General features: G+C 43.5%; 2 protein-coding genes across 12 annotated transcripts in view; both read left to right on the top strand.

Annotated features, from left to right (window-relative positions):
- Positions 1 to 9,640, top strand: part of ASGR2 (asialoglycoprotein receptor 2) — a 15,699-nt gene extending 6,059 nt beyond the window's left edge. For 2 of the 3 annotated variants that reach the window (XM_081219652.1, XM_081219651.1), the window contains exons 4-9: positions 105 to 200; positions 872 to 943; positions 1,109 to 1,195; positions 1,290 to 1,435; positions 8,720 to 8,826; positions 9,075 to 9,639. In XM_081219652.1, the coding sequence (XP_081075778.1) occupies positions 105 to 200; positions 872 to 943; positions 1,109 to 1,195; positions 1,290 to 1,435; positions 8,720 to 8,826; positions 9,075 to 9,231 (665 nt within the window). In that variant the 3' untranslated portion in view covers positions 9,232 to 9,639. Of the gene's footprint in view, positions 1 to 104; positions 201 to 871; positions 944 to 1,108; positions 1,196 to 1,289; positions 1,436 to 8,719; positions 8,827 to 9,074 lie in introns of all 3 variants that reach the window. The other variant, XM_081219653.1, reaches the window with a different exon arrangement.
- Positions 9,641 to 27,370: 17,730 nt separating this feature from the next.
- Positions 27,371 to 53,752, top strand: CLEC10A (C-type lectin domain containing 10A). Of its 9 annotated transcripts, none has more exons than XM_081219643.1 (10): positions 27,371 to 27,572; positions 28,869 to 29,054; positions 29,875 to 30,063; positions 31,418 to 31,534; positions 32,070 to 32,174; positions 32,263 to 32,502; positions 32,662 to 32,748; positions 32,838 to 32,989; positions 33,254 to 33,360; positions 33,488 to 33,992. In XM_081219643.1, the coding sequence occupies exons 3-10, from the start codon at positions 29,997 to 29,999 to the stop codon at positions 33,642 to 33,644; spliced, it is 1,032 nt and encodes a 343-aa protein (XP_081075769.1). In that variant the 5' UTR covers positions 27,371 to 27,572; positions 28,869 to 29,054; positions 29,875 to 29,996; the 3' UTR covers positions 33,645 to 33,992. The 9 variants fall into 9 exon arrangements, with proteins under 9 accessions (XP_081075769.1, XP_081075772.1, XP_081075771.1 ...); XM_081219646.1 differs by having other exon boundaries at positions 27,371 to 29,054; positions 32,070 to 32,165; positions 32,263 to 32,334; positions 32,431 to 32,502; XM_081219645.1 differs by having other exon boundaries at positions 27,371 to 29,054; positions 32,263 to 32,334; positions 32,431 to 32,502.
- The last annotated feature ends 942 nt before the right edge of the window (positions 53,753 to 54,694 follow it).

Here is a 54,694-nt window from a genome sequence, read left to right as displayed (position 1 = left end):
CTGGGGCAAATATGGGGGCAGTGCTGGGGTGGGGAAGGGGACAGTCAGATGGACAGTGATACAGAACACAGCACAGCCCACTTCTTCCTGTTCTGTCTGACAAGGAGCACAGCTGCAAGTGGAGCTGCAGACCCTAAAAGAAACTTTCAGCAACTTCTCCTCGAGCACCTTGATGGAGATCCTGGCTCTAAGCTCCCATGGTGAGTGGGCGCGCCCCTAGGGGAGGAACTGGGGTGGGCTGGATGGTCAAGGAGCTGGTTTTTCAGCATGGGTTTGCTGGACTCCGTGCTGGGTGCCCAGTGCTGGATCTGCAATAGTGGAGTGTTTTGGGAGTGCTGGGGGCAGGGTGTGCACAGATGGGGTCAGATAACCCAACTGGAGAAGCTGGGCAAGGCTTCCAAGGATGCTGATTCCTGAGCCGAGGGTCCCTGAAGGATGAGTAGGTGTTAGAGTGGAGGATGGAGGTTAGAGCCAGGTAGAGAGCAGAGTCTGTGATGACCGGGGCATGAGGAAGACCACTGCACATTTTGGGACTCTAGACGCGTCCAGTGTGGCAGGAGGTGTGGGCCAGAGAGGTGGGTAGGGGCCGGGCCATGCAGGCAAGCCTTGCTAACTCGTGAGACTTTATTTTGAGAAAGTGGGAATCCATCGGAAGGATTTAGCAGTGGACAGGCCTGTGCAGTTTACCCTTCAGAAAATCACTGCGCAGCGTCCAGAAGAGTGGGCGGAGTCGGGGAGACCAGTGGGCGGGGCATGCAATGTCCCACGTCAAGGTAAAGGTGGCCCAGACTGGTGCTCCAGTGGTGTGAGGATAGAGGGATGTTGGGGATGCGGAACGGAGGGAAAACAGTTTAGCTTTTCTCTTTTTCAGGAGGCAGCGCCGGTGACAAGGTGACATCTCTGGAAGCCAAGCTGGATAAACAGGAGCAAGACCTGAAAGCAGGTCAGAGACTCTCCCTTGAGAGAGAGAGAGAGAGAGAGAGAGAGTGTGTGTGTGCGCGCGCGTGTGTGTGTGTGTGTGTGTGTTGTGTTTCCCCAGCTAAATGCTGGAGTCCTGGTAGGTGGGCACACACACTGCCCACACCATTGTCATCACTCTGGCCCCTAGATCATGCCACTTTGCTGCTTCATCTGAAGCACTTCCCAGTGGATATGCGCACGCTGGCTTGTCAGATGGCGTTCCTCCAGAGCAACGGTAGGGACGGGGCGGGGTGGGGGGGGGTCTCCAGTCCCTCCTGCCTGTCCCGTGCAGCTGGATCTCATCTACCTCTTTCCCCCAATGCCTTCAGGCACAGAATGCTGCCCCGTGAACTGGGTGGACTATGAAGGCAGCTGCTACTGGTTCTCTCGTTCGGGGAAGCCCTGGCTGGAGGCTGAGAAGTACTGCCAGCTGGAGGACTCCCACCTGGTGGTCATCAACTCCAGAGAGGAACAGGTGAAACCATACCTTTCACAAAGGCAGGAGGAAACCTTGGGAACGCAAACTCTGGGAGGCTGGGTCAGGCTTGTTTTGTTATTTTTTCTAACCTGAGGAAGAATCCAGAAGCAGAAGTCTGGCCTAGCTCTGGGAGATCCATGATGGAATCTAAGCCATTGATTCTAAGAGGTGGGAGATTACAGCCCAGAGCTGGGGCAAAGGACAGGAGCCAGGTGACCAGGTGATGAGGAGCAGGTCAGGAGACAGAACATGTGGCAGGATGAACTAAAGGGCCAGGACTTGGGTAGAGAACACAGTGGAGCCACTGAGAGTCCCTGCTTGCTGTGTGCTGGCCTTGGCATGTGATGGTCCCTTGGGTGAAAGGAACAGAGTGGGCGGGATTCCCAGAGACTCACCGCTGTGGGTTACTGGGTTCCTCCAAAGCACCCCAGGTCTCCCTTCCTGATGCTATCACCAGACCACAACCCCGAATGGCAAGTTCACAGGGAAGAACCAACCCATTAGAACAGGTGGGGCATTTTTGGGAAAAGTAAATGGTAATTTTTACTGAGTCCTTACTATGTGCCAGGCACTTTTATATATCTACTTTAATCCTCACAACCCTATGGGGTAGGCATTCTTGTTATCCCCACTTTGAGGGGCATAGAGATGAGGGAACTAAAGAGCAGAGAGGTTAAGTAACTTGCTGCACATTCTGCATAGTAGAATGATTCCAAACATATCTTGCTTTACCAATCAGGTTGAAATTGCCAATATTCTATCAGTATTGGCCTATAAAATATCAATTTCATGTGGGTCAACCTAAGATTTCAGCAGTCTGTGACTTGGTCCACAAAATTTCATGCTGGCTGCAACTTCATGGTGGATGGGATTGTACCTTCATCATTTTAAAAAATATTTATTTATTTATTTATTTATTTGATTGGTTACACCAGGTCTTAGTTGTGGCTCTCAGGCTCCTTAGTTGCGGCAGGTGGGCTCCTAGTTGCGGCATGCGTGTGGGGTCTCTGACCAGGGATTGAACCCGGGCTCCTGGCATTGGGAGCGCAGAGTCCTATCCACTGTGCCACCAAGGAAGTCCCCACCTTCATCATTTTGAAGTGAATGTCAGTGTCCTGTTTAATGCTTTTTGCCTTGAATTCATCTTCATGTGATATGAATAGACTGGTCCTTGATTTCTTTTCGCTTGCATTTGCTTCATGTATCTTTGCCCATCCTTTTATTTCCAACCTTTCTGAGTCTCATAGATGAGTCATTCTCAGCCTTCGCAGTATATTGTAATCTCTTGAGGAATTTAAAACATATTGACATCTGGTCTTACACTCAGAGATTCTGATTTAGTTAATCTTAGATTCATCCTGGGCACTGAGATTTTTTAAGGTCTCCCCCTGACCCCACCCGTGTGATGCTACTCTACTGTTCAGCTAAGCTTAAGGTATTTCTCCTACAGGTTGTGTATAGTTGTTTTTGGTTTTTAAAAACTGAATATGTAAGAGACTTTTTGCCTTTAAGAGGTGAGTGTATCTCATTTACATTTCTTTTTTTTTTTTTTTTTTTTTTTTTTTTGCGGTACGCGGGCCTCTCACTGCTGTGGCCTCTCCCGTTGCGGAGCACAGGCTCTGGACGCGCAGGCTCAGCGGCCATGGCTCACGGGCCCAGCCTCTCCGCGGCATGTGGGATCTTCCCCGGCCAGGGCAGGAACCTGCGTCCCCTGCATCAGCAGGCAGACTCTCAACCACTGCGCTACCAGGGAAGCCCTACATTTCTTTTTTTTTTTTCTTTCTTTTTTTTTTTTTTTTTTGCGGTAAATGGGCCTCTCACTGTTGTGGCCTCTCCCGTTGAGGAGCACAGGCTCTGGACGCGCAGGCTCAACAGCCATGGCTCACAGGCCCAGCCGCTCCGCGGCATGTGGGATCTTCACGGACCGGGGGATGAACCCGTGTGCCCTGCATCGGCGGGCGGACTCCCAACCACTGCGCCACCAGGGAAGCCCTATTTTTCTTTTTTGAAAAAATTTATTTTATTTATTTATTTTTAGCTGTGTTGGGTCTTCGTTGCTGCGTGCAGGCTTTCTTTAGTTGCGGTGAGCAGGGACTGCTCTTCGTTGCGGTGAGCGGGCTTCGCATTGCGGTGGCTTCTCTTGCTGTGGAGCACGGGCTCTAGGTGCACAGGCTCAGTAGTTGTGGCTCGTGGGCTCTGAGCTCAGACTCAATACTTGTGGCGCACAGGCTTAGTTGCTCTGCGGCCTGTGGGATCTTCCTGGACCAGGGCTCGAACCCATGTCCCCTGCATTGGCAGGCGGATTCTTAACCACTGCGCCACCAGGGAAGCCCCTTTTTTCTTGTTTTAACTGAAGTATGTTCACAATATTGGGTTAGTTTGAGGTGTATAGCAAAGTGATTCAGTTATATATATTTTTCAGATTATTTTCCATTTTAGGTTATTACAAGATATTGAATATAGTTCCCTATGCTATACAGTAAATCCTCATTGCTTATTTATTTTATGGATAGTAGTGTGTATTTGTTAACCCCATACTCCTAATTTATCCCTCCCTGCCTCCCTTTCCCCTTTGGTAAGTATAGGTTTGTTTTCTATATCTTCTGTTTATGAGTCTGTTTCTGTTTTGTATATAGATTCCTTTGTATTATTTTTTATATTCACACATAAGTGATATCATATAATATTTGTCTTTGTCTGACTTACTATGATAATCTCTAGGTCCATCCATGTTGCTGCAAATGGCATATTTCATTCTTTTTATGGCTGAGTAATATGTATACATATATATATGCAACATCTTAAGCCAGTCATCTGTCAGTGGGCACTTAGGTCGCTTCCATGTCTTGGCTATTGTAAATAGTGCTGCTATGAACATTGGGGTGCAGGTATCTTTTCGAATTAGAGCTTTTGTCTTTTCCAGATATAACTGGTGGGATTGCTTGATCATATGGTAGCTCTATTTTTAGTTTCTTAAGGAAACTCCATAGTGTTTTCCATAGTGGCTGCACCAACTTACATTCCCACCAACAGGGTACGAGGGTTCCCTTTTCTCCACACCTTCTCCAGCACTTATTATTTGTAGACTTTTTGATGATGGCCATTCTGACCAGTGTGAAGTAATACCACATTGCAGTTTTGTTTTGCATTCCTTTAATAATTAGCCATACTGAGCATCTTTTCATGTGCCTGTTGGCCATCTGTATGTCTTCCTTGGAGAAGTGTCTATTTAGGTCTTCTGTCCATTTTTTTTATTGAGTTGTTTGCTTTTTCGATATTGAGCTGTATGAGCTATTTTTATATTGGGGACATTAACCCCTTGTCAGCTGCATCATTTGCTAATATTTTCTCCCTTTCCATAGGCTGTCTTTTTGTTTTGTTAAGGGTTTCTTTTGCTGTGCAAAAGCTTTTGTTTGATTAGATCCCATTTATTTTTGCTTTTATTTCTTTTGCCTTGAGAGACTGATCTAAGAAAATATTGCTATAATTTATGTCCAAGAATATTTTGTCTATGTTCTCTTCTAGGAGTTTTATGGTGACATGTCATATATAGGTTTTTTTTTTTTTAAATAAGTTTATTTATTTATTTATTTATTTATTTTTGACTGCGTTGGGTCTTTGTTGCCATGCGCGGGCTTTCTCTAGCTGCCACAAGCGGGGGCTACTCTTCATTGCAGTGCACGGCCTTCTCATTGCAGTGGCTTCTTTTGTTGCAGAGCATGGGCTCTAGGCGCTCTGGCTTCAGTAGTTGTGGCTCACGGGCTCCAGAGCACAGGCTCAGTAGATGTGGCGCACGGGTTTAGTTGCTCTGTGGCATGTGGGGTCTTCCCAGATCAGGGCTCAAACCCGTGTCCCCTGCATTGGCAGGAGGATTCTTAACCACTGTACCACCAGGGAAGTCCCAATATATAGGTTTTTAAACCCTTTTGAGTTTATTTTTTTTTTTTTTTTTATTTTTTTTTTTTTTCAAACAAATCCCGGGTAGATTTTTTTTTTTTTTTAATTTATGTATTTATTTTTGGCTGTGTTGGGTCTTTGTTTCTGTGCGAGGGCTTTCTCTAGTTGTGGCAAGCGGAGGCCACTCTTCATCGCGGTGCGCGGGCCTCTCACTGTCATGGCCTCTCCCGTTGTGGAGCACAGGCTCCAGACGCGCAGGCTCAGTAGTTGTGGCTCACAGGCTTAGTTGCTCCGCGGCATGTGGGATCTTCCCAGACCAGGGCTCGAACCCGTGTCCCCTGCATTGGCAGGCAGACTCTTAACCACTGCGCCACCAGGGAAGCCCCTTGAGTTTATTTTTGTATATGGTGTGGGGGAGTGTTCTAATTTCATTGATTTACATGTAGCTGTCCAGTCCAGTTTTCCCAGCACCACTTGTTGAAGTGACTGTCTTTTCTGCATTGTATATTCTTGCCTCCTTTGTTGTAGATTAATTGGCCGTAGGTGTGTGGGTTTATCTCTGGGCTCTCTTACTTACATTTATTTTAAAATACATATCTTTAATCCAGTCTTTTTTTTTTCTGTTTTGTATGCTGCTTTTGTTTTCTGCCATTTGCTATCAGAGATGTATTATTTTTGTTTTCTCCTCTGTGTTATTTTGGACTAGATGTAGCCTGTTTTTCATAATAGTAGTAATTACTGTCATAACTTAATTTTTTTTTTTTTTTTTTTTTTGCGGTACGCGGGCCTCTCACTGCCGCGGCCTCTTCCTGTTGCAGAGCACAGGCTCCGGATGCGCAGGCCCAGCGGCCATGGCCCACGGGCCCAGCCGCTCCGCGGCACGCAGGATCTTCCTGGACCGGGGCACGAACCCGTGTCCCCTGCATCAGCAGGCGGACTCTCAACCACTGCGCCACCAGGGAAGCCCTACTGTCATAACTTTAAATGATGGGCTGAAACTTATTGGCTTCAAAAAATAAAAGAGGTTATATAACTTTCCATGTGAAAGATGAGGAAACCAGTACACCTTCACATGCCTCACTCTTTTCTCTTTTTTAAAATTGAGATATCATTGACATTTAACACTGTAAGTTTGAGGTGTACAGCATGCTGGTTTGACACATTTACATATTGCAATATGATTAATACAGTAGTGTTAGCTCTCACCTTTATCATGTCACATAATTGTCATTGCTTTTTTTGTTGAGAACTATCAAGATCTAGTCTCTTAGCAACTTTGAAGTTTATAATGCCTTGTTCGTTTCTCTCCCACATTCCTTAAATGTTTGCACAAATAGTTGGAGTCTTTTCTATCTTTGAATTTCATTAACCTCATCCAGATATATCTCAGTGTTGCTCATTCTCTCTGTATTTTCACTCTGAGGCCAGGAGAGTCCTTTTAACACATAAAGTTAGGTTTTCTAACATTTTGGAAGATTTTCTTAAGCCCTGTGTTTGAAAATTTTTTCTTGACCATTTGTTCTCTTTTCCTCTGGAGCACATCATCCAAAATGATCTCTATTGTCTGCCCCCATAGCCATCCTCGTGTTGCTATTTACTTCCATCTTTCTCTCTTTTCCTCTGTATTCTGGGTTCTTTTCTCAAGCCTATCTTTTGTATCTCAGGCTTGGTTTTTTTGCTGAATTGCTGGGGTTTTTTGTTTTTAATGTACTTCAAAATTTTCTCTTCAATTTCTTCCCTTTACTTTTCATTGTTATCTTTCTTCTTTGATATACTGTTTCATATTTTTATGTCATTCATCTCCTCTTTAATGTTTTTGAGGATGTAAGTTGTTCTCCAGTATCCTCTTATGTTTTGAAACATGCCTTCTTTACAAAGTATATTTTTCACCTCTCTTTTGATATCACAGTGCTTTTTTCTTCCTCCTCTTCCTTTCCATCCTCTTTATTTTTGCACAAGTTCCATGATAATACTCCCCTGTGCTACTTCTTTGAATGGGCTGAATTCTTTCTTGCCTGTTATTTACTCGTGAACAGGGCAAATGTGTTCTTCTGGACTATCTTCTTCGATCATTTGGCACTATTTCATTCTTCCCCTCAGTCTTCAACACAGAGGGCTGGATACTGATGATTTGTATTCTTTGTTCAGTTATTCAGCTTCTTGTGATGATGGGAAGAGGGGACTGGGGCAGGGGGCAGCAGCGAATAGAATATCTTGTCTCCAGTCACTTTTCCTCCAGCTCTGTTGACTCCCTTGATTTTGGGGAGCAGCCCTACCACCCTCTGAGGGCTGTCCCTTCATGCGCAGGTTGTTGACCTATTTACAGGATTCTGGAATTCAAAGGTGCTACTGTATCTGCCTTTAGATGAGGTGACTAATTGCAGTCTTAGTTGGGTCTCTGGGACATGAGAGTGGAATTAGGAAATTTTCCTCCAAATGCAGTTGGAGACCTTTCATATGCTGTGAAAGGGAACTGCTACACGTGCATGTTGGTCACCCATCCTTCTGTTTCCTTCATAAAACAAGGTGATCACACCCTCCCTCTGCTGCCCTCCCAAACCAGGGGACTTAAGTTCCCAGAAAGAGCCATATCTATAAGAGAAAGCTGCTCGGATGTCTGTTGTCCTAGGAGGTGTGCATGAACCCTGGCAAGCTATCTCAAAGACCACTTTTGTCCCAGCCCTTGCCAGCTGGATGACTGGGCTGCCCCTCGCACATAGGGCATCTTCCTATTTTCAGCCAGACTGCCAGACTCCATGTAGCCAAGTCATAACAGGGCTCTGGGCAGTGGGTCCAAGCTTGGAAGCTCTGGGGCCTGGAAAACAACAGAAATGACAGCTATACATAGAAGCAGGAGCAGATAAGTGTACGTGAGAGGCGAGTGAAGCCGAGATCCTTAATGGGTCACTGGGGCCCATGGGGGCGTCAGGGGCCGGGGTCAGGATCCAAGAGTTTGTGGCTGTGAGCAGAAGACAAGGAGAAGCCTAGAATCTGAGTCTAGCAGCCATGCGTTAGGAATAAAACGGGAGGCCAGGTCAGGGGGCAGCGGTCATGAACTCAGGCACTGGATTGATGCTCTGGGTTCCACGATTACCGTGAGTTCCTTGACCTCACATGTAAAGTGTGAATCATTAGGGCACCCAATTTAGAGGGCTTTATGAGATTTAAATAAAATAATCCTTGTAAAGCACTTAGTGCAAGGTTTAGCCCAGTAAATATTCACTAAATGCTAGCTATGGTTGCAGAAGAAAAAGAAGGAACTAGTGTTGGGAGCTGCTGCTTCAAGGTGGCAGCAGATCAGGCTGGGGGTTGCTGAGGGAACCATAGCTGATGCCTGCATGGAAGTACAAGGGACTAGAAACTTCCCTCCTGCCTGTTTTCCAGAAATTCATTGCACAACACACGAACCCCTTTCAAACCTGGATAGGCCTCACTGACAGTGATGGCTCCTGGAGATGGGTGGATGGTACAGACTATAGGCACAACTATAAGTAAGTGGCTTCACCTCCTCTCTCTCTGTTAGTTTGGCCTGGGGACGGCCATCTGGTCTCTTCCCCCAGTACACTCCCACTCATCCCTCAGGGACCAAATTCTCCAACCATCTCCCCCCCAGACTCCCAGACTCCAAGGCTGCAGCTGCTGCTCCCCAAACCGCCCAAGGCCATGCATTTCTGAGGTGGGGATGAGGGTTGCTGGGATGAGGGGGCATCCAGAGCTGAGCTCTGTCCTGCCTTCCTAGGAACTGGGCTGCCACTCAGCCAGATGACTGGCAGGGGCACGAGCTGGGGGGCAGCGAGGACTGTGCTGAGATCCGGGGGGACGGCCGCTGGAACGACGATTTCTGCCAGCAAGTGAAACGCTGGGTGTGTGAGATAAAGCGGAACATCACCATCTAGGTGTCCCGACCTCCAGCAGACCTCTGACCTCCAGCAGACCTCTGACCTGCACCCCGCCTCCTCCAAGTCCTCCACTGGGCATTCTGAAGAAAGGAAGAAGAGAGTCCTCAGGGATGTGGGGAGGGGTTGAGGAGAGATAGAAGGGGGTGGTTGAAGAAGCTCAGACCTTGGGGAAACTGAGATCCCGCCTCCTTCTGAAAGTCACTGTAATTACTATTATAATTTTTGGCCTCCTCAGTGGAGTAGGAAAAGGACAGATACTTGAAACTCTGCGTGGATTGGTTATTTGGAATTGGGAACTGTAGGGTACAAAGAAGAGGGAGGGAGAGGGTCTGCAAGAGAGAACACTTAAGTGCTAGACGGCTGTCCTCGACACCTAATCTTGAAGAGGAGGGTCAGGGAGGGGAGGGAAGAGGATTGAAACAGAGGAAGGCCCCGTGGAAGGCACTGGTGGGGGCGGGGAACTGGCTGGGCTGGGGCTGGAGGGTCTGCCCACACCCTGAGGGGTTCCCTGCAGTTGGGATCCCCTCCAGAAGAGGTTCCAGGGAACACCCCTGCTCCACTGTCAGCCTGGGAACTTTGAACTGGGCTGGAGAAGGTCAGTGACAAAGGTGTGCTAAGAGAAAGAGGATTGGTATGACCCCAGATAGACCTAGACGTGTCTCCAGCACATGGTGTCTCCAACAGTTTCCACAGTGGGTAAACTGCACCTTCCAAGATGATTCTGAAACTGATCTTAAAAGAGTCTGTAATCAATTAGATTTTTTGGTTTTATTTTTATTACAAAAGTAATATATACTAGTAGTTAAAAATGTTTCAAACACACACACACACTGGGAGTCTCCTCCCCTCACCCTTCTCACTTCTCCGCAGAGTTAACAATTTCATGGATATTGTGTTAGTCAAGGGTCTCCAAAGAAACAGTTGATAGGATGTATATGTACCAATAGGAGATATATTGGCTCATGTGATTATGGAGGCTGACAACTCCCGAGTTCTGCAGGTGAGCTGAAGAGCCCCAAGGTTCCTGTCTGAGTCTGAAGGCTCAAGACCCAGGAAGAGCCAATGTTTCCATGCGCCAGTTTGGAGAGGGTCAGGCAGGAAGAACTCTCTTATTCATGAGAGGGCCAGCCTTCTTTTTTTTTTTTTTTTTTTTTTGCGGTACGCAGGCCTCTCTCACTGTTGTGGCCTCTCCTGTTGCGGAGCACAGGCTCCGGACGCGCAGGCTCAACGGCCATGGCTCATGGGCCCAGCCACTCCACGGCACGTGGGATCCTCCCGGACCGGGGCACGAACCCGTGTCCCCTGCATCGGCAGGCGGACCCTCAACCACTGCGCCACCAGGGAAACCCCGGGCCAGCCTTCTTGTTCTCTTCTTGGCTTCAACTGATTGCGTGAGGCCCACCTACATTAGGGAGGGCAATCTGTTTTCCCAGTTCAAATGTTCCTCTTATCCAAAACACTCTCACAGACACACTCAGAATAATGTTGGACCAAATATCTGGGCACCCTGAGCCCCAGTCAAGTTGACACATAAAAATGAACCATTACAGGGTTCCTGTCAGGATGTTTCCTGTGTATGTGCATATATGTGATACTACATATTATTAGTAGCTTGTTTTTTCACTCTCCAGTGTCTCATTGATTCAATCTATGCTATTTCCTGAGAGGTTTTACTTCACTGCATTTAGCAGGGGTAGAGAATTCCAAAGTATGGATGTGCCATATATTATTTAATCATTCTCTGTGGTGGGTAATTGCTATTTTTGTTTGTTTTCACATATAATGTTTCAAGCAATTTTTGCTTCTAAGCTTGTGCTGGGTCAAGACTTCCCAATTTTCAGCTGCAAATTTTTCTAGGACTTTTCCTTCAAAATGTATGTAATTGGCATTAAATTAAAAAATTATGACAAATAATACATACAATTTAAAGTCTTGTAGGGCTGGAAGCAGTTAGAGGAACTGTTTCCTTCAGCCACTCCTGCTGCTTAGAGAAACCACTTTTAGTGTTTTAGCTGTTTCCCTTAGTGTTGACATTTGTACTTCTAAATAATATGCACAAACTGATATCTCTTTATCAGTTGTAGACATTATTTAGTCACTTTTCATCACGTAGATGGGCACAATTTTCCAATTTAGTCTATAGCAATTTTTGCTTAAATCCTAATTCAGAATCTGTGTCGGTTATGGCTGTGTCAATATTGTTAACTGCTGAACCAAGTAGTATAATCTGATTACATTTCCTTTCTTGCACAACTTTTGTTTTTTCTGAAGTTAATAGTTGAAAATTTTGCTTCATATTCTTTGAAACAATTGCAAAGTCTTCCTTAACTGTAAAAGGGCTGACAACATAATTTTCTGCAAACTGGTCACATAGCCAGCACTTCAGCTGTAGCTTTTTCCAAGAGCCACCAGGGTGAATCCAAGTTTTATGGGGCCTGAAATGTACACAGTTTTGGAGAGGCCTCCTTAGGAAAAAATACAAAATTATGAATACAAAATTAAGCATAAAAATTGCTCTTAAGTTAGGACAAAAAACAAGCTGAAAGCTACCATAAACATCACAAAATACAGAAAACTGATACAATATTTTTAATAATTTTCCAACACACCTGTGAAATCCATTTTCCCCACACTTTTTGGCTGCATACTTTTTGTTTACTTCTGCATGTGACAAAGGTGTTGTAAGGTGACTTTCCACAGAGAGAAGAGAAGGATAATTGAGGGTTTCCTCTAGCATGTTTCCTCTTTACTACTGATGTCAGTGCTTCAGGGAAGCTCATGGCCACCTTCATGTCACCCCCAAGTGAGTCTACACAGTGGATGTCAACAGTGCCCGTGAAAGCCATGCCTGGGCAGGTGAGCCAACCCTAAGGATGAATGATGTGACTGCAAAGCACATACCAGGGTCCCTCTCCACTCAAGCCAAACACGTATTTCCAACCCAGCTTCTTAGTTGGATTAAAAAAAGGCCATCTGACACAGAGGGAAATGTGAAGGAGAAGTCGGAGTTAAAAGTGACATGGTCGGGGGCTTCCCTGGTGGCACAGTGGTTGAGAGTCCGCCTGCCAATGCAGGACACACGGGTTCGAGCCCTGGTCTGGGAAGATCCCACATGCCACGGAGCAGCTGGCTCTGTGAGCCACAATTACTGAGCCTGCGCGTCTGGAGCCTGTGCTCCGCAACAAGAGAGGCCGCGATAGTGAGAGGCCTGCGCACTGCGATGAGGAGTGGCCCCCACTTGCCACAACTAGAGAAAGCCCTCGCACAGAAACGAAGACCCAATCACATCCATAAAAAAAAAAAAAAAAAAAAAGTGACATGGTCATCTTAGCTGGTTATAGTCAGTTATTTGTTTTTATAATTGACAAAAACTTCTGATCATGGCCTCGGGTACCATGTAAGGGGCCCACAATCGGACCTTGAGCTCAAGCTCCCTTAGGCTTCCTGTTGATCCACTTTTGTACCTTCCCCTCCCCCGTTCTCCGCCCCACACCATACCTCCCCCTGCCAGCAGTTTTCTTGGGACTTCCCGATAATCCTGGGAAACCCCTGGACCGCCTCTTTCTCCTGGGCTGGATCCTCTCTCCCCTGGATCCGTGTGTTCTTTCTTGGTTTATCCCCTTGTTTTATTGAAGCATCCCCAGTAGCTTCCTGGAAAAGGAAGGGACTTTTTTGGATAGCTTGATTGATCGTTTGTGAAAATATGGAATTCTAGGTTGAAAATGATCTCCCTTCACCATTTTATATGCCTCACCCCGTGTTTTCCATTTGCTATGTGCTGTGGAGAGAGCTGACCCTATTCTAGGCCTGATCCCTTGGATGGGAACTTTCCCTCTCTTTAGGATGTTCCCGTTAACCCTGAGGTCTGAAAATCACCACTGACGCGCCTTTGGTGCGGGCCTCGCAGTCACTATACCCGGCTCTCACAGGCTTTTTTCATCTGGGAGAGTGGAAGGAGACGGTGTAACAGATGTGGTTGGGGCCCAGTGGTTGGTCTTTGGGGCCATCAAGAGGATTCTGGTGCTACTTGCTTGAATTCTGCTGCTGGTGTCCTGCGCTGCGTTCCTCCCTGCCCAGTGTCCCTCGGGTTCGTATGGAAAACCTCTGGAGAGGTTTGTCCACATCCTCACCTGCGTTTGGTTGCTGTCACTATTTTTTATTTTTCATTTTTAATGCCATTCTAATAGGTGTGGTGATATATTACTGTGGTTTTAATTTGCATTTTCCTGATGGCTAATGTTGTGCGTCTTTTTATGTGCTTATTTTCCATCCATATATCCTCTTTGACACAATGTCTCTTTATGTCTTTTGCCCATTTTCTAATTGGATTTTCTTTTTCATTTTTTACTGTTGAGTTTTGAGAATTCTTTATATATTCTAGATACTAGCCTTTGGTTGGAGATGTGGTTTGCAAACATTTTCTCCAAATCTGTAGTTTGTCTATCCTTTTAACAAAAACTCATTTCTAAAAGGACTGTGATAAATAAAATGTTGGCAAGCCCAATTAAGGAACTGAGAAAAGTGACATGACTACTTGAGATAGGAGGTTAAATGACACTTTTCCTGTTTTTATAGAAATTTGGCTGAATTCCCCAAACTGAGAATGATTGTTGGTAAGTGCTTATACATTTAAAGCAGAGAAGAACTGGGGGTTGGGGGAAATGGGGAGATATAGGTCAAAGGGCACAGATTTCCAGTTATAAGATTAACAAGTTTGGGGATCTAAGGTACAGCATGGTGATTATAGCTAACAATACTGTATTGGATACTTGAATGTTGCTAAGAGAGCAGATCTGAGATGTTCTCACCACAAAAAAGAAATGGTAAATATCAGGTGGGTTGGAAGTGGTAGCTAATACTATGATAATCATTTTGCAATTTATAAATGTATCAAATCAACACATTGTATACCTTAAACTTACACAATGTTATGTGTCAATTATATCTCAATAAAGCTGGAAAAGAAGGACTTCCCTGGTGGCAAAGTAGTTAAGAATCTGCCTGCCGATGCAGGGGACACAGGTTTGAGCCCTTGTCCAGGTAAATCCCACATGCCGTGGAGCAACTAAGCCCGTGTGCCACAACTACTGAGCCTATGCTCTAGAGCCTGTGAGCCACAACTACTGAGCCCACATGTCACAACTGCTGAAGCCCGCACGCCTAAGAGCCTGTGCTCCGCAGCAAGAGAAGCCACCGCATTGAGAAGCCCGTACACCACAACGAAGTAACCCCCACTCGCTGCAACTAGAGAAAGCCCGCACACAGCAACAAAGACCCAACACAGCCAAAAATAAAAATAAATAAATAAATTTATTAAAAAACAAACAAACTGGAAAAGAAACCCAGAGAGGTGCTGAACATAACTAGTCACAACTTACTAAGAGATGATAAAAAAGAAGCCATTCTTCCCAGCCTCTGTAAGTGAAGATTATTTCAAGGGAATTCTTAGATGTAGTGAGAGATTCAACTCTTTTTTTCTCTCCATATCAGGGAGAGGAATGCTTCTCCATGCCCCATTGGCCAGATGATGGAGTCCAAAGGGAACCAGTGTAGAGACTGGAGTTGTCTTCAAGGGGGTAAGACAGGCATGTCACTACCAGGCCAGATAGTAGTTAAGCTGCACACTCTATTGGACTGCTATTTGAGAGGGGCAAGAAGAGTTTGCAGGGAGCCTGTGGATGTGTGCTGAGGAGTTTTGGAGTAACCATGGAGAAATAGACTCGTCCTTGACAGGAGAAGTCTGAAGACATAAACCTGGGCTGAAGCTGCCCCATTCATCAGTTGATTGGGCTACACTTGGTTGTCTGTCAGGGAACCAGTGAGCCGACTGGACCCCATGGATATCAAGCTTAAACCACCTACAGAGGACCCTGCCCAAGAGGACTGCATGGCAGTGAGGCTGAAAGAGGATGTGGGTATACAGCTGCAATCTGGGGCAGTAACTAATGGTGACCATCACAGAGGGCAGTGAGAGAGCTCATCATCCTCGTGAAGAGCTGCTATGGTGCAGAGGGTCCCATAGGGGTCTCTGAAGCACCACACAAGTAAGGCCAGTGTTGGAGGCCTGCCATGAAGAGCAACTTGACCGCCACAATAGCACCAGATCACAGAGCTCTTTTCCTTGAATTCTCCTCTCCCTTGCCCCAACCCTCAAGGATCAATGAAGAGAAGAGGAAAGAAAGAGAAAGGAGGAACCAAACAGTCCATGACTCCTGTCCTAGGTTCTCCAGAAGCAGATCTGAAATGACGATCCCTATGAAAATAATTCATTAGAAAGTGTTTCTAGGAAAATTAAGGATATGGGGGAACAGGATGAGGAAGAGAAGGACTTCTAGCAGGAGTATAATAGAAGTTGACCGTAAGATGAGGGTTCTTGTAAAAGTGATTTATTAGGAAGTGGCTTTAGGCAATATTAAGCAAAGTCCTGTGGTGGTGGTGTAACAGGCTCAATCCCACAGGGGGAGAATTGGGAAAACCCTGGCATCTCAGAGTTGTCTCAATCAGAAACAAGGGATCTGGAGTGTTTGAACTCTCGCATCCACAGTCATTGGTTAAGGGTGGCCTGTGGTTGGCGAGAATGTAAATTCCAAGATATTTCCTGCTTTCTTTGTGCCCAGATGGAGCATGCTATAGCAGCTTGAGGGCAGTCCCCTGACAAAGAGACACAAGTGCTGCTTGTTAAGAATAAAGTCACATTGGAAACCAGTGTGCTTGAAAAGAGTGAAGGAATCCGAGCAAAATCCGGAGAGTGTCTGCTACAGCCAGGCCACTGCAGATCCTGAGTTGGTGCTGTATAAAGCTTTAATTGGAGGCAAGTTTAAAGCTTAGTTTTTATTTTAGACTGCACTTTAGAGACCTGAAATTAAGACTGATCTTATAGGTGAATATATAGGAATGACATATTAGTATATTAGTATATTAGTATATGATGCCCTTAATCAGGTTGAGGAATTTCCCTTTTATTTCTGGTTTTCTATTTTATTTATTTATTTCATTGACTGATTGATTGATGGCTGCTTGGAGTTTATTTTCCACTTGGTGCAAGGCACAGGGTTGTGGGGTATCAGGAAGGCTCTTGTGTGGCTTGGATAGTAAAGAGTGGGATTCTCTCAACTTCCTTTTTAGTGTTTTGCTGTTTTGATATTAAAAACCCAACTGCTTCCACTGGCTGCCGCCTGCTTAGCTCGGGGAGGGGAAGGAGGTGGGGGTGGGGTTAGCTCTGATGAGCCTAGTGCCTTGGAAGGAATCCTGGCAGCTGGTGGTGGCCACTCAGGACGAGGGGGGCAGCAGTTGGTTTTGCCAGGCTGGCCACCAGGCTTCCTGAGCCAGGTCACAGCTGATCATACCTGTGGAGGCCTGGGCAGATTCCAAGTGCTCTGTGGCCATGAATGGGAGAGTGGACTTCCCGAAAAAGAAGCTAGCCCACCAGTGTCCCGGGTCAGCTCTGGGGAGACTGGGGTGATGAGAGATGGCTTCCCCAGGGTACTTAGCACTTCCGCAGGAGCTGTTACTGGAAGTGGAACCCAGGTGGTGCTGGTATTAGTCGAGGATGGCCACCAGAGAGACACTGGAGGGGATGACTGACATGCTGTTGCTTGTGGGCTGGTGGAAACCTTGGCGGCAACCCCTCGCGGGCCTCAGTGAACAATCGCGGACAGTGGGGACCGGGGCACTAGGCCACGGAGCCCATCTGCACAGGAAACCAAAGGTGGCCGCTCCACTATCTAGAAGCGCAGGGCACGTATGCGTGGACGCTCCCCATTATATGGTGGCATGGCCCAGCGCCCTGCAAAGCCCCATTGCTGAGAGTTTTTTAAAAAATCATGGTTGGGTACTTCCCTGGTGGTGCAGTAGATAAGACTCTGTGCTCCCAATGCAGGGGGCCTGGGTTGGATCCCTGGTCAGGGAACTAGATCCCACATGCATGCTGCAACTAAGGAGTCTGCCTGCTGCAACTAAGACCAGGGGCAACCAAATAAATAAATATTAAAAAAATCATGGATGGGTATTGAATTTCATCTAATGCTATTCTGAATGATTGATATGATTACATGGATTTTCTTCTTATATTGTTAATATAGTGGATTACATTGATTTTTGAATATTGAGCCAACCTTGCAGTCCTGCAACAAACCTCCTTTGGTCATAGTGTGTTATACTTTTTGTTTATTGCGAGATTCAAACTGCTAGTATTTTGTTGAGGATTTTTATATCCGTGGTCATGAGAGATGCTGGTCTGTAGTTTTCCTCTCTTGTATTATCTTTGTCTCACTTAGTAGCAGGGAAAATGCTAGCTTAATAAAATGAGGTGGGAAGTGTTCCCTCCTTTTCTATTTTTCTGGAAAGGATTACATAGAATTGGTGTTAGTTCTTCTTTAAGTATTTGGTAGAATTCTCTAGTTACACCATTTAGGCCTGGAGATTTCTTTTTTGGAAAGTTTTAAACTACGAATTCAATTTCTTTAACTGTTATGGAACACTTCAGTTAATTTATTTCATCTTAGGTAAGTTGTGGTAGTTTGTGGGTTTTGGAGAATTGATTAATTTCATTTAAGTTGTTAAAATTTTATGCATAGAATTATTCATAATGTTCCTTTATTATCCTTTTAATCTCTTCTGAGTGTATAGCAGTATCCCCTCTTTTATTCCTGATATTAGTAAATTAATATCAAATTAATTTGTTCCCTTTTTTTTTTTTTTGGTCAGTCTTGCTAAAGGTTTATCAATTGTATTGATCTTTTCAAAGAATTAACTTTTGGTTTTACTGATTTTTCTCTTTGTTTTTCTGTTTTCAATTTCATTGATTTCTGTTCTTATCTTTATTATTTCCTTTCTTCTGCTTGCTTTGGGTTTGTTTTGTTCTTTGTCTAATTTCTTAAAATGGGAACTTAGGTTGTCGACTTAAGATCTTCTATTTAGGATAAGCGTTTAATGTTGTAAATTTCTGTCTAAGTATTTTTTTAGCTGCATCCCACAACTTTTGATATGTTTATGTATATATATATATATATATATATATATATATATATATATATATATATATATTTTTTTTTTTTTTTTTAGTACGCAGGCCTCTCACTGTTGTGGCCTCTCCCGTTGTGGAGCACAGGCCCTGGACGCACAGGCTCAGCGGCCATGGCTCACGGGCCCAGCCACTCTGTGGCATGTGGGATCCTCCCGGACCAGGGCACGAACCTGTGTCCCCTGCATTGGCAGGCGGACTCTCAACCACTGCACCATCAGGGAAGCCCCGATATGTTTATATTTTAATTGTAGTATTTTCTCTTGAGACTTTCTCTTTGATCCATGGATTATTTAGAAATGTGTGGTTTAATTTTGGGGATTTGGAGATTTTTAAATTATCTTTTTGTTATTGATTTCTAGTTTAATTCCATTTTGATCAGAGGCCTTATGTTATAAAATTTTAACTTGTACCAATTTGTTAAAGTTTGTTTTATGATCCATGATATGGTGTATCTTGGTGAAAGTTCCATGTGAACTTGAAAATAATGTGTTTTCACTGTTGTTGGGTGGAGTGGTCTATAAATGTCAATTTGGTCTAGTTTGTTGATGGTATTAAGTTCTATATTTTTATGTCTACATGTTCTATTACTCAGAAAGGAGGGCTGAAGTTTTCAACCATAATGGTGGATGTGTCTCTTTCTCTTTTCATTTCCTTCAGTTTTTGTATCATGTATTTTGAAATACTGTTGTTAAGTGCATATACATTTAGGATTGTTATGCCTTATTGGCGAATTAACCCTTTTATCTCATAATGTTCATCTTTATCCCTAGTAATTGGATTTGCTCTGAATTTTACTTTGGTATTAATATAGCCACTCCAACTTTCTTTTGATTAGGGTTTGCCTAGTTATCTTTTTTTTTTTTTTTTGCGGTACGTGGGCCTCTCACCACTGTGGCCTCTCCCGTTGCGGAGCACAGGCTCTGGACGTGCAGGCTCAGCAGCCATGGCTCACAGGCCTAGCCGCTCCGCGGCATGTGGGATCCTCCTGGACCGGGGCACGAACCCATGTCCCCTGCATCGGCAGGCGGACTCTCAACCACTGCGCCACCAGGGAAGCCCTGCCTAGTTATCTTTACCCATATTTTAATTTTAACCAATTTATATCATTATATTTGAAGTGAGTTTCTTGTAGACAGCATATAGTTGGGTTATTTAAAAAATCCATTCCCTGCCTTTTCATTGATGTGTTTATTAGACCATTTACATTTAATGTCATTACTGATATTTTTGCATTTAGAGCTACCATGATTTGTTTTCTGTTTCTTCCCTCTGTTTTAAATTCCTCTGTTTGCAATTTCCTGCCTACTTTTGGGTTATTTAAACATTTTTAATTCTCCATTTTAAATTTTCTATTGTGATTTTGACTATATCTCTTTAAAAAAAATTAATTAATTTTATTTTTGGCTATGTTGGGTCTTTGTTGCTGCACGCGGGCTTTCTCTAGTTGTGGCGAGCGGGGGCTACTCCTTGTTGTGGTGCACGGGCTTCTCATTGCGGTGGCTTCTCTTGTTGCAGAGCATGGGCTCTAGGCACGTGGGCTTCATAGTTGTGGTGCACAGGCTTAGTTGCTCCGCGGCATGTGGGATCTTCCTGGACCAGTGCTCAAACCTGTGTCCCCTGCGTTGGCAGGTGGATTCTTAACCACTGCCCCACCAGGGAAGTCCTTGACCATATCTCTTTGTGTAGTGTAAAAAAATTGGTTGCTCTAGGAATTATAAAATACATACTTAACTTTTTACAGCCTACCTAGAATCAATGCTTTATTACTTTAATGGAATACAGAAACTTTACCACTGTAAAGATCCTTTTTTTCTTCTCTGTTATAGGCTGAATTGTGTCTCCCCTAAAATTCATATGTTGAAGCCCTAATCCCCAGTACCTTAGAATGTGACTGTTTAGGGGGATAGGGCCTTTAAGGAGGTGATTAAGTTAAAATTAGGCTGTTTGGGTGGGCCCTAATCCAATCCAACTGGTGTCCTTATAAGAAGAAAATTGGACATACAAAAACAGGCACCAGGGCTTCCCTGATGGCGCAGTGGTTGAGAGTCCGCCTGCCGATGCCGGGGACATGGGTTCATGCCCTGGTCCAGGAAGATCCCACATGCCGCGGAGCGGCTGGGACCGTGAGCCATGGCCGCTGAGCCTGCGCGTCCGGAGCCTGTGCTCCGCAATGGGAGAGGCCCGTGTATGGCAAAAAAATAAATAAATAAACAGGCACCAGGGATATGCATGCACAGAAGAAAGATCATATGAGGACACAGTGAGAAGATGGCTATCTGCAAGCCAAAGAGGGAGACCTCAGATGGAACCAAACCTAATGACACCTTGATCATGAACTTCTAGCCTCCAGAACTGTGAGAAAATAAATTTCTATTGTTTAAGGTACTCAATCTGTAGTAATTTGTTATGGTAGCCCTAGAAAACTCAAACACCCTCTTTATGCTACAGTTGTCTTATATTTTAAATCTACATACCTTGAAAACTCCAGTAGGCAATGTTACTTTTTTTCTTTGTTTTTAACCATCAAGCATATTTATTTTATTTTTTAAAATTTTATTGAAATATAGTTGATTTACAGTGTTGTGCAAGCATATTTAAATGTCTCAAGAAGAGATCAAGAATCTATTATTTTACCAAGACATTTACCATTTCTGTTACTCTTCATCCGTGTTTTTTTCTGGTGTCATTTCCTTCCAGTCTGAATAGCTTCCTTTAGTCATTCTTTTAGAGTAGATCTGCTAACATTAAATTTTCTTAGTTTTCTTTCAACTGAGAATGTCTTTACCTTAACTTCTGAAGGATATTTTCACTGGACATAGTATTCTGGTTGATAGTTCTTTCCTTTCACCATTTGAAAAATGTGCCATTTCCTTCTGGCCTCAATTTCTAATGAAACTAGTTTCAGCTGTCATCAGAATCCTTCTTCCCCTGTAGGGGGATGCTTTTAAGGTCTTTTACTTGTCTTTTATTTTCAACAGTGGTGTTTGGAGGGCATATTTACATGTTTTTGAAATATATAATCCTGTCACAATATATTGGCTCGTAATAATAACAAACCATGCATCTGTTATTATGTATGTTTTGTTTTATTAAATTTCTGAAATGTCTAGTATTGCCCTATTGATAAAGAAGATTCTCCAAGTATTAGCAGAGTAACTCATTATCACTTCAATAATGTAAATAAAGCATTGTTAAATTTTTGGAATAACATGATTTCAGTAATTCCTGAGAATTTCCTAGAATTCTGATTTCTTGCTCCTGAATCCTGAAAATTAATATATGTCAGACATTTGGAAACACCAGCTAGACCTGATAACATGGTAAGCTGCATTGTGTTCCTGGATAGCAAGGTGTAATACTACAAATATATCAGTCCTTCCAGAAATTATATGTAAACATAATGCAATTTTGATCTGAATGCCAGTAAACTTTTTTTTGGAACAGGACAAAATAACTTTAATGTTCATATAGAAGAACAAAAGTCTATATATAAGATTTATGGTTAAGAAATTGTGAGAGGTCACTTACTTTAATCTGCTGAAATCAAATCAGTATGATATTAGCACAAGAAAAGAAATTAAATCAGTGGAACAGACTACAAGTCCAGAAATATATACAAATATAGTTAGGAATTTAATATGTGACAAAAGTCTCATTTTAATTCATTGGGGGAAAATATAAAATATAGTTTATAAATCAGTTATTCATTTGGAATAAAACAAAGCCAGACTGTTGTCTCAAACCGTATACAGGAATAATAAACCCTAGATGGATCAATTATTTAAATGCAAACATTAATCATTACAACTATTAGGAAGAAATTTTGGAAAATGTATAAAATTGGGATAGGGAGCTCTTTCTAAACAGGGCTAGGAATCCAGAAACCATAAAAGAAATGGCAATCCTTTTTGATTACGTAAGAATCGGGGGGAAACAGCATGCCAGAAGGCATTATGCTTTTAATATCCCACTGAGACCTCCTGGACAATAAGGTGAAATGAGGCACAATTCCACAATCTATCTTTTCTAATATTCGATGAAATGAGCAAAGTTACCACCATTTACCACCTTTACAAACGACCAAAGTTACTCCAGCAATATCCAAACGTGAGAAGTTTTCAAACATCTGACATCAACTTTGCAAACTGGAGATCTCAAAACAAAAGATATAAATATAGCATCTTTAAGATTTAATCATTTGTGTGCTGATTCTCTGGGATTTTAAAAGTAGATAATCATATCATTTACCAGTTATGACAGCTTTCTTTCAGTCCACATGTGTTTGATTTGTCTTGTCTTTCTTCACTGTCTGGGACAATCTCACAAAGAACTGGGGAGAGTGAGCATCCTTTATCTAGCTTTAAAGAAATGCTTCTTTTTGCTCTACTTCTGGGAAATTTCCTCAACTTTTTTCTTCCAGGTCTTCTACTAAGTCATTCAATTAGATTATAATATTTTTTACTTTCCCCTAGTGTACTTATGTGTATATACTTTGATAATATAAAACAATTAAAAAAGAAATAACAGAACCTCCCCCAGAGCTGAATGACATAGATCTCAAATGGAAATGGATCTCAAATTCTCTGCACAATGGGTCAAAAAAGGCCCATACCTAGTCCCATTACTATGAGTTTCAGAGTATCATGTAGAACAATAAGATAATAAAAGCTTTCCAGATAAGAACTTTTGAAGGTAATCACTGAAAGAATAGAAACAAGGTGCCTAATTTCTAAACCATTAGAAGAAAGAAAATGCAAGAAGAAATAATAAATCTGTCAAAGTCAGGAAAGAAAAAAGACAACATAAAATGGTAGATTGAAAACATGAGATTATATGGTAGGAATAAATCCAAAAGGCCCTAGGATTGCCCCTGCCTTTGGCTTCAAGTTGAGGTCCAGAGGAGCGGAGGGAAGGTTCCCCAGTAGGAGCAGATTCCCCTAAGACAGCCTGCCACCATTTAAAGGTTTGTTGGTGAAAGTGGGAATAAATGAAAATCCTGATACATGGTCGGGGAGAAAATAAATTGGTGATGTCTTTTCAGAGCAGTTTGACAATATCTTATACATGGTCGGGGAGAAAATACATTGGTAATGTCTTTTCAGAGCAGTTTGACAGTATCTGTACAATTAAAAAATTTAAGATAGTTGTGTCTACTCAGCAATTCTACTTCTAGATATTTAACCAAGAGAAATATCTGCTTCTTAGCACAAACAAGTATATATAAGCCTATTCACGTCAACATTATTTATAAAAGCCAAAGATACAAGCATCTCAAAATGCATCACCAAGGGAATCATTAAATGAAGTCTGGAAATCTGTACTCTGGAACACCATGCAGCCGTTAAACTGGAGGTGGGCAGCCACGTGAGGAAATCCTCAAGACCCATTTTTAGGCAGAAGCATGTTACAGAGAAAATTCTGTGTTTAAAAAAAAAAAACTTCTCTACTTAGGTGCGTGTATTCTTATAGGTATATAAATATATCTGAAAAGACACATCAAATTTCTATTTCTGGGCTCGGGGGCTGGAAATTGGATAAATTTCTTATTTTACTACCTTTCCCTGACCTATCATGCCTGAGCTATAGGTGAGGATACACCTTAAATCAGTGACCAATATGGTGCCTTCTCCCCCACAGCCATGTGCACGACTAAGGGACAGAGGAGGGTAGTGTCTCTTACCTGGCACCTAATAATCCATGTAAGGACTTTTTCCTTTTCATCTGCACAATCTGGGATCATTGGATTTTGGAAGTTCTAGTGCCCAAGGAAAGAACCCACCCACCAGGGAAGACAGCTTTGGTTCTGTTTCAGTTTGAAGATGAGATTGAGTCCTGGCTGATTTGGGCTCCTCATTATACCACTAGGTAGGGGATGTGGGTAATTGTACTTTTGGGGGTGACTGATTCTTATTAAGAAGGGAAATAGGTCTGTTGCTTCACGATGGGGAAAAAGAAGACTGAGCCTGGAATTCATGAGACAGGGGTGCTAGATAGCACTCACATGTCCAATAATATAGTGGTCAGTGGTGCATTGTGGTGACCCAAGATAGATGGGACCATAAGGACATGGATGCTGTAGAAATGAAGTTTGGGGTCACCCCACTCGGTAAACAAATCCTGACCAGCTGAGGTGCTGGGAGAGGGTAAGGGATCATGGAAAAGGTAGTGGAAGAAGGAAGCTATGATTGTCAACCATGAAAGAAGTCTCAGAGACAAAAGGAAAAGAAAAAAAAGGTTACTTGCAAAGAAGTTGTAAGGGCATGACTAATCATTAATATTTATATTTAATCTTTTCTTACTATAAAAATTTAAATCCCACTTCAGATCAAAGAAAGAACTTTCTCTGGAATCATCGCTGAATGTATATTTAACTAAATTCTCATTTGTTGTGCTCTTATGTGCATGGGTTCCTAGGAAGGTAAAGACAAATGTCTGTTTCAGACCTGTTTAACATGTACATATCATGATTGATCATGTAAACAATATGAGCCTGTGCATTATTGAGAAAGATTGAATAACAATATGGATAATAAATATATTCACAAGGAATGAGTACGAGGGATATAAATTAAACTGCTTAGCTGAAACTAAAAAAAAAAAGTTGTAAGGGAATCAGACTTTGGGAGGACAGGCTTACCAAAGAAAACCACACCAGGTATTCAAAGGAAAATACTGCACAATAACCAGTTTTAACAAGTTTTCATCAGTCTGCTCCTGATGGCAAAACAGAACTTCTCTCACATGATTAGCCTGTGCACAAAAGGTCATGAGAGATCTTAAGGCATCAGCATTGCAAAGGCAGGGAGAAAGTTCTTTTTCCTAGGGAGTCAGCAATTTATAGGAAATGCTCAAAGTTTCATTTATTTTTGGGACTAGAAGGAGAACTGTTTTGTGTGTGTATGTAAAATCCACATGCAATTTATCAGCAAAAATCCTGTCAATTCTACCTTCACAGTATTTCAGAATCAAAACATTTCTCACCACGACCAAGCACAAGCCACCATCATCTCTCACCCAGCTATTACAATGGCTCTTATTATTTTTAAAAAAAATTTTCTTGGAGTATAGTTGATTTACAATGTTGTGTTAGTTTCAGGTGTACAGCAAAGTGATTCAGTTATACGTATATATATATTCATTCTCTTTCAGATTCTTTACCCATATGGGTTATTACAGAATGTTGAGTCCAGTTCCCTGTGCCATACAGCAGGTCCTTGTTGGTTATCCATTTTATATATAGTAGTGTGTGTTTGTTCATCCCAACCTCCTAATTTGTCCCTCCCCCCCACTCTGGGTTGCCACTCTGGTCCCGTTTCATGAAATTCACAACAGAGTAGCCACATTGTTACAGTTTAAATGTAAATCAGTTCACTCACTCCTCTGCTCTGACCCCTCCTCCAAAGCCTGCCCCTCTTAAGAGTAAAAACAAATCTGTGACAATAGCCTACAGGCCCTGAAGAATTGGAGCTCCAGGTTTTCCCACTATGATTCATCTATTTCTCCCTCACCTCTTTCAGACTTTTGCTCAGATAATCATCTTCCCAGTCTAGGCTGTTCTTGACATCCTAGTCTTGACAGCCTGTTAAAAATTGACCTTATTTTACCCACTTCCTTGATATATTTTCTTCCACAGCACTTATCACCATGTGACATTATATATATTTTACTCAATATGTTTTTATAATTATTAATTTTTATTTATTTATTTATTTATTTTTGGCTGCTTTGGGTCTTCATTGCTGTGTGCAGGCTTTCTCTAGTTGCAGCGAGCGGGGGCTACTCTTCATTGCAGTGTGAGGGCTTCTCATTGTGGTGGCTTCTCTTGTTGCGGAGTGCGGGCTCTAGGCTTGTGGGCTTCAGTAGTTGTGGCACGCAGGCTCAGTAGTTGTGGCACACAGGCTCAGTAGTTGTGGCTCACGGGCTCTAGAGCACAGGCTCAGTAGTTGTGGTGCACGGGCTTAGTTGCTCTGTGGCATGTAGGATCTTCCCAGACCAGAGATCGAACCCGTGTCCGCTGCACTGACAGGCGGGATTCTTAACCACTGTGCCACCAGGGATGTCCCTATATTTTACTCATTTATTCTGTTTATCTGTCACCCGCTAGAATATAAGCTCTCTGACCAGGGCCTTTTTTACCTGTTTGTTTACTTCTGAAGGATACCTCTTCTGAAGGAGGGTGCCATATTGTAGACACTGTCGATGAAAATAATCAATGAACAATCAATAATAAAAATAGAAAAGTTTTATTTGAGCCAAACTGAGGACTATAGCCCGGAAGCCAGCTTCCTAGATTATTCTGAGAAACTGCTCCAGAGAAACACAGTTTTCAGCACAGTTTTATATTTTGTCAGAACAGAGAACATTAAATAAGTCAGGGATACGTTTCTTCAAGGTTTCAAAAAAGCCAGACCAGAAGGTACACAGCAAGTCAGTATGGCCTTGGCACCTGGGAAGGGAGTCTTATCATCAAAGGAGGACCAGCATTGGCATCCCAAGAAGAGGGGCATTTAATCTTTATTTTTAACATGGACATTCTTTACTTCTGGTCAGTGTACGCTTTCCTTTACTAATTAAAGCAGATGTACTGTGTGTGTGTGTGTGTGTGTGTGTGTGTTTAAGGGCCATTTATTTATTTTTACTTTATTTTTGGTTGCATTGGGTCTTCATTGCTGTGCGCAGGCTTTCTCTGGCTGTGGTGAGCGGTGGCTTCTCTTGTTGTGGAGCACAGGCTCTAGGCACGCGGGCTTCAGTAGTTGTGGCTCTCGGGCTCTACAGTGCAGGCTCAGTAGTTGTGGTGCACAGGCTTAGTTGCTCCGCAGCATGTGGTATCTTCCCGGACCAGGGCTTGAACCCTTGTCCCCTGCATTGGCAGGCAGATTCTTAACCACTGTGCCACCAGGGAAGCCCACAATGTGTATTTGATAGGCCACAAACAGGCTGTTTTAGTTAGCATAAAATTCAAGTTAACTCATGAAAAAGCCAGAATGACTTCCCCATACCTCAGTATGTGAAAATTTCTTTTATCAACACCAAGTAAATACTTGTTGAATGGGTAAATGCTTGGATGAGTGAATGGAGAAACATACCATGTTCTTTGTGGGAAAGTTTCAATAATGCAAAAATGTTGATTATCCCCAATTAAGGTGTGAAACTAATACAGTACTGGGGTCGACACAGAGATGAGAGACCCAGACCCCGCTCCCAGGAAGGACTTGCTGCCCAGTTGTGGGGAGTGTAACTTGTGCACACAGCCACCTCCCCTGAGGTCTCACCCCTGCTGCGGTGGCAGCATCTGGTGACTGAGCAACGTCAGGTAATAAAGGCCCTAGTTCAGCCCAGTGATGAGCAGCTCTGACAGGCAGTGCAGTTGGGTTGGCTAAAGCTTTGTGGGGTCTTTGCATCTGTTTAACTTCTTCCTCTGCCCCCTCCTCTTCTTTCCCCATCCTTTCACAGATGTTGATCCCTAATAAATAGACTGCACCCCAAATTGGCTTCCAAAAACCCAACCTGTAACGAATACTAATTAAAATACCAAACACCAAATACAAGCAAAGCAAGAAAACAAAACAAAACTGGAAACAACCTAAATGTTTATCAATAGGGAAAAGCTTAGTCAATAAATTATGGCACAGATTATGAAATGATATGAAGATGAAAAATGAATAAAGGACATTTTATGAACTGATATGGTAAAATGTTCCTGATACATTGTTAAATGAATTTTAAAAAGCAAGTAGCAGAACACAATCCCATTTAATTAGAGAATAGAAACTGAAATGTATTTGCTTTCCTTCCTCCCCTTTTAAGACACTAAGAATCCTTCTTACCGTGAAAAGATTGTGTGTGTGTATTCAGAGCAGCCCCCTTAGAGGGATTTACAGAGTTGACAGGATTAAATTGAATCCCTTTCGTGAGGACAGTGTATGTGGAGAGAGCCCAGGCTAGTGTGTCCGGCAGCACTGGGCTGGAAATCTGGCTCTTTTGCTTACCAGGTGTGAGATCTTGGGCAAGTCACACAATGGCTCCGAGCCTAAGTCCATCATCCAAAATTCCTCCCAATTTCTTGTGGAAATTGAATAGTTAATGCAAGTGTCTAGCACAATCCTTATCAGATTTGCGTGCTCAGTAAATTCTGTTCTTTCCCTGGCTTCTCCCCTCCCATTCCGGCCAGGAAATCCTACTCTCCACCACCCGCTTCCCTCCTTCCGAGCGGAGTGAAGAGAGCTGGTCAGAGCTAGGGGAGCATGATGGCTGAGGCCCCAGAGGAAGATCAGATGCCAGGGACCCCGGGTCAGGATTGAGCAAGAGCAGAGCAATGGGCTCCTCTGGACCCGGGTTTGCAGTGATGGAGACACCAACAATTCTGAGGTCTTCAGATGCAGGAAGTGAAAGGAGGTGTGGGGCAGACTGCACCTCTGGTTCCTTCTGGTCCAATGCTTCTCTCCCAAATGGTAAAATTGAGGAAGTCATGGGAGCTCAAAAGAAGCGGAAAAGGAGTAGACACTCCCTGCAAGAGGAAAGAGAGCTGGCCCCATATCCAGCTGCCCTGTCCACACCACGTCTGCCTGCGTTTTGATTTCAATTCCTTGTTGTTTACTGCCCCAATCAGGGAAACGGGAGATTCCCAGATTATAGACTCCTGGTCTTTCAGACACAAAGACCAGCAGGTCTCCAGTCACTTAGGTGGCTCCTCCTTCAGTCACCTCCATCCCAACTCTCCAGGATTTAGTTTTCTCCAGCTCTGGTCACTGCTGCACAAAGAACTCAAGAATCATAGCCTCTGGACTTTTCACAGGTAACCAGGTTGGGGATGCAGGTGAGACTAAGGGGGCAGGGAGGATGTCAGAGAAAGCAGGGAGAGGGGACTGTGGGTCTTAGGTGAGACTGAATGGGAAGATATATAAGGGGGCAGCTTGGGGATTTAATGACCGAGCAGAGATTTTAGACTCTCTTCCCTTCACTGGATGCAGACTGAATTGTGGCAGCCACAACCTCAGTCACAAACTGAGACTCACACTCAACCCCTTCTCTAGCCCAGTTCCAGCCCTGTCTTCAGCCCCAACTCCAGCCAAACCCCGTACCAACCCCAGTTCCTCCTTTAACCCCAATGGCCTCTTCACCCCAGAGTCAGCTTGAACCTTTGTGGTTTTTTGGCCGTGCAGTGTAGCACGCGGGATCCTAGTTCCCCAACTAGGAATCAAACCTGTGCCCCCTGCAGTGGAAGCAGGGAGTCCCAACAACTGGACCACCAGGGAAGTCCCAAGTCAGCTTGAATCTTAACACCAGCCCCTACCTAAGCTTGAACCTCAACTCTCTCCTATTTCCAACTTCAGCACCAAGCTTCGGTCCAACTCCATCCATGGCTTCAACATGAGTACTGACCCCAATCCTAGCAGGAGACGCAACCTTGATTCCAGCTCCCAGTGTTAGACCCAGTCCTAGCAATACATTAGCTCCAACTTTACCTGCACTGCCAACCCCAAACTCAACCTGACCCTAGCTCAAAGCCCAATCCTGACCCCACTTCTGACCTCAGCTGCAAAGCCAAGCCCGTCCCCGTTGCTAGCCTTGACCCTGGGCTTCTTCTCAACCCTCATCTCTTCCCTTATCTCCAGCCCTGCCCGCGGGTCCTACCTGGTCCCAGCCTCCATCTTTATCCCAGCTCCTTCCCCAGCCTGGCCGCTGGCCCTGCCTCTACTTCAGCTCCGACAGCCTCAGAGGCCGTGTTGGTCCAAACATGTCAGTGAAGTATGAAGACCTCCAGTACTTGGAGAGTGAGAAGAAAAGCCAGGGGTTTATAGATGGTAAGATGAATGGGGAAACGGTCTTTCCTAAAATCTCCTCTGAATATGTTTAGAAGGATTTCTGCTGTCATGTCATGTCTGCACCTCTACCATATGTACTGGTGGGGTCTCTCACTCTGAAGGGGAGGCCCCAGCCTCTGGGGACCCCAATAAAAACACGATTCAAGGTCCACAGCAGTCCTGGCTTCCTGTGCTCTGGGGAAGGGCATGAGAGTAAACCCATTTTCTTTCTCTCTCTCTTTTTTTTTAAATTTTGCCACTTAAAAGATTTACTGGCTATTTATTGTAGCTATTATTATTGTGGACAATTCCAGGAATAACAAAACATAGACCCAGATTAATTACACTGAAGGAAATTGCTAATATTGTCTTTTAAAACCATTGCAGCCATAATGATCGTTGCCTCCCAGCCTGGGCATGTTAAAAGCACCTAGTGTACATTTTCCAGAATTTTATTATTCCTTGTTTTATTTCCAAAGTCTTTTTTTTTTAATTAATCTATTTATTTATTTATTTTTGGCTGCATTGGGTCTTCGTTGCTGCACACGGGCTACTCTTCGTTGTGGTGCGCAGGCTTCTCGTTGCGGTGGCTTCTCTTGTTGCGGAACACGGGCTCTAGGCACGTGGGCTTCAGTAGCTGTGGCATGTGGGCTCAGTAGTTGTGGCTCACAGGCTCTAGAGCGCAGGCTCAGTAGTTGTGGCGCACGGGCTTAGTTGCTCTGCGGCATGTGGGATCTTCCTGGAGCAGGGCTCGAACCTGTGTCCCATGCATTGGCAGCTGGATTCTTAACCACTGCGCCACCAGGGAAGCCCGTATTTCCAAAGTCTTGAGGAATAACTTCTTCGTAGAGCCTTTACCTTAATGGCCAACAGTAAATCTCTTCTCTCCTATAGTTATGTCCTACTTGTACTTCTGCTTATTAATCCAGAGGTCAGCAGTGTGTGTTCCTATGGGCAAGTGCAATGTGCCCCATATTAGTAAACCCATTTTCTAACTTGTTTTCACTGATGAGTGTGAGCCTTCTAAGGTAGTCACCGTCTCTCTCCTTTGGTCCTCCTGCCTGGTGCCCTAGCTCTGATGATAAGACCTTATACATCGCCATCATACCCTGTCTGTGTGTCTTTGTGTACATGTGTCCCCAGGGGTGTGAGGGGCCCGTGTGACTGAGCACTTGTGCTGGTCCATGAGGGGTCAGTGGCCTGGACGTCCCCCTGCCCACAATTCTCCTTGTCCAGCCTCCCCCCAGCATCAGCTGCAGCAGCCTCCTCCCTGCAGGTCCCCGTGGTCCTATCCTCCTCCCCGTCTCTCTCAAGTCCTGGACCCTCCTCGTCCTGACACCCTCTCCTCTTGCAGGGCTGCCTGCCCTCAAGACCTTCCTGCAGCGGCTCCTCTCCAGCACCCGCTCCTTCCTGCTCTCCCTGGGCCTCAGCCTCCTCCTGCTGGTCGGCATCTGTGTGATCGCATCCCAAAGTGAGGGGCACAGGGTGGGCAGGGAAGACAGAAATAATGGGGTGCAGTGGTGGGGGCACTGGTGGCGAGAGTGATAAATGAGGATGACTGCTGGCCCTGTCACTTATCAGTTGGGGAATGAGGTCAAATTACGGCCCCTCTCTAAGCCTTAGTTTCCTCACCTGCAATATTGTATAAAAATAGTGCCGGGCCTCCCTGGTGGCGCAGTGGTTGAGAGTCCGCCTGCCGATGCAGGGGATACGGGTTCGTGCCCCAGTCCGGGAGGATCCCATATGCCACGGAGCGGCTGGGCCCGTGAGCCATGGCCACTGAGCCTGCGCATCCGGAGCCTGTGCTCCGCAACGGAAGAGGCCACAACAGTGAGAGGCCTGTGTACCGCAAAAAAAAAAAAAAAAAAAAAAAAATAGTGCCCATCCCTTTGGGTGGGGTCACGCTGTAGGGACCCAATGACATAATGCATGTCAAGTGCCCTGCCCAGTGCTGGCACAGAGGGCCTGATAACCCTTAGCACTGATTGTCTCATCCGCCTGATCAGATTCCAAGTTTCAGAGGGACCTGGCAACCCTGAGAACAACTTTCAGCAACTTCACTTCAAACACTATGGCTGAGGTCCAGGCACTGAAATCCCAGGGTGAGCCTGGTATGGAAGGGGGCTCTGGACTGTGGTGGGGTGCGGTGGGAGGGGGGGAGGAACTGACTCCTGAGCCCTGAGTCCCTGTGTTCTCCAGGTGGAAGTTTGCAGGAAATGATAACATCTCTGAAAGCTGAGGTGGAAAGTCACAAGCAGGAACTGCAAGCAGGTGAGAGACCCTTCGGGAGAGTGTGTGCAGGGGTGAGTGCCAGGCACTCAGGGCGGGGGAGAAATGGGAGCAGTCACGTGGTGCCCTCCCCTCCAGCCCGTAACTTGAATGACAAGGTGCTTTCTCTGGAGAGCAGCCTGGAGAACCAGCTGCAGGAACTCAAAGCAGGTCAGGCCCCTGCTCCCCCCCACCTGGGCATGAGGCGTGTGGGAGGGCAAGGGGGTTCCTAGGCTGGGCCCAAGGTGTGGACCTCTGGTCTCCAGGGACTCAAGGAGCAGAAGCCACACCCAGGGCACTGTCCCCACTGCCCATCCGTGTGCGTCCCAGGTTATTCCGAAATGCTCTTGCGAGTCCAACAGCTGGTCAAGAACCTGAACTCCCTGACCTGCAACATGCCTGCTCTCAAGAGCAATGGTGAGGGCTGCACGGGGTGGGCCGGCCCCAGTGTCTGCCCACGTCCCTCTGGACAGCACCTCAGACCCTCCCCTGCCCCGGCCCCTTAGGCTCGCAAAACAACTGCTGTCCTACCAATTGGCTGGAGCATGAAGGCAAATGCTACTGGTTCTCTTCCTCGGGGAAGCCCTGGCCCGAGGCTGAGAAGCACTGCCAGCTGGAGGACGCCTACCTGGTGGTCATCAACTCCAGAGAGGAACAGGTGAGGCCCCTAGAGCGCAGGTCCAAGACACGTCCCATTGAAGAGAATGGTTCTCCGCCTTGGCTACATATTGGCATCACCTGGGGAGCTTTTAACAATGACTGCCATCTGAGCCAGACCCTCAGAGGTTTAATTGGCCCCGGGCGTTGGGATAAACAACCCGAATCTCCTCGAAGGGTTTAATGAACACGTGAAGTTCAGAACTGCTAGTCCAAGGAATTGGCAGGGTGGGGAGAAGTCACCACTGCCCTTCTGTTGTCCCAGGATTTTGTCCAGGCCCATATAGGCTCCTCCTACACCTGGATGGGCCTCAGTGATCTGGATGGAGTCTGGAAATGGGCGGATGGAACGGACTATGAGACCAACTTCAAGTGAGTGCCACGGGTTTCTGTGCCCTTCTTCCTCGTTCAGCTCGGTCCCTCCAGGGTCTGACCCTCAACCCTTCTCCCTGACCTGGATTCCGTGCCTCCCTAGCTGCCTGTTGTCCTCTCCCCTCAGGAACTGGAAGCCAGGCCAGCCGGATGACTGGCAAGGGCACGGGCTGGGTGGGGGCGAGGACTGTGCCCACTTCCACCCCGATGGCAAGTGGAATGACGACGCGTGCCAGAGACCCTACCACTGGATCTGCGAGGCTGGGCTGAGCAAGGGCAGCTAGGGGAGCGGACCGCCTGGCCAAGGAAATGGCGGGGCTGGGGGAGGGGGACCTTCTCCTTGTGGGAGAGGAATAAGCCCTGGGAGATTGGAGCACTGCCATTGTTTTGAGTTGGGTTTTTTTTTCCCCCCTTAACTTTTAAAAGATTATCTAGAGTTCCTAAGGTATTTTTTTAAGTTCTGCTTTATTGAGGTATAATTGACGTACAAAATTGTAAGATATTTAAAGTGTACATCGTGATTTGATACATGTATGCGTTGTGAAAGGATTCCCCCATCTAGTTAATGAACATATCCATGACCTCACATATTTGTATCTATTTTTTAATGTGAGAACACTTAAGTTCTACTCTCTTAGCAAATTTCAATTATACAATACAGTGTTATCAACTATGGCCACTGTGGGTTTTTTTATTTAAAAAAATTTTATCTTATATTGGAGTATAGTTGATTAACAATGTGTTGGTTTCAGGTGTACAGCAAAGCGATTCAGTTATACATATACATGTATCTCTTCTTTTTCAAATTATTGTCCCAATTAAGTTATTACAGAGTATTGAGCAGAGTTTCCTGTGCTATACAGTAGCACCTTGTTGGTTATCTATTTTATTTTATTATTATTATTTATCTATTTTAAATACAGTAGTGTGTATATGTCAATCCCAAACTCCCAATCTATCCCTCCCCCCAACCCTTCCCTCCTGGTACCATAAGTTCGTTCTCTAAGTTTGTGAGTCTGTTTCTGTTTTGTAAATAAGTTCGTTTCTATCATTTTTTAAAGATTCTGTACATAAGCAAAATCATATGATATTTGTCTTTGTCTGACTTACTTCACTTAGTATGATAATCTCTAGGCCCATCCATATTGCTGTGAATGGCATTATTTCATTCTTTTTAATGGCTAAGTAATACCCATTGTATATATGTACTACTTCTTCTTTATCCATTCATCTGTCGATGGACATTTAGGTTGCTTCCATGTCTTGGCTATTGTAAACAGCGCTGCAATGAACATTAGAGTGCATGTATCCTTTTGAACAATGTTCTTCTCCAGATATATGCCCAGGTGTGGGATTGCTGGATCTCATCGTAGCTCTATTTTTAGTTTCTTTCTCTCTCTGTCTCTTTTTTTTTTTTTTTTTGGCTGTGCCACGCAGCTTGTGGGATCTTAGTTCCCCCACCAGTGATCGAAGCTGGGTCCTTGGCAGTGACAGTGTGGAGTCCTAACCACTGGACCACCAGGGAATTCCCTATTTTTAGTTTTTTAAGGAACCTCCATACTGTTCTCCATAGTGGCTGTACCAGTTTACATTCCCACCAACAGTGTAGGAGGGTTCCTTTTTCTCCACACCCTCTCCAGCACTTATTGTTTATAGACTTTCTGACGATGGCCATTCTGACGGGTGTGGGGTAGTATTTCACTGTAGTTTTGATTTGCATTTCTCTAATAATTAGTGATGTTGAATATCTTTTCATGTGCCTCTTGGCCATCTGTATGTCTTCTTTAGAGAAATGTCTATTTAGGTCTTCTGCCCATTTTTTTGATTGGGTTGTTTGTTTTTTTGATATTGACCTGCATGAGCTGTTTGTAAATTTCAGAAATTAATCCCTTGTTGGTCACATGGTCACCGTGTTTTACATTAGGTTCTCAGAACTTATTCATCTTATAGTTGAAAGTTTCTACCCTTTTACCAACCTCTCCCTGTTCCCCCCAACTCCCGGCCCCTGGCAACTACCCTTCTACTTTCTATCTGTGAATACGACTTTTTTTTTTTTTAAGAGTCTACATGTAAGTGATACCATGCAGTATTGTCTTTCTCTGTCTGGCTTATATTACTTGGTATAAATGCCCTCAAGTTCCAACCATACTGTTGCAAATGGCAGGATTTCCTTCTTTATCATGGCTGAGTAATATTCCATCATTTTATATATACATATATATAATGGATATATGGTAGAATATTATATTATTCTTTATCCATTCATCCACTGATAGACACTTAGGTTGTTTCCATATCTTGACTATTGTGAATAATGCTCCAATGAACATGGGACTGCAGATATCTCTTTGATATCCTGTTTTCATTTCCTTTGGATATAAACCCAGAAGTGGAATTGCTGGATCATATGGTACTTCTATTTTTAATTTTTTGAGGAACTTCCATATTGCTTTCCATACTGGCTACACCAATTTACATTCCCACCAACAGTGCCTAAGGGTTTCTTTTTCTCTACATCCTCACCAACTTCTGTTTCTTTTTAACCTTAAAAATCAGCTTTATTGAGGTGTAATTCTTACCCAATAAAATGCACCCACTTAAAGAGTAGAGATGACTCTTGACAAATATGAATGCCTAGGTAACTACCACTCCAATCAAGATAGAACATTTTCCATCACCCCCCAAATTTCCCTTATACCCCTTTGCAGTCTAACCCACTTATTTGTCCCCAGGCAACTAATGATCTGCTTTCTTTCACAGCTAATTGGTTTTGCCTACTCTAGAATTTCTTATGAATGAAATCACACAGTATATACTCTTTTGTGAAATCTAATGTATTTCATGTCACCTGATTTTTAACAACCTTAAAATGGCAGAATGGAGAAGCTAGGTGAGGTCTTGGAAAGTCCTATGTTATTGTGAAAAGAGCATTTTCCTTTCATATAGATTTGAGTTCAGTTCTTTTTCTGTCACTTAAAAGTCAGGTAAACTTAGGGTAATAAGGAAATGTAATTCTTTCATTTCTTTGAAGATCCCAGAGTTGTTGGGAAAAGTAGATAAGATCCCATGTGTATTGGCTACCTATTGCTGTGTAACAAACCACCCCAATGCTCAGTGGCTTAAAATAACAAGCATTTATTATACCTCACAAGTCTATAGATCAGCTGGGTGGTTGTTTGGTCTGGCCAGGCATGGCTCATCTTAGCTGGACTGGTTCATGCATTTGTGGTGGGTTGGCTGGGAGCTGGCTGGTCTAGGACAGCCTCTCTGCTGTGTCTGACACTTGGCTGGCTATGGGCTGGGGTAATGGGCTCGGGTAATGGACCATGTTAGGCTAGCCTGGGCTTGTTTGCATAGTGTTTGGGCAGGGTTCCAAGAGAGTAATTTGAAGAGTTGCAGGGACTCTGGAGCCTTAGGTTTGGAACTGAGGGATCACTTCTGCTGCATCCTATTGGCCAAAGTAGATCACAAGGCACCCCAGATTCAGAGAGTTGGAAAATAGACTCCACCTTTTGATGGGAGGAACTACAAAGCCATATTGTGGAGAGAATGGGTATAGGGAGGGGTGGAAATAGCTATTTTTCTAACAATCTAGCATACCAGGGGAAGCATGTCAGTTATGGAGAAACGGCCCAAAGCTAAAGGTTCCCATTAAGAGAGGACAGGACCCATTCATTACTGTACTGGTACCAAGAAAACTGCCTGGCATATAGGAGTGTCTCAATTAATGTTAATTAAACATAAAGAGGGTGATGTCAGAGGGAAGGTATGGGAAAAACAAAATTTAGCTCCCAGGAAGCGGCACCCTTTCACTTTACCCTGCCCACCAGCATCACATGAAAATCATCATGATGGAGCAGAGAGAGGTCTTGATGGAAAGTGCTCTGAGGGGACCTGGAACTGATGGGTCCAGAAGACACTGCCCAATGTTCAAGAGATTCCATAAGGAGCAGCAGTACCCAGTGAGTTCTGTGGGCACAAAATACTGGAACCCAGTGTAGCCAAGGGCACAAAACATTAAAACCATGCCAATAATATTCCAAACCAATAACTTCCAGGTCATTTCCCTCATCACTTAATGCAGTCCTACTTAATTAATTCTTGTTCTGCTGGATGTTGGGTCAGCATTCAAGTCTCATGAAGTTCTCTGTGTCTAGACTAGAATAGTCCTGGAAATCGTGACTCAGTCTAATGATGGAACTGACAGTTACCTAAGCAACATCTGCTCAGAAGCCCATACTCCTGAGTGTGTCCCTTGAAATAATAGTATTTAAAAATACTTGGTACCATGCCTTTCCTGAGGCTTTCAGACTACTCTTCTTTTTTGAAGACATTTTTTTAAAGCCACATAGCTACTAACAGGGTCTTCAGGCAAGAGCAGAAGGAAACAGAAAACTTACAGATGGATAAGGTTGAATGGCTACAGTTAATTTATTATAATAACCACCAATATCATAATGGAGAATAATGTTATCTATTGAACATAATACAGAACTATTTTATGAGGATTTGATGTATGTTTCCCAAAGAGGAAGAACATTTTGTGGTCAATGAGGGCACGGACAAATCTCCAACACCTTCCAATCTGTAGAGTGTGCAATCTCTGAAACATTTATATTACAATTAACGTTTTGCCAGTACATATTAACCTAGGGATGGCTGAATTCCCTTTTGATTGAACAGCTCTTCCCATATAGCTCTTAAAATAGTGGTGAGATAGTTAAGAATATGGTGCACACCAAATGAACCTTTTTTGTTTGTTTGTTTGTTAACATCTCTCTTTCTCTAAAGGAAAAGAAAATCTTTGTAGTGATCCAGTGACCTTCTGGGGAACCCCCAAAATCGTTTAGGGTAAAAGACACCTTCAGAATTTTATTTTATTTTTACTTATTTATTTATTTTTAAAAGAATTTATGTATTTGATTATTTATTATTTATTTTTGGCTGTGTTGGGTCTTCATTGCTGTGCGCGGGGGCTACTCTTCATTGCAGTGCGTGGGCTTCTCATTGCAGTGGCTTCTCTTGTTGCAGAGCACGGGCTCTAGGTGCACGGGCTTCAGTAGTTGTGGCACACGGGACTCAGTAGTTGTGGCTCGGGGGCTGTAGAGCGCAGGCTCAGTAGTTGTGGCGCATGGGCTTAGTTGGTCTGCAGCACGTGGGGTCTTCCAGGACCAGGACTCGAACCCGTGTCCCCTGCATTGGCAGGCAGATTCTTAACTGCTACACCACCAGGGAAGCCCCAGAATTTTATTTTTCTGAATTTAAGGTCTGATCTTGAGAAGGCAAAATTAAAACTTATCAGATAAGTTGAGACTTCCCTGGTGGCGCAGTGGTTAAGAATCCGCCTGGCAATGCAGGAGACACGGGTTTGATCCCTGGTCTGGGAAGACCCCACATGCCACAGAGCAACTAAGCCCATGTGCCACAACTACTGAGCCTGTGCGCCACAACTACTCTGCCCACACGCCACAGCTACTGAAGCCTGCATGATCTAGGGCCCGTGTGCCACAACTATTGGGCCCACGTGCTGCAACTACTGGGCCCGCGTGCTGCAACTACTGAAGCCCGCGTGCCTAGAGCCCGTGCTCTGCAACAAGAGAAGCCACTGCAATGAGAAGCCCATGCACTACAACGAAGAGTAGTGCCCCCTGCTTGCTGCAACTAGAGAAAAGCCTGCACGCAGCAATGAAGACCCAACGCAGCCAAAAAAATAAAATAAAATAAAAATAAATAAAAGTTATCAGATAGGGCTTCCCTGGTGGCGCAGTGGTTGAGAGTCCGCCTGCTGATGCAGGGGACGCGGGTTCATGCCCCGGTCCGGGAAGATCCCACATGCCGCGGAGCGGCTAGGCCCGTGAGCCATGGCCCTTGAGCCTACGCGTCTGGAGCCTGTGCTCCGCTAAGGAAGAGGCCACAACAGTGAGAGGCCCGCGTACAGGAAAAAAAAAAAATTATCAGATAAGTTAATTACTTGATTAGGGTTGTAGCATGAATTCTGGAATAAAGAATGGTTGAGAGGGCTTCCCTGGTGGCGCAGTGGTTTAGAGTCCGCCTGCTGATGCAGGGGACATGGTTTCGTGCCCCGGTCCGGGAAGATCCCACAGGCCGCGGAGCAGCTAGGCCTGTGAGCCGTGGCCGCTGAGCCTGCGCATCCGGAGCCTGTGCTCCGCAACGGGCGAGGCCACAACAGTGAGAGGCCCGTGTACCGCAAAAAAAAAAAAAAAAAAAAAAAAAAAAGAATGGTTAAGATTTCTACAAGGGTGACAGTGAAATATTTAAAAAACAACAATAGCAGAAGGTGACACAATTGTAAGAAACCTTAACACATTCAGCAGTGAGGAACTTTTGCTTGCTGGTTTGAACAAGCAAGGATGTAATAAATTCAGTATAAAGCACAAAAAGTTATTGTGATGAGATATATAATCTCTGCTCTCTCAACAGACCAAATAGATGATGATGGCTTTTACTATTTCTTGTTTAGAGCAGAACAATTTGTTATTTTAATAGAGAAAAAATAATTTTTAGCCTTGCATTAATATAATATTTGGCAGGAAAATATTCTCATACTTTAAAAAATGTTATAATAAACTCATCAAAATAAAACCGATCTTGCCAGTTTTAATACATTCCATTCTTTCTTTTTAGTGCCATTATTTATAGGTATTATATAAAGTCCAGGGAAAATAAATTTCATTTCACAAACCTTCTACAACTTTTTATCCACCCAGGTTTTACCCTTCATTATCATCTTGCACGTTCTAGAACAACTAAACACTTTAGGGAAAAAACTACTCTCTTTTTTCCTTGATTAAAAAAAATCACATGATTTTTGCCTACACATTCCTATTTCTTTGCTATCATTGTTTCAGATAGTCTCCACCACTTTGATTAATTATAACTGTCAAGGTAATAAATTTCACAGACAAAGCTGGGAGGCAGGTAATTGAGAACTGTTTGTTATATACCAGGGTCTAAAAATCCAACAAGAATCATGATCACACAACTACAACTCCCTATAGCCACACGCATTCCTTTTACACTTTTTAAAGTGGCAAAATGATTGTTTTAACATAACCCAAGTCAAGAACTATGAAGAGTGTGAGATTTCCTTGAAGTGTCTGAATTTTTGTCCTTCTTGTAAGCTAATGAGCTAGTCTGCCATCACTTTATAGGTATGAGCAGAAGATCTGACACCACTCGGTCAGAGATAAAAGACTTTATTATTCACAATACAGCAAACAGCACGAGCCTCATGTTTGTTTCAGTTCCCTTGTCTTCCAAGCCCAAGGGGGTGACTCAGAGGGACACCAGTGAATGCTGCAGATGCAGTGAGTTTGCATCACAGCAGAGGTACACATCTTTTTTTTTAATTGAACTATGGTTGATTTACAATATTGTGTTAGTTTCAGGTGTATAGCAAAGTCATTCCATTATATATATATATTTTTTCAGATTATTTTCCATTAAAGGTTGTTACAAGATATTGAATATATTTCACTGCACTATACAGTAAGTCTTTGTTGCTTATCCATTTTATGTATAGTAGTTTGTATCTCTTGATCCCATACTCCTAATTTATCCTTACCCCATTCCCTTCCCCTTTTGGCAAGCATAGATTTGTTTTCTATGTCTGTTAGTCTGTTTCTGTTCTGTATATAGATTCATTTGTATTATTTTTTAGATTCCACATATAAGTGATATCATATAATATTTGTCTTTCTCTGACACTTCACTTATAGTATGATATTCTCTAGCTCCATCCATGTTCCTGCAAATGGCAATATTTCATTCCTTTTCTATTCCATTGGGTATACACTACATCTTCTTAAGCCAATTGTCTGTTGAGGGGCACTTGGGTTGTTTCCATATCTTGGCTATTGTAAGTAATACTGCATGTATCTTTTCAAATTAGAGTTTTCGTCTTTTCCAGATATACACTTAAGAGTGGGATTGCTTGATCATGTGGTAGCTGTTTTTTTAGTTTTTTAAGGAGTTTTTTAAGGAATGTCCTTGCTGTTTTCCACAGTGGCTACACCAATTTACGTTCCCATCAACAGTGTACAAGGGTTCCCTTTTCTCCATACCCTCTCCAACATTTGTTATTTGAAGAATTTTCAATGATAGCCATTCTGACCAGTATGAGGTAATACCTCATTGTGGTTTTGATTTGCAGTTCTCTAATAATTAGTGATGTTGAGCGTCTTTTCATGTGCTTTTTGGCCATCTGTATGTCTTCTTTAGAGAAATGTCTATTTACGTCTTCTGCCCATTTTTTGATTTGGTTGTTTTTTTGATATTGAGTTGTATGAGCAGTTTGTATATTTTGGATATTAACCCCTTGTTGATCACATGATTTGCAAATATTTTCTCCCATTCCGTAAGTTGTCTTTTTGTTTTGTTGATGGTTTCCTTTGCTGTGCAAAATCTTTTAAGTTTGATTAGGTCCCATTTGTTTATTTCTGCTTTTATTTCTTCTGCCTTGGGAGACTGACCTAAGAGAATAGTGCTATGATTTATGTCTGAGAATGTTTTTCCTATGTTCTATTCTAGGAGTTTTATGGTATCATGTCTTATATTTAGGTTTTTAAACCATTTTGAGTTTATTTTTGTATATGGTGTAGGGGAGTGTTCTAATTTCACTGATTTACATGTAGCTGTCCAGCTTTCCCAACACCACTTGTTGAAGAGACTCTCTTTTCCCCATTGTATATTCTTGTTTCCTTTGTCGTAGATTGACCGTAGGTGTGTTGGTTTATTTCTGGGCTCTCTATTCTGTTCCGTTGATCGATATGTCCTTTTTTTGTGTCAGTACCATGCTATTTTGATTACTGTAGCTTTGTAGTATTGTCTGAAGTCTGGGAGGGTTATGCCTCCAGCTTTGTTCTTTTTCCTCAGGATTGCTTTGGCAATCCTGGGTCTTTTAAATTTTAGAATTATTTGTTCTAGTTCCGTGGAAAATGTCATGGGTAATTTGACAGAGATCACATTAAATCTGTAGATTGCTTTGGGTAGTATGGCCATTTTAACAATATTAATTCTTCCAATCCAAGAGCATGAGGTATCTTTCAATTTCTTTGAATCATCTTCAATTTCCTTTATCAATGTTTTATAGTTCTCAGCATGTAAGTATTTCACCTCCTTGGTCAGGTTTATTCCTAAGTATTTTTTTGAGATGCAATTTTAAATAGGATTGTCTTTTTACTTTCCCTTTCTGATATTTCACTGTTAATGTAAAGAAATGCAACAGATTTCTGTGTGTTAATTTTGTATCCTGCTACCTTGCTGATTTTGTTTATCAGTTCTAGTAGTTTGTGTGTGGAGTTTTTATGGTTTTCAATATATAGTATCATGTCATCTGCATATAATGACAATTTTAACTCTTCCCTTCCAATTTGGATATGTTTTATTTCTTTTTCTTGTCTGATTGCTGTGGCTAGGACTTCCAATGCTATGTTGAATAGAAGTGGTGAGAGACATCCCTGTCTTGTTCCAGATTTTAGTGGGAAGGTTTTCAGCGTTTCATCATTGAGTATTATGTTGGCCATGGGTTTGTCATAAATAGCTTTTATTATGTTGAGATATACAGAATCATTTCTTAAGGTGGCTGTAACACAGCCACTGTCCATTTTCAGCTTGTGCCCATGTTCTCAACTGATCCATACATAAACCAAGCTTGGGCTTTTTCTCCCCCTTCAAATGAAAACCAGGGAAGAGAACTGATGCAAATGTGGTGGGTGAGAGGGGCAAGGGGTGTTACTTGCTCATGTAGCTCACTTGGGCCCTTTGATCTGGTCCTGCTTAGGCTTGATTCAATTTCCATCTGCTGTATAAATCTGACCTTATGACTTGGTAGGTCTGACAAAACCCAGTTCATAATGAGAAGTTTCAGATACATGGTCACATTGTATCCTATGGTTAAACATTCCATCTCTTCCAGGGTCCAGTAACATGTCAAAAGCTATTTCTCAAAGTGCATCTAATTCTCTGCTGCAGATATCATGGTTTTATTCCAGAATCTCAGAGGCTTGTGTTGTGATTCTTCTACTGGAGCTTTCCGTAAGCTCCATTCTGCATCTAACACCTCCAAAACTTAGTCTTTGGGTCATATGGCACAAGCAGCAAGGTTGGTTGCATTGCAGACTTAACCTGCTGTAGTGCCTGTTCCTGCACTGGATCCCATTCAAAACTGGCAGCCTTCTGCGTCACCTGGTATATGGACCAGAGCAGTATTTCTAGATGTGGAATGTGCTGCCTTCAGAGACCAAAGAAGCCCACCAGGCACTGTGCTTTCTTCTTTGTGATGGTGGTGGGGAATGCAAACAGCAATAATTTATCTTTTACTTGGGAGGGATATCCTAGAAATCCCCTAACCACAAGAACCCTGAAGCAATTATACTCCAACAAAGATGTTAAAAAAAAAAACTGTAACAGCTTTATTGAAGTGGCTTATCCCTGAATTTTTATAGAGTTTATCTCCCTACATCCTGTAGAGTGTATGTGCCCTACCAAGGCCTCCAGTGTACTAGCTACCTCTTGCTCTTTCTGTCCAATCATCATGATGTCATCAATGTAACGGATCAGTGTGACATCTGTGGGATGTCCAGATATCCAGATCTTTCAGTACTAGATTAAGATAGAGGATGAGAGAGTTAAATAGCCCTGAGGCAGAACTGTAGGTGAATATTGTCTGTCCCATGTGAATATGAACTTTAAAAAAATGTTAAATTTGGGCTTCCCTGGTGGCACAGTGGTTGGGAGTCTGCCTGCCGATGCAGGGGACACGGGTTCGTGCCCCGGTCCGGGAGGATTCCACGTGCCGTGGTGTGGCTGGGCCTGTGAGCCACGGCTGCTGGGCCTGTGCGTCCGGAGCCTGTGCTCCGCAGCGGGAGAGGTCGCAGCAGTGAGAGGCCCGCATACAGCAAAAAAAAAAAAAAAAAAAATTTAAATTTTATACTGGAGTATAGTTGATTAACAATGTCATGTTAGTTTCAAGTGTACAGCAGAGTGGTTCAGTTATACATATACATGTATCTATTCTTTTTCAAAGTCTTTTCCCATTTAGGTTATTACAGAGTATTGAGCAGAATTTCCTGTGCTATACGGTAGGTCCTTGTTGGTTATCTATTTATCTATTTATTTATTATTTTTAAAAATCTATTTATTTATTTTTAAATTTATTTATGGCTGCATTGGGTCCTCGTTGCTGCATGTGGGCTTTCTTTAGTGTGGCGAGAGGGGGCTACTCTTTGTTGTGGTGCACAGGCTTCTCATTGTGGTGGCTTCTCTTGTTGCGAAGCAGGGGCTCTAGGTGTGTGGGCCTCAGTAGTTGTGGCACACAGGCTCAGTAGTTGTGGCTCGTGGCCTGTAGAGTGCAGGCTCAGTAGCTATGGTACATGGGCTTAGTTGCTCCGTAGCATGTGGGATCTTCCCAGACCAGAGATGAAGCCTGTGTCCCCTGCATTGGCAGGCGGATTCTTTGGTTATCTATTTTAAATATAGCAGTGTGTACACGTCAATCCCAAACTCCCAATCTGTCCCTCTCCCACACCCTTCCCCCGGGTAACCATAAGTTCGTTCTCTAAGTCTGTGAGTCTGTTTTGTAAATAAGTTCGTTTGTATCATTTTTTTAAGATTCTGCATATAAGCGATATCATGATATTTGTCTTTCTCTGACTTACTTCACTTAGTATGATAATCTCCAGGTCCATCTATGTTGCTGAAAATGGTATTATTTCATTCTTTTTAATGGCTGAGTAATATTATGAACTATTTTTTTGATCTCTTTTCTAATTGGAATGGAAAAGAATTCATTAGTCAAGTCAATAGCCATATACCATGAACCTGAGAGCTTACAAATATGCTTTGACAATAATGTGCACCCAGCACAGCAGCTGAAATGATAGCTTGGTTAAGTCTGCTTCACACTGTGCGAGAAAGAACCAAGTGCAAGCCATTGGTAATACCAAGATGTTAGACCAGAGCAATACCACATCCCTGGAGAAATTCAGAATATTAAAAGATTTGGGGGCTTCCCTGGTGGCGCAGTGGTTGAGAGTCTGCCTGCCGATGCAGGGGACACGGGTTCGTGCCCCGGTCCGGGAGGATCCCACGTGCCGCAGAGCGGCTAGGCCCATGAGCCATGGCCACTGAGCCTGCACGTCTGGAGCCTGTGCTCCACAGCGGGAGAGGCCACAACAGTGAGAGGCCCACGTACCGCAAAAAAAAAAAAAGACTTGGGAACCACAAAAGGCCCCGAATAGCCAAAGCAATCTTGAAAAAGAAGAACAAAGCTGGAGGCATCACACTTCCTGATTTCAAACTATATTACAAAGCTATGGAATCAAAACAGAGGATATTGGCATAAAAACAGACACAGAGATCAATGGAACAGAGAGCCCAGAAATAAACCCACACATATATAGTCAATTAATTTATGACAGAGAAGCCAGTAATATACAGTGGGGAAAGGACAGCTCCTTCAGTATATGATGTTGGGAAAACTGAACAGCCACATGCAAAAGAATGAAACTGGACCACTATCTTACACCGTACACAAAAATTAATTCAATATGGATTAAAGACTTGAATGTAAGACCTGAAACCATAAAACTCCTAGAAAAAAACATAGGGAGTAATGTCATTGACATTGGTCTTAGCAATGTTTTTGTGGATCTGACTCCAAAGTCCAGGTAAACAAAAGCAAAAGTAAATAAATGGGGCTACAACAAACTAAACAGCTTCTGCACAGTGAAGGAAACCATCAAAATGAGAAGGCAACCTACTGAATGGAGAGAAGATATTGGCAAATTCTATATTCTATGAGGGATTAATATCCAAAATATATGAAGAACTCATACAACTAAATAGAAACAACAACAACAAACAATACAATTTAAATATGAGCAGAGGATCTGAATAGACATTTTCCCAAAGGAGACATACAAATGGCCAACAGGTACATAAAAATGTGTTCAACATCACTAGTAATCAGGGAAACGCAAATCAAAACCACAATGAGATATTGCCTTACACCTATTAGAATGGCTATTATCTAAAAGACAAGAAATAGCAAGTGTTGGTGAGGACGTGGAGAAAAGGGAAACCTTATGCTCTGTTGATGGGAATGTAAATTAGTGCAGTCACTATGGAAAAGAGTATGGAGCTTCCTCAAAAAATTAAAAGTAGAACTACCATAAGATCCAGCAATTCTACTTTTAGGTATTTATCTAGCAGAAACAAAATCACTATATTGAAGAAATTTCCACATCTCAATGTTCATTGCAACATTATTTACAATAGCCAAGGCATGAAAACAACCTAAGTTTCCATTGATGGATGAATGGATAAAGAAGATCTATCTGTCTATCTATCTATCTGTCTATCTATCTATCTATCTATCTATCTATAATAGAATATTATTCAGCCATGAGAAAGAAAGAAATCCTGCCTTTTGTGGTAACAGATGGGCCTTGAGGGCATTAGGCTACTTGAAATAAATCAGACAGAGAAAACAAATACAGTCTTACCTCACATATATGTGGAATCTGAAAAAACCTGAACTCATAGATACAGAGAACAGATTGATGGTTGCTGGGGGTGGGGTGGGGTGGTCTGACACAATCTCCATCACAGATTTGATGCTCAGTAAAAATTTGCTACTGTCCCCTGCTCCTCCCCTCCTGTTCCAGTCAGGAAATCCTATTCTCCATCACCCTCTCTCCTCCTTCCCCCCATGGTCTTGAATCCTTGGTTGACTTTTTTTTTTTTTTTTTTTTTTTTTTTTTGCGGTACGCAGGCCTCTCACTGTTGTGGCCTCTCCCATTGCGGAGCTCAGGCTCCAGACGCGCAGGCTCAGCAGCCATGGCTCACGGGCCCAGCCGCTCCGTGGCATGTGGGATCTTCCCGGACCAGGGCATGAACCCGTGTGCCCTGCATCGGCAGGCAGACTCTCAACCACTGCACCACCAGGGAAGCCCCCTTGGTTGACTTCTACTTCTGAGTGCAGGGAAGCCTAGAGCTGGGCAAGCTTGATGAAGCTGGTTCAGGGGTTCAGATTCTAGCAGGCCAGGTCTGAATTGGGCAAGAGAAGAGAAATGGGTTCCTCTAGACCAGAGTCCATGATATCTGGAGACATCAGCAGTTCTGGGGAATTTAGAGGCAGGAAGTGAAATAAGATGAGGCAGAGGAGAAACGATAAACTGCACCCCTGGCTCCTTCCTGTCCTGCTCCCCCTCCCAAATGAGGAAGTCAGGGAGCTGGAAAGAAGGGGAAAGGAGAGGAAACGCTCCCTGAGAAAAGGGTGCCAGGTGGGGTTCATCCCCCACTGCTACCTAAATAAACCCTTTGCCTGTATTCCAACCTGTTTCTCATTTATGGTCCACAGTCAGGAGCTAGGGGATCTCAGGGTACAGAATGTTGGGCCCTTCACACACAGTCAGGAAGGATTCAGTCACTCATGTGGAATCTCTCCACTTTATAGCCCTTCATTCAGAATTTCCAGACCCTGGTACCTGGGCTGCCTGAGGAAACCAGGAATCACATTCTCCAACTTTCAGGTAACAGGACTGAGGAGGCAGGGAGAGTAGGAGGGAAGATGGGGGAGGGTGACTTAGTGGTTTTCGTGGAAATAAATGGGAGTTTGGATCACAGATTGAATTATTAATTGGAGGAGATTGAGACTCTGTCTCTCCACTGACCTCAGGATTGGGTTGGACACATCTTCAAGATAGGTTCCCCTGTCCTCTGTAGAATAAAGAATCCTTCCGAGTTATAAGTCCCTCTGTAACTCTGGGTTTCCTGCTTTGGGCTGTCAGTCACTTGCAGTTACTAGTTCAAATGTCTGTCCAGCCTCAAGGATGGAGTCCTAGGAGGGAGAGCCACACCTGCCCCTTCCCTGACATAGTCTCAGCTCCTGGGATGGGGTGGAGGGTGGAGGAAGGAGCTTTCCCAAGGAGCAGACACAGTATTTCACAGTCACAGGAATCAGACATCTGAAATGGAATTTTACTTAGTTCTGTATAACCGATCCTGGCATTGCTCTGGAGCACACGTTATCACTAATGGCAGAAAATCACCTTGTCAATTCGGAAGAATCTACTCACTTCTGGATTTTCTGTCCTTTTCAGGCTCAGGTCAATTCTGGATCCTCTCCCTTCCCTCTTCTCCCCCTATTCGTCCTGGGGATGATCATTCTTTTTTTCTTTTTTTATAAATTTATTTATTTATTTATTTTTGGCTGTGTTGGGTCTTCATTGCTGCGTGCGGGCTTTCTCTAGTTGCGGCGAGCAGGGGCTGCTCTTCATTGTGGTGCGCGGGCTTCTCATTTCAGTGGCTTCTCTTGTTGCGGGGCACGGGCTCTAGGTGCACAGCCTTCAGTAGTTGTGGCCACTCGGGCTCAGTAGTTGTGGCTTGAGGGCTCTAGAGCAAACGCTCAGTAGTTGTGGCGCACGGGCTTGGTTGCTCCGCGGCATGTGGGATGTTTCTGGACCAGGGATCGAACCCATGTCCCCTGCTTTGGCAGGCTGAATCTCAACCACTGAGCCACCAGGGAAGTCCCGGGATGATCATTCTTGATGGAGCAGGGCGTCACATTTTCCTCACAGGTGCCATTTCTACTTCCTGTCAGTGGGCCTATTGGTGTGAGGGCTTCTCCCTGAGGTCTTTTGCCAGCCCTTTATCTGAGAAGCAAAGCACAGATCTTCTCTGCTCTGTTGAACCCAACCCACTGTACATTCAATCTTCCTTGTCCCCAGAAATCTGACCCCACCAATAGTCCAAGCGCCAATCTCTTTTATAGGAACCAAACCAAGGACTCACTCACTCTTTCTTTTTTTTTAAAGTTGAATTATAGTTGATTTACAATATTGTGTTAGTTTCAGGTGTGTAGCAAAGTGATTCAGTTATATATATATTTTTCAGATTATTTTCTATTGTAGGTTATTATAAGATATTGAGTATAATTCCCTGTACTATACAGTAACTCCTTATTGCTTATTTATTTAATGTATAGTAGTTTGTATCTGTTGATCCTATATTCCTATTTATCCCTCCCACCTCGCTTTCCCTTTGGTAACCATACATTTGTTTTCTATGTCTGTGAGTCTGTTTCCGTTTTGTATATAGATTCACTTGTATTATTTTTTAGATTCCATATATAAGTGATATCATATGGTATTTGTCTTTCTCTGTCTGACTTACTTCACTTAGATGATAATCTCTAGGTCCATCCATGTTGCTGCAAATGGCAATATTTCATTCTTTTTATGGCTGAGTAATATTCCATTATATATACATATATATATATATACACACATTTTATACACACACACACACACACACACACACGCACACACAACATCTTCTAGGCCAGTCGTCTGTTGATGGGCACTTTGGTTGTTTCCATATCTTGGCTATTATAAATAGTGCTGCTGTGAACATTGGGGTGCATGTATCTTTTCAGATTAGAGTTTTCATCTTTTCCAGACATATACCCAAGGGTAGGATTGCTCGATCATATGGTAGCTCTATTTTTAGTTTTCTGAGGAAACTTCATGCTGTTTTCCATAGTGGCTGCACCAATTTACATTCCCACCAACAGCATAAGTAGGTTCCCTTTCCTCCACACCCTCTCCAGCATTTATTATTTGTAGCCTTTGATGATGGCCATTCTGACTGGTGTGACGTGATACCTCATTGTGGTTTTGATTTGCATTTCTCTAATAATTAGCAATGTAGAGCACCTTTTCACGTGCCTGTTGGCCATCTGTATGTCTTGTTTGGAAAAATGTCTATTTACATCCTCTGCCTATTTTTTGTTTGGGTTGTTTGTTTTTTCAGTATTGAGTTGTATGAGCTGTTTGTGTATTTTGGATATTAACCCCTTGTTGGTTGCATTGTTTGCAAATATTTTCTCCCATTCTATAAGCTGTCTTTTCATTTGTTGATGGTTTCCTTTGTTGTGCAAAAGCTTTTAAGTTTGATTAGGTCCCATTTGTTTATTTTTGCTTTTATTTCTTTTGCCTTGGGAGACTGATCTAAGAAAACAGTGCTACGATTTATGTCCAAGAATGTTTTGCCTATGTTCTCTTCTAGGAGTTTTATGGTGTCATGTCTTATATTTAGGTTTTTATACCATTTTGAGTTCATTTTTGCATATGGTGCGCTCCTCTTTTTTTCTAATTCCCCTCATGCCCCAGTGGAACCGAATCTCTCCTGGCAAGGGCAGGGAGGCTGCCCCTCCCCCTCATTCACCCCCCCCACCCCCCGCCACTGTCTCATCTCTGGATTCGGTTTTATGCAGTCATATTGCTGTTGATATTGAAAGCAAAACTTCTGGAATCTGAAAAACTTCTTTTAAGACCTTTTTTAAAAACAAATTTATTTATTTATTTGGCTGCCTTGGGTCTTCGTTGCTCCGCGCGAGCTTTCTCTAGTTGTGGTGAGCGGGGGGGGCGGGTGCTGCTCTTCGTTGCGGGGCGCGGGCTTCTTAACATAACTACTGAGCCCATGTGCCACAACTACTGAGCTCGCGTGCCTAGAGCCCGCACTCTGCAACAAGAGAAGCCACCGCAATAAGTCCGCTCACCACAAGGAAGAGTAGCTCCTGCTCGCTGCAACTAGAGAAAGACCGCATGCCAACGAATACCCAACGCAGCCAAAAAATAATAAATAAATAAGTTTATTTAAAAAAAAAAGAATATCAATATCCAGAAAGGGTACAGGAACTGGGAGGAAGCGCAATGAATCTGGCATAGCCAACGCATCGCAAATTGAATTTGCAAGCCGAGGCTTGCAAATTGAACAAAAAGTGTTATATAAAAGCTACATTTTCACAAATTAAAACAACAACAACAATAACAACCTGAATTTTCTTCTGTCTGGCATGAATATATTTTAAAAGAAGACTGTTCCCTAATTTTAGGAAACTTCCCAGGCTGGCTTTCTAATTATGCAAACAAACCCTCTGTTATTCAAAGTTATACAAGACCCTCTTCTGAAAAAGGACTTTGGTCCAAAGGAGATAAAAGTGCTCTTGGGTGATCATGTAACCTTTTCTAAGTTGATTCTGGAAACAGAGTCTTAAGTAAGGAGAGGATGAGACGGAGGAAGGGCTTGTATGACATGTGTTTGTCTGGACTTGTTTGAATCCCTATTGGAGTCCTATATTAAAAGGACTCTGGTTATAAACTACAGAATATCTCTGGGTTTAGGTAATGCCAAAAGACCATTCATTACACAAGGGTGTCTCACACAGCCTGTTATGGGTTGAATTGTGTCCTCCAAAAAGATGCGTTGAAGTCCTAACCCCCAGTACCTGTGACTGTGACCTTATTCAGAAATAAGATGGTTGCAGCTGTAATTAGTTGAAAGGAGGTCATATTAGAGTAAGGCGGGTCTTTAATTCAGTATGATGAGTGTCCTTAAAAGGAGAGAAGACACACACACACACACACACACACACACACACACACACACACACGGGAGAAAACCACGTGATCACAGAAGCCGATTAAAGGATGGCAACTGCAAGCCAGGGAAGGTCAAGGATTGAGGCAAACCATGAGAAGTTAGGCAGATGCAAGGAAGAGTCATCCCCTAAAGGTTTCAGAGGGAGCATAACCTTGCTGGCGCCTTCATTTCAGACTTCTAGCGTCCAGAACTGTGAGATAATGCATTTCTGTTGTTTTTGCAGCACTCTGTTAAGGCAGCCAGCCATACCTAGGAAACCAACAGGTGACTCTAGGGCAGGGAAGTGGCTAAAGCCCTGAGATAGACTGGAAAGGGGACCTGGAACCCCGAGAGACTCTTTCCTTTCCACCATCCACTTAAGTCCTCTTTCTCACTGCAGACTATAATTCTCTGTTCTTTAACCAACACTTCCCGTGATCATTTCTTGCTTCTTCCTTTGTTCAGGTATACAGGTGGGGGGCAGAAACCAGTCCGGGGTAGCCCCTCCCTTCTTCACTACTAAGGGCTGAGTTATGACTGGTTTAAGCTTATTAGGGCATGCCCACTCTTTTGTCTGTGATTGGTTTAGGGATAGACATGTGACTCAGTTTTGGCCAATGACACTTGAGGATCTGGAAACCTTCTGGGGCTTCTGTGAAAGATTTTCTTCCCTGGTGAAAAAGAAAGAAAGAAAGCTGTCTAGGAAGGAACCCTGCTTGTTGCCTTCCTGCTGTGGATGGTTCCTTGTTGAGGACATGATGTTTGGAACAGTGGCAGCAGTCACATGACTATGAAGGGAAGGTCAGGAGTAAGGAGTTACTTAACTGACGGAGCAGCGTGAACCTACAATGATTCCTTGGGGGAAGGCAGGGAGCTGGGTGATTAGTGGATCCAATACTGGCTAAATGTTGTGCACTGAGTAAGGTGCTCTCCACATCCTGCTTCTCATCCGGAATGAAAACATATACTTCTCTTAGGGTTAACCTACTTGTAGGTTTGGGGGAAAAGGACAAGAATCTGAACAGAATCTGAAGAAAATGTATGACTCATTGGATAGAAAGGAAGATAAATGCCTCTAGTTGTACTCCCAGAATTGTTAGGATTTGAAATGTCAGAATGAGTCATAACTGGTCATGTTTTGAGAGTGAAAAAGCAATCCCATTGTGTATTATTCACATGGTGCATGATTACTTCATGGAGGTGGATGGGAACAGTCTATTGCCCTTTATTAGAATAGTTTCAGAATGAGAAAAGAAAACCATTAAGTAAATCAGGATAAGCAGTGCCCGACGCTCCTAATTCCACCACTTTTCCATAGATTGATTTGCACTACCTGAGAATAAGGGGCAGACACCTCTCCCTGCTGTACACAGAGGCATAGCCACTACTGCCTAAAATTAGCCAATCAGAAGTTAACACATAAACTCTCCAGTTTCATATCTTGACTGTGGTGAACTGTGACTAGGAATGGAGTAATTCTATCCCAGAAGATCATAAGGAACAGAATGCTTATATAAACTAAACTGCCTTAGACCTCTGTAAGAAATTATATGGACAGCAGTTGCAAATAACTGAAAAATATTTTTCCCTTCTGTCAGCAAAACTGTTGAGCTCTACTCTGCTGAAGTCCTCATCGGGTTCTACTGAAGCAGCAGATGGACAGGACTGAATGGGAAGTGAAGTCCTTTGCATTATACTCCCCTGACCCCTCACATGAATCCTGAGACCTTTACCAGTTCACTGACCACCAATCACAGCCAATCCTGAGATGGAGGCAGGTCTATACTTCTCAACATAAGGGACTGGAATTAACTCCCTCTTGCCTTTGCTGTCCTCATTCCACCCCTGCTCTTCAGGCTTTTCTTGGATTTTCAGGATGTCTCTTTTCTTAAAGTCAAAGAGAGGTTGGGTAATACATCCTCTGGCTCTTCCTGCCTGAAAATCACTCCACTTCCCTGCCTGGCCTTGGGAACTGGTTTTATCGATGTTGTAGTGTCTAAATAGTACATTTTGTAGAATTCCAGTAAAGTAGGCAATGAATCAAACTTCTGATCTTCTGTTTGGAATCTGAGGTGACTCAGCTCAGTTACTCGGCTCCTCCAAGTGGAAGTCGCCTACCTTGGCCATCTCTGCACCCACGTGCTGAGACTCAGTAGCCATGTGCATCCCCACCAGCCCCAGCATCGACACCACAGTGGACCAGCTGGTGTCTCAGCCTCACTGCTGTGCCTGAAATGGCAGTAGCAGCTGTGAGCACTCGCCACTGGAAGTCTCTCTAGCCATTTGATCATTTTTTTTCATAATTTTTTTCATATTCATATTTTCAAACTCTCTTCTATGTATTTAAACATATTAGATATATTCATTTTGTATTTTTTCAATATTCCAACATCTAAACATAAAGTTCTGTTCTGCTATTTGCTATTTCCACTGACTCTCATTCCTGATGCCCTATTTTTTCTTTTGTGTTTTGTTTTGTTTTGTTTTTTACACTGTAAGCTCTTAGTTTTTGAGACTTTGTCTCTCAAGATTCTTTCGGGTCTGGTCTGGTGGTATATTCCTCCAGAGAGGATTTGTGTTTGCTTCTGCCAGGTGCCTAAAGTCCTTCCAAGCTGAGACTACTTTAAGTAAATCACTCAGCTGGATGTTTCTTGAAACTCAAATGCCTGTGTGTATTTGTGCCCTGATCCTGCTTGAGGACAGGCTTGTGGTTATGAATTTTTATGAGAATCTTCTTTCATTCTCTGGAAGACCAGCTTTCTTCTTGTCTTTGTCAACTGGAAAAAAAAAAAAGCACAACCTGGGGAATTCCCTGGTGGTCCAGTGGTTAGGACTCTGCACTTTCACTGCTGAGGGTGCTGGTTCAATCCCTGGTTGGGGAACTAAG

The sequence above is a fragment of the Mesoplodon bidens genome (genome assembly GCF_964165515.1).
Source record: "Mesoplodon bidens genome assembly, chromosome: 19".
Lineage (NCBI taxonomy): Eukaryota > Metazoa > Chordata > Mammalia > Artiodactyla > Ziphiidae > Mesoplodon > Mesoplodon bidens.
The sequence above is the reverse complement of the archived record's forward strand: the minus strand, read 5'-3'. Positions and strand labels throughout refer to the sequence as shown.

Bases quoted from the DNA above. Each gene is read 5' to 3' on its own strand.
- CLEC10A (XM_081219643.1), top strand. From the start codon at position 29,997: ATGTCAGTGAAGTATGAAGACCTCCAGTACTTGGAGAGTGAGAAGAAA. The intron at 30,064-31,417 runs GTAAGATGAATG...CTCCTCTTGCAG, and splicing joins AAGCCAGGGGTTTATAGATG to GGCTGCCTGCCCTCAAGACC. The intron at 32,990-33,253 runs GTGAGGCCCCTA...CTGTTGTCCCAG, and splicing joins TCAACTCCAGAGAGGAACAG to GATTTTGTCCAGGCCCATAT.